The sequence below is a fragment of the Terrapene carolina genome, unplaced genomic scaffold, assembly GCF_002925995.2.
Source record: "Terrapene carolina triunguis isolate 2854851 unplaced genomic scaffold, T_m_triunguis-2.0 Scaffold58, whole genome shotgun sequence".
Classification (NCBI taxonomy): Eukaryota; Metazoa; Chordata; order Testudines; family Emydidae; genus Terrapene; species Terrapene triunguis.
The window spans coordinates 30852592-30910680 of record NW_020664409.1 but is presented as its reverse complement, the minus strand read 5'-3'; the positions used below and the strand labels follow the sequence as shown (position 1 = coordinate 30910680).

Below are 58089 nucleotides of genomic sequence, written 5' to 3'. Positions count from 1 at the left end.
CGCCCCCCCCTCAACAAGCCCCTGTGTCCAGTTTCCCCTCCATACCCAGATCCCCCACTGAGCTGTCTGCACCCAGCTTGTCCCACACAGAACCCTCTGAACCCACTCCTGGATCCCTCCACACTAAGCCCATCCACACTTGGATCTTGCCTTGCTGAGCCTACCTGCCCACTCCTGGTGCACCTGGCATGAAGGGGCAGGGCCCTGGTTTGTTTCTGGGGCAGGCCCCGTCCTGGCACTGTGTCAGGGTTTGGTGCAGCCTCACCTCTGAGTCTGTGTCCCGGGGGAGGGAGGGAAGCTGTACAGTGATCTCCCACCTCAGTGCAGCCAGTGGCCTGTGCTCCTCAATACCATGCTGGAGCCTCCACATTTATTTGACAAATAAAATTTGCAGAATTTAATTTTTTGGGTGCAGAATTTCTTATTTTTTGGCACAGATTGCCTTCAGGAGTAGTTCCATATTAGTCTAACTTCGTTTTAGGGGATATTTTAGCATTCACTCTTACTAGAACATTTAGGGCTCAGTCATCTTTTTCTAAAAGATATGCTCTAGTTAAAACAATTTAATTTATGGACGTCCTAAGGCCTGTATTATACAGGAGATCAGACTAGATCAGTGCTCCATTCTGGCTTTATAATAATCTATGAACCCAACATAGCTCCTAGCACAACCTCCAGTTCCCCAATACACCAGCCAGGACACTGGAGCCAGTGCTGAGCTAGTACAGATCACTTTGCCAGCAACAGTCAGGGGCTGATAGATTGTGACTCAGTGTGATCCAATTCCGAAAGAACAGGGAGATGAGTAGAACCTGTCCCATAAGCTCTGAATTCATCGTTCACATCCTTAAGAAGTATCTAGATATAGTATCCAAGCAAGAATCTCATGAAGCAGAGCTTTCATGACTTCTGTCTGGTGGTTTTTTGCTACTTTACAAGAAGCAGAGGAAAAAATCCCCAGGAATTTCAGTGGCTATGTTAGTTGTATCAACACTATACACCGCTACCTCGATATAACGCCACCTGATATAACACCAATTTTGATATCATGCGGTAAAGCAGTGCTCCAGGGCAGCGGGGCTGCGCACTCTGGCGGATCAAAGCAAGTTCAATATAACGCGGTTTTACCTATAACGCAGTAAGATTTTTTGGTTCCCGAGGACAGCGTTATATCGAGGTAGAGGTGTATTAAAAAGACTTCTGTGAATTTTCTTGTTCTGTTTGAAATATGCTCACTATAAATGAAGCATCAAACTTGCATTAGGGATTCACAAGTTCAAACAATATTTTTAAACCAGTCTATTTTTGTTGCTATTCTTAAACTTGTTCCCACAACTATTTCAATAAGATTAACTAGAAGTAAATTAAGTTTCTCAGTTTAATACATTCTAGAAGAACGTTCAAGTTCTAAATAGGCCAACTATACAATTTACCAAAAATAAAAGATTCAGAATTCTGTCGTTATGGACTATTCAAATTAATCATCTATAATAAATATGTTCTGCAAGGAGCTATATTTATTCTTCACCTGCAGGGGCTGGATGCGGTTTTAGTTCTTTACTTTAAACAAAGTTAGCCATTAGAAAGCTTGTAGTACACAGACTATTCATATTTGTGCTATACATTTTATTGGAGATAATACATCAGGATAAAATATTTTGTTGCGACTTCAGAATATGGCTGATACACAAGTCTGGTAAGCAGACTCAGCTCCAAGGGAAAGCTTTATGGAACTAAATTTGAAGGCTAGTCTAAACAAAGGCTTCTTGCAGCCAGAGTTCAGCCAAAAAAAAAGCTGATTCTTACAGAACATCTGAGCTGAGTTTTTCTAAAGCTAAAGGGAGATTTTAATTTCCATTTTTACAGTTATTTCCTTTAATGGATAAATTAAAGCTGCAGGTGAACCTCTCTCTCAGAGCACAATCTCTGCAGCAAATTCAGAAATCTGCTGAAGGGAAGACCTGAGCAGAGTATACAGCTTCTCTAGAGTGGAAAACCATTGTGGGCCCAATCCAATTCCTACTGAAATAGACTGCTGACTTCACTGTGATTGGATCAGGTCTTATATGCACCGTTTACATTTAAATTATAAATGAATGGAAGGTCTCCAACAAAGAGAGCATAGTGGATAATATTAGATTTTGCCATTTGATGTAATGTGTTATACTTTTATAGTGATTTGCATCTGAAGATCTAAGAACTTTAAAAACACTAATTAAGATTTATAACAACATCTGTGTGGGGTACGAATTATCCTATTTTTATTTAGATGGAAAAAAAAAATCAGTGAGGTTAACGGACTTAACCAAAGCCAGTAACAGAACAGGAATAGAACCAAGATCTCCTGGTTCCCACTCTCCAATCTCTTACAAACTATATATGCGGCTTCCTGTCCAGTTAAAGATACCTGGCATCCAAATTACCAACATGATAGCCACAAACAGCAATTGCTTCTCATTTGAATACAAAGATATGGGTGGATTAATGTGAAAATATTCTTGACTGGCCTAGACCTCCCCTGGTCATCTTGCTTGCTTAGTGAACACAAACATGAGCTTTTTCTAAATGTGAATGGAAATGCTCTTATATATAAACTGCTTAATATCCCTAATCATTAAAGGGCAGTTCTGCTCTGAAAATGGCATGTGTGTCTGTCGATTTGTGTATCAGATGTGCTCAGTCTAAAAGTGAAGCGACTTTTCTTTTCTCCTCTCAGCTGCCTGCACTGCAAGCTGGACCCTTAGGCTCCTTACTAATGTTTACTCTGACCCACTAACACATTAAAACTACAAATTGTCTCATTTTACTTTACCACTTGGTAACTAACACATGCTAAAAACACATTTTTCCTAGTGTGGATTTACCTGAGGTCATTTTCCCTTATTGTATAACAAGGTAAATTCATATCTGATTTGTTGTCCATTATTCCGTTTAGGGGTCTTTCAAGCTGGGTCACTTTCAGATGATCTATGCATAGTCTAATGAAAATTGCACAGTTGAATCCTGACTATAGGAGAGTTCTTCTCTCCCTCCCCCCCAATCCATCCAGTAAAATTACTCTTTTGGCACACAAGGAAAAAAACAAACCACTGCACACTTTTGGGAAAGAGGCCTGGTTATTTTAGAAAGCCAGCAGAAAATTAAGCCTCTTCAGGAGGTCTCTCAGTAATTCAGACTGACTATTTACAAGCAAGGTCACAACTGACAATAAAGCAAACAAGATTATGTACATGTGGAGTACTCCTTCAATCAGTGAAGAGTAGTTCTCTGAACAACAGCAGCTCCCCTTTAGGAGACTGTCCTCTTTCAAGTGCTGTTGGAAATTGGGTGCAGCTGTCCTGCTTCCTTTCTGTGAACTCCTTTGGGTCCTACTTGTCACGCTCCAGACAAAGGCAGGAAACCTCAGTTTTCAGGGCGTTGAGGGAGGAAATCATAAGCAGGAAACCTTTTTTTGGGCTAACAGATGCGCACCCCCTTCACACTGACAAGTTATGAATGGATGCAATAATCAATAGCAACCATCTCGTGTTTTCAGCAGCTGCTCTGAATTAGAAAAGCAAGGTAGAGTTTGTTGTATTGCTATGTTAAAGATGCATCTCACAAAGAGCACCACTGTAAGTAGCATACAGTGCACCACTTTCTGCCTCACACATTTGTGCGTCCCTAGGAAAGAAATATGGGCTCATCTTATTCCTTCGGGCAGAAGATGCCAAGATCTCTTGTAGACAGAGGTAGAAAACAAATCTTCTGATAATGCTACTTCAGAGATTAATGAGGTTGGATGGGAGCAATACCAAGCTCACCTGCCTGGACTTCATAGACTGAAGAAACCTGAAGCAGTGTACTGTTGTTAAGGTCAAACTAGTCATTTCTGCCAGCACTGACACAGATACTGCTCCAATTACAATCTTTTTAAAACATAATGCATGCTATTCTGTACAAGTGTACAAACTACTAGAGTATGTGTATCAAGGTTGATTCCCCACTCTGGCACTTCGAATGCAGAAGGTGGGGGCCCACAAGGATTCTAAAAATTAATACTGGCCACTCCAGGCTTGTATTAAACTCCCACGGTTACAGTTTTTCTCTGATCTTGGATGGGTAGATCCTGCCACTACCCAAGTGCAACCCCCCCCTTTTTGGAACCCAGGAAGGTGCACTTGGGAATTCCTTCCTGTGGGGTACCCTCAAGCCCTTTCACACACACACACACACACACACCCCCGTCCAGGGAAGGGCTGAGAAAGAAAACAAAGGAAATTAACTGTTGCCCACAGCTAATTAAACAACATATACACAGACCTCTTAGGACACAAAAATCCAGTCCTGTTCTTAAAAAAGGTAAATTTTATTAAAAACAAAAAGGAAAAAAAAATACATCTGAAACTTAGGCTTTTTGCTAGGTCTTAAAAAAAACAAAAATTAAGCATCAAGATAGTTCTCTTGAGGTTCAGCTTAAAGGTTTCAAACAAAAGCATTTGGGGGTTAGCACAAGAAAAATAAAAGATAAACCTAATCACTTCTTTCAAGACATTCCCTGATCTATTTACATATTTGGAGGTTTCAAATCAGTAGTCTCTAGGTAGTGTAACAAAGTTCCTCCTCTATCTTGGTGGTCCTGCGCTTATTGGCAGATTTTCTTGCCTCAGAGATTCACCATGTGGGTTGGGGAACAGCCCAGAGACCTTCCCCTCTGGAAGAACCCACAGTCCAGGTCAATTGGGAGGTTTGGGGGGAACCCAGGCCTGCCCTCTACTCCAGGTTCCAGCCCAGGGCCCTGTGGACTGCAGCTGTCTATAGTGCCTCCTGTAACAGCTGCATGACAGCTACAACTCCCTGGGCTACTTCCCCATAGCCTCCTCCAAACACCTTCCTTATTCTCACCACAGGACCTTCCTCCTGGTGTCTGAGAACACGTGTGCTCCTCAGTCCTCCAGCAGCACACCCTCAGCTCCTTGCACCTCTTGCTCCCAGCTTCTCACACTCACACCACAAATTAAAGTGAGCTCCTTTTAAAACCCAGGTGCCCTGATTAGCCTGCCTTAATTGATTCTAGCAGCTTCTTCTTAATTGGCTCCAGGTGTCCTAATTAGCCTGCCTGCCTGCCTTAACTGGTTCTAGCAGGTTCCTGATTACTGTACTGCAGCCCCTGCTCTGATCACTCAGGGAATAGAAAACTACTCATCCAGTGACCAGTATATTTGCCCTCTACCAGACTCCTGTACCCCACTGGTCTGGGTCTGTCACAGTATGATCTGATGTTTTTTCATACCTGGCTTAAAGCTTCCTACAGCATAGTTCAGCCCCATTCCTGCTCTGCATCTCCTCTCTCCGGAGAACAACAACAGCAGACAAAGGGGAAGTTTTTTCCCAATTTTAAAAAGTTCTAGCCCTCCCATTGGCTCTTTTGGTCAGGTGCCTACTCCCTTCTTTTTACCTATGGGCTTTTTTTTTTTAAACCCTTTAGAGGTAAAGCAAGTAGAGAACAGCTATTAAGAGGGATTTTATAGCTAACTGGCTGGCTGGGTGTCCATAAAAGGGAGCTACCCTCCGCTTCATTTATCACAGAGTGTGTACCCTGATCATAGACTGGCCACTTTGAGGCAACTTATTTCAGCCAGTCAATATATAGATAAATAAAAGTTCTTTTCAAACTAAAAATTAAACTTCTAATTTGTACCCTTAATACAAGGGAGCCCAGGTCAACAAGAGTATATGAATAAATCCTGCTTTCACTATAGTTGATAGTACATGTAGGTGATTTTATTTCCCATTAATGTTGCTAGACTGAAAGCACTGGAAAACAAGGTATTTATCCATAGAGCAAGTACAGCAGACATTAGCAGAGCAATTTTCTCTAGAAGAAGAATTCTCATTCCTGACCTGGAGGGACAAACTGTAGAGGTAAGAGTAACTCATTCTTTTTTTCCCATTCACTGCTTTACTTGTCTGCTTAGTAGATGCAGATTATTCCCAAGGCCAGTAGTTGATATGTCTGGAACAAAAAACCCCACCAAAACCAACACTAAGACCATCTCATTTAACATGACCACTGCACAGAAACCTAATTTCCATTATTTCTGGTGGTCACTAATGATCTACTTTGGATTCAACCCATTTATCTGGAAGTGAAATGTGCCTTCAACTATTTATCTGAATTTGTCTTAACATATGATCAGGATAATTTAAGAAAATATATTGTATTTCAACTCTCACTATATTAACACATTTTAAGATTTTTTTTTGACAAATTAGATCCAGATCTTAAATTAATTCTAGAGCTAATTCTGAGCACACCTTAATCTTTTTGATTTCATTGTATATTTCAAGTACCTGCATAATTCACGCGTAACTTAACCACTCAGCCACACCAAACTCTTTGCAATACAACCTTTATCTCATACTGTGCCAAGCTTGTAGGGTTTGCAAAACCTTATCTTATGATCAGTAGAAATGTTGCTATACAATGAGTTCTGTCAGTCCCGAGCTAAGGAGCAATAATCCTACACTGTGCATGCTTTTAAATCTTACATTGATCTTCATGAATTGGCTTCTCTTTCTACTTTTGTAAGAACAGACTAGAATACTGGAGGGCAACATTTACAGCCATAAGGGATATTGCATGATAACCAGTAGGCACCTAGCCCATGGTCTACTCTGCTACTGCTATTTCCAAGGGTCAAAATTCCTTTGGAGGTAAGGCAGGTCATGCTAAGGAACTCTGAGACTCTTACAGTAGGGTATCTTCAGAGAAGCAAAGTTACAGGTATGTAATTCTCTCTTCATTTCTTACTCCCCTAAGGGCTTGGGTGGTGCACTGGAGACAGAGTTTAGGATTGAGAGCAGCCACTGCAATCATAAGTAACAAGCAAAAAACATGATGTAGTATCATGTGGTCACATCAGACTAAACACCCGACCCCAACCTCTGCAGCTTTTAAATTTGACAGGATTATGACTAGTCAAACAGATGTTTTTACTTGTCTAAGTATGCAGCTGCTATCTCTTCAATTGCATTTTAATGTGACTTCTAAAATTCCTTTGGTACAGGATGCACTCACAATCTGCAGTGTCGTCGTGCAAGTTGGCAATACTATTAGCTTTAAACATTTTATGAACAGCTGTGCCAGTGACAGAGTTATTGTTGCAGGGAAATGGTGCTGAGCAGTGAATACCCTGAAGTAAAAGTCCAAGCTAATTAGAAGTTATAGAAATGTGCTTGCTCAATGATCCTCATATATAAATAATGCCAGGTTTAACTAACCCCTACCTTTTCTTCCCTCTTTCATGACTGTAAGCACCTTTACAGGTAGAAAATACTAGGTATTAAAGGGCTATAATCTAGCAGAGAAAGGTGTAACAAGAACCAATGGCTGGAAGCTGAAGCCCAATAAATTCAAATTAGAAATTAGGCACAATTTTTTTTAACGGTGAGGATGATTAACCCCACTGGAACAAGCTACCAAGGGGAGTGGTGGATTCTCTAGCTCTTGAGGTCTTCAGAACAAGATTGGATGCCTTTCTGGAATATATGCTTTAGCCAAACGCAATTTCTGGTTTACTCAGATAAATTATTGGGCTCAATACAAGGGTAACTGGGTGAAATTTAATGACCTGGGATTACAGGAGGTTAGACTAGATGATCTAATGGTCCCTTCTTGCTTTAAACTCTAGGAAACTACCATTCCTGGCAGCTAATAAAGATGGAATAAAATTTATGCAAACTTACTATTATCCCAACATTAGATCATTAGCAAAAAAATACATTTTTATATGTTTAACATTTTCAGACTCACTTCTGAAAACAAAAGCATTCCTTATGCAGGAATATAGGTTTAAAACAAAACGGATCTGAATGCAAAAGAATGTCAGAAAATTGCCTTAAAGTATGAAAGACACATTCTTTTTGCTCATGCCCAGACAAATCAAAATGACTGGTTTTGATTCAATATTTCCACATGGGGGGGGGGGGGGGAGAATCACATTTGGGTTGAGAATAAGCATATATGGCTACAACTTGAAAGATACATTTTGATAAGTTACTAAAAATAAGATATTGGAAAGTAATTCTTAGTGATACTGCAATGTACTTTCTAAATTGTTATAGAATGTGTTAGAAACATTTGTAAGAAACTTAATTAAATGTTACCTTTATTTTGAAATATGCCTATATAAAATTAATGTTTATAGATGAACATTTTATAGGGACAGTCCCCATTTTTGGGTGTTTTTCTTATATAGGCTCCTATTACCCCGCACCCCCTGTCCCGATTTTTCACATTTGCTGTCTGGTCACCCTACTTTATAGAATCATCTTTTCCTAGTTTGTGGCAACTATTGAATGCTTTAATAATTTGGTGTTCATTACACTATGAAAACAAAGTGGTAGGTAGTGGAATTATTTATAATAATTGGCTTTATATGGCATATAGTTTTGCAAGCTTTTTTTTTTTTTTAATATCTGGAATTCATTGTAAGACAGACTGCAGTTTGGGCAGTGCAGAGTTCATTTTCTTGTGATCTGACCCTGATCCATTGCAGTCAGGGTCTAGGCAGCAGGTTTAAATTAATAGGCAGCAGGTTTAAAACAAATACAAGGAAGTTCTTCTTCACGCAGCGCACAGTCAACTTGCGGAACTCCTTACCTGAGGAGGTTGTGAAGGCTAGGACTATAACAGCGTTTAAAAGAGAACTGGATAAATTCATGGTGGTTAAGTCCATTAATGGCTATTAGCCAGGATGGGTAAGGAATGGTGTCCCTAGCCTCTGTTTGTCAGAGGATGGAGATGGATGGCAGGAGAGAGATCACTTGATCATTGCCTGTTGGTCCACTCCCTCTGGGGCACCTGGCATTGGCCACTGTCGGTAGACAGGATACTGGGCTAGATGGACCTTTGGTCTGACCCGGTACGGACGTTCTTATGTTCAGCCTCCCATCCACCCAATGACACAAAGAAGTGTGTGTGTGTGTGTGTGTAGGGGGGGGCGGGGGAACTAGTCCACTCTGTAGGCTGCCTGAAATACTGTTGCTGAATTCAGCAAGCAGACAAAACTTCAAGGCATAGACCCCAAGGTTTGGTTCTGGCTTAACTGAACTGTACTGCAACCATGACTTGGGGTGGGGAAGATGGTGCAAAAAGGATTTCACACCTCTTCTACAGCCTTCTAATTTGGGCCTACAAAAGGCCAATTCACTCATTGGCATGTGTTCAAGCAGTCACAACTGGGGTTAGCCAGAACACAAGGGTACTTTTGTCCATGCCACCTATCTCATAGAGCATACACCTGCCACTGTGAGGAGAAGGGCATAGAGGAACTACATTACCAAAGGATGTCCTCTACAACGTAGGACTTCCAGGTAACTGTCTGAAATGGCTTTACCAGTCCCTGTATATTGGCAAAGAGCCTGGCCCATAGTGTCTAAGTCCATAGATTTTTTGCCCCATCCCTAAATGGCCCCCTCAAGGATTGAACTCATAACCCTGGGTTTAGCAGGCCAATGCTCAAACCACAGAGCTATCCCTTCAGTCCTGATGAGCAACTCAACCAATGCAGTGAACCATAGTTAAACCAAAAAAAAAACAACAACTCTTCTCTTTGGATTAGCTTCTCCATTCCTTGGCACCTATCTTCAGTGAATTAAAAGTGGGTGTAAAACATGATCACATCAAAGCGGTAGCATCTTATGCCCTTTTGCACAGGTGTAAACAAGACACATGGTGGAAATCAGTGAAGGATTACGCCCATTTTCTTTTGAACACTGAAAGATGCCCCTCATTTACTGGCTTTGGTCCATCAGGTCCAATGATTTATAGGTACCTGTATATTGGTAGCAATGGGTGTGAGAATTTAAGGAAATAGGTATAGGTAGCAGGAATTTAAAGGAAAATATCTATTTTGTCAAGAGTCAGTTGGGTTAGCCTTTTAAAAGTTCTATTTAAGTCAGAAGGTTTACTTCTATTTCACAATTTATAATCTAGTATAAATTAGTGCTGTGGAGTAACTTATTCATTATTATTTCAGGAGTTGATAGATTTTTGAATATGAATAAAATGAAGCTATAGCTGCCTACAGCTAAATAAGATGCATTATCCTAAATCCTATTTATTTTCTGGAACCAATGGCTACTGGATGTTTATCACTGTAGACATTAAGCTTAAGGAAATCACTGTATAACCATTTCCAGTTATACAAACAATCTTTATGTGCTGTGAAAGGCACATAAATGAAACAGAGTACCAGCTCATACATCATAATAAGATAAGAGCAGAAAATTCAAGACAGAATGAAACTCCTATTCCAAAGCAAACATGGAAATTGTTTTGTAGCACAGCTACTATAAGAAAGATAAAGGTTTACCCCAAAATATTTCCCCAAACTTCTTATATAATTGTAAACTTCTTGTATCTAAAAGTAGAAATAATACCCAGACTGATTTGTAATAAGAAAACTGATTAAAAATGCAATCCACTCAAGCTTTTTCCTCTCATTTTAGGATAATGTTGGACTCCCATGATTGATTTCTAACTGCCTAGATATTCCTGTTCATTACCTTATCTATGATATGGCACCAATTGTTGTAAGGGAACATGAGCAAGGGAATTACTGACTTTTCTTATTGACTGAAACAGAATTGTTGCATAAAACAATTTCCTATTTATGGATTAGGCATGTGAAAAGAAAGTTCTGTGTAGCACAAGATATCAATGGAAGATTTGTTGTCAGTTTATTGCCATCCTTGGGGAGGTGGAATTGTTTTCATTATTTTATCTCTTGCTGCAGTACTCCAGTCCCATGGTGCTTTTTTACAATACTATGCTTAGTGGTGAGAGACATCTGGACTGTCAGATAAAAGGTGTATGAAGGGATGCTACAATAAACAGAATCTGGTTCAGTTAAGACAAACAACTTGTTTCCTTGGTTTTCTTTCCAATCCAAAACAGTCTGTGGGGGGAAATGTATCTAATTAGCAAGCAACTGGGCAAGTTGAAATACAAGACTAATATTTTGAGTGTTGAAAACAGCTAATTTCTCAAAATGCTGTGTCTTTCAATTGTCAGGCTGACCGATTCAATCCAAACAGGCTTTTTGAGGCTATTATATCCTTCCAGCATTTCAGACTCCTATCTCTTTAACTGACAGGATACAGACTCTCAAAGCAAAAGAAACTTGAGATTAGGAAAATGAAAACTTTAAAAATTAAACCCTCTCAAGTCCCTCTTATCTCTCTTCTGCTACACTGGTCAGGACCAGTTATACTAGTACCCTAAGTTTTAGGGAAGAAGAGAGTTCCCCCTTACAAATGCCATTTTACACAAGTTATGTTTACGCACACCAGCCTGATTTTCTTCAGTTTCTCCCCACCCCAGCAAACTACACTGAGTCCAATGCAACTCCGGTGATGATCTTTTCAGCAATGATTCTGCATCTTAAGCCTCTAGGGCCAGATCCTACAAGGCACCCAGTGGAGTTTGAGTAAGGATTGCAGGAGGGCCCTGAGTGAACTCTCCCATTCAGATACTAGATCTCTTTAGTCGGCAAGTAACATTTTCAAAAGGACCTGAGTGACTTAGAAGCCTAACCCTGAGGGAAAGCCTCTGGAACTTCCCTTTTGAAAAGGAGAGGTAGGCTCCCCCCCTCACTCGGGCACCATGCTGTGTCCTCTGCTCTCTTGCCTGCCCCCAAGGATCTTTCTCCTGACAGCAGCCACCTAGGTGCTTTTGTTTCTAACTTACCCAAGTTTAGCCCTAGGCAGCCTCCCCTCCTCCTCCTCCGTCTGGAGACCACCAACCCAGCTAGCAAGACTGCGTTTTCCTTCTCTTTCTCTCTCCCCACCCACCCCAAAAGAGCCTTTCCAGCCTCCCTCCCTCAGCCCCCGGGCTGGAGGCTGATCTGTCTCGCTGCCCCACGAGCAGCTGTAGCCAGGCGCACTCGGCAGCAGAGCCTGAGCCCCAGCCCCACCGCCAACAGAGCATCCCATGCCCCCGCCAAACTTAGCCCTGTCACGGCGGCGGCACGGGGTGCCAGGTGGCCCCGAGAGCGGCGGCTCCTGGGGGCGGAGGGTCTGGGGCTCCAAGGGGACCGCAGCCTCCGCGAAGCCAGGCGCGCTCTGCCCCCTTTCCCCCTCCCCCCCAGCCAGCCCAGCCTGCAGGGGCCGGGCGCGGGGAGCCGCTGGCGGGCGAGTAGCGAGGGATGCTCAGCCCCTTCCCCAGCCCAGGAGAGCAGGGCCCGGCCCGCCTGCACCCCTCACTCGCCGGCCAATGGGCGCGGGAGAAGGGGAGCGCGTTACCTGGAGCAAACACCATGCTCGTCTCCGGCCGGGCGCCGCGGACAGGGCGGGAGGAGGCGAGAGGGCCGGGGCGCAGGAGCGGGCGGCGGTGTCGCAGGGGCCCCGGCACCTTGGACAGCTCCCAGCCGAGGCGCTTCCCGAGGGCAGGAGGCTTCCTCAGCGGCGGCGGGACGCGGGCTCCCTCCACAATGCACCGCTCCAGCGGCAAGGGGAGGAGGGGGACCGGGACTTGGCGCATTCCTCGGTCCTTTGCCTGCTGCACACGCCAGTCCTGCGCAAGGAGCCAGCACAAGCCACCCCTTAGCCTGGCGCAGCAGCGGGGGGAAGGGGAAGGCGGGAGAGGGAATAGCAGCGCTTCCCAGCGGGGACAAGCTAATTGCTCCTAATTAACTCCTGTCAGCGGCCCCACTGGAAGCTGCCTGACATTTAGGGGTTTGCCTTTCAACCGTCGTCTGCAACCCTGGCTAATGGGCTCAGGCTTCGTGGGACTTCGTGAGGCTGGGTTTAGTTCCCCAGGGTTAAGATTTGAAAGACTTCACAAGTTGATCTCCTGGGCTGGCCGCCGTCTGCCTAGGTGCTGAGACGTTTAGGCCACGCGAATAAGGAGAGAAGAAATGTGAAAGCTGGAAAGAGGATGGGAGAAATAAAGAAGAGGTTGCTGATGCCCCAAAGAGCAAATAAAGGGTAGAAGGAGACACTGGTTGAGGAGAAAACAGTTCACTAACTTTTGGACCCCCTAATCTCTGTGGTTGTTATGAGGGATAAAATTTAGCACTCACATTTCTCACAGAGCAATTTCTTCACCTCCACGGTGGAATTTTAGAACAACCCCTGATCAGACAGAGATCAAACACAAATGTAGGGGAGCTACTTGTACACTGACCCCTAGTCCTGCGTGGCATGTTCCCATGCAGGCTGTTCAAGCAATACAAATTAAGCAAAGTAGAAAGCAGGTGGCAAAAGTGCATTTCTGCAGTGCACAATACATTTTTGCACTCAGTCTTCATAATTCACACAGACTCCAACAACCCCACCTTCAACGTTCTCCTTTTCTACTCAACCATCTTTCTCCCTAACCCGCTCCCCTCCGTCCCCAAAAAGAATAAATATGGTGAAATTCATGACTCTGCCTGTGAGTTATGGAAATCAAATCAACTTCTAGTTCTTAACATTTTTTTTAATAAGTCATTCACACCTAATAGTAAATTATCTCAAATGTGGCATCACCAAACTCAAGATACTGCTCTTTTAGTGATAACTCCCACTACTTCTTACTGCTCTTTTTCAGGAAACTACATTTCCCCTGGTTATGGAGCTATCATTACTGCCCTCTAGGCTCCTTTTCATCCACCGTCTCAGATTTTGCCTCCTGGCTGCCCTCATCCTCAGCAACTACAATTTTCCTATGGCCATCCTGTTCATCCCATTAGCCATCTGCCTCCTTGATCTTACGTCTTTGCCTGCACTTCAACTCTGGATCACCTCTCCCAAAGAGCCACTCACTTGACATAGTCTTCTCTAAACCCTGTCCCATTTGATCTCTCCATAGCTGAGCTCCCTCTCTTGGACCACAACCTCTTCACCTTCAGCATAACCAACCTTCCATTGGTTCAAATTCACCCCAGTTCTGAAAATTGTTATGGAAGTGAGTTAGTCTTAGTCCAATTCCTAGTAGATAGGGCCTGGATCCACAAAGGTACTTAAGTGCCTAAGTATCAGGTTTAGGCACTCTGATCCACAAAACTCCCACTTGGCTGGTGCCTAACCATATAGGCACTTAAACTCACTCAGCACCTAAGCACTCAGCAATAGAAGTTCTGTAGGCAAAAACATAGGCACCTCTGGGCATGTGCACTGCTGCCCCACTCTACGTGTCTGGACACCTATCTCTGGCCTAAGCCCCAAAGCAATCCATTAACCAGGGGAAGCTAGATGCTCAGTGTCATAATGCCTAAATTTCTTTGTGGATCTGGGCCTAAAGTGGCTATGTCATACATAGAAAGCATGATATTAGCACAAGCTAGCACCTGTATTGGTAGTCTCAGCAGGAAGGTCAGGGATTGAGTAGGCATGCTATCATTTCTGAGAAGTTCAGTGGTCTAGATCAAGGCTGGGACACAGTTTTAGGATAGCATAGGAAAATTTGCAAAACTGCTTTAGTTTATGATGTACACTTATGTGGACTCTTCGAGTTTCAAGTATTTAGTGGAGATTTGACCTCAGCAGGAAGAAATGAATTCAAAATCTGCTTATTCTAAAATAAAATCTATTAATTTCCATTGCTATTAACTAGACTATTGATGGGGTTACTGATTTGTCATAAGATAATGGGTTCCTGGGAGGAGAGCAAGAGGTGGTTGGGAGTGGTGGCGAGGGACGGAAGACAAATATCTCTTGCTTAATGAAGCCTGTTTCCAAAAAAAGATTTCCAAAAAATTGTGTATTATCTTGTGACATGAACTTCCATAGTGCCCCATTGTAACTCTGGGTAGATGTGTTGGATTTATTGAGAAACTGAAGCGTTTTGTTGTTGTTGAAGGACAGATGATTGCTATCCACTGTTTATATATGAAGTTGTTTAATCATTTATTTGATTATTGGAATTCTATATTTAACCTCAGATTATCCAATGAGTAAGGCACAGTGGACATTTTATTTCAGAATCTTAGCATTTCTGGCTCATGTTTAATGCCAACAGAAATCAATGCTTTCTAGACTATGATAAATATAAAAGGCATCTTATGGGTTTTTTTCCTATCTAATGGAAAAATTTTAAAATACAAGATTGTGTCACAGCCTTGAATATTTAAGAAAAATGAGATGTAATACAATTCAGGACACATCATCATAGACGTGGAATCAACAAGTACCTACTGAAATAATTGGAAAGGGCATAGTTCTGTACTGAATGGTTATACTCAAGAACTGAAGTATTAATGGAGAGAAAATTTTCCTTCCACGTCGGCAGCTTTTTAGCTGCTGATAGACACAGTAGGCAAGAATTATAATTAATACAGTACACTCTTATCCAGAGAAAATGCTGTAATAATGATTGATTTCTCATTCAACTGCAAGTCAGTGAAAAAAAATACCATGTATGGTCAGGTTACTGAAAAAGGTCCTTAACATTTTAGGGCCATATATTATGCCAGATATACTGTTATGTAGCAAGATATTTGTACTTGCTCATTTAAAGGGTACTATCAATGGGGGGAGGGAAGGGGACATCATATATCTGTGTGAAAGTTTTGTACCTGCTACTGTTGCAACACCTAAGATTACTAAAACTGACCCATAAATTAGTAAATTTTTGTTTAGTCAGTTTCATTGTTTCCCTTGTATATCAGTCAGGTTCTCCCTGGCTGAAGAGACCCTTATAAATATCAATAAGAGAGCTGAAAATCCCTTATCAAATATTGTAAAGGATTGTTTTAAAAAGTTTTGACCTATTTAAAGGGTGCTCCATCAGGAACTGTATTTTTGTAAAACGAGTCAGTAAAAAAAATCAAGTTGATAGTGTCCCTTTAAATCACATAAATATTTCATTAGATCTCCTGTTATTTAAGCTTCTTGTCTGTCCATTGTAATGCTATGGATTTACTTCTAATCCCTTCATTTTAACCCTGATAAATGCCATTATTTGGTCATACAAATTCATAAGCTTAACAATAAAAATCTGATTCCCCCCCAGCACAAATAGGCACAAGTTTATTATTAATACATTTTTGATCAAGAAAACCATTTTAGATTAAGAGACTCAAGATAATTTAAGTTATGTATGATAGCTCTTTAAATGCTATTTTTTCCAATTGGAATTTTGATTCCCAGCTTTCGGGAAGGATGAAACTCTTTCCTATCAGTCTCTCCAGAAACTCTTGAATGCTTGCATCTGAATTGCTACTAGCTCTAAATTCCAGTTAGCATGATCTAGCAAAGATGTTCAAACATATTTTTGCTTTTTTAAGAGTTTCCATTCCTTTCTCCTTCTGTATTAAGTGTCCTCCTGAGTTGCTTGTCTGATACCAAGCACAGCAAACCATATGTAAGAGGTAGATGGAATCAGTCAGACAGCAAATGAAAACATTTTATGCTATCAGAAAGGTAGACCAGATATTTTACATTATTTTATAAAAGCTTCCATCCCAACACTGAGAATGAAGCAGACCGGTAGACATTGTCTTGTGTAAGCCAATGCCCCCTTTTTACACCAACCCACCAAAAACCCAAAGCATAATCAGATTGCTAATCTAATCAGTAAATTAGTTGAACTATTTTAGATACTTTATAGTGTTGGGTATTATTGTTATAATAAACTTTAACCTCTTTTTGGAATTTAGTGAATGACTGTCAGAATGAAAGCCCTAACCAATCAACGCATAGTTCATAGCATGTGAAACTAAAAGGAGGCTGTTGTGAAGATGTCATTGGAACTCAATGTAGGTTTGAAAGATCAGATCAATTAACAACATGTTAATGAAGTGATTTACATGAATGGCATAAGTAGTCATTTTAGTACTGGCCTAGATTAATGCCTCAGTAATTAACAATAAGCACTGAAATATACAGAGGTGGGGCAAAAGAACAAAGGAGAAAATGAAATCCAGAAACAACTTTAAAAGAAAATAATAGAAGAATGGCCATTCTGGTGAGACCAATAGTCCATCTAGTCCAATATTCTATCTTCCAGCAGTGGCTGGTATCAGATGCTTCAGTGGGAATGAATAGAGCAGGGCAGACCCTGTCATCAGGCTCAACTTCTAGCAGTCAGAACTTTAGGGTCACCCAGAGTATAGGGTTGTGTCCCTGACCATCTTGGCTAAGAACCTTTGATTGACCTATTTTCCATGAACGTATCTAATTGTTTTTTTAACCCAGCCTTCACAACATTCCCAGGCTACCAGTTTCATAGGTTGACTGAGCATTGTGGGAAGAAGTACTTCCTTATATTTGTTTTAAACTTACTGCCTATTAATTTCATTGGGTGATCCCTATTTCTTGTGTTATGTGAGAGGGTAAATAATACCTTCTTAGTCATTTTCTCCACACCATTCATGATTTTATAGATCTCTATCTTATCCCTCTTTAGATGTCTCTTTTCTAAGCTGAACAGTCCCAGTCTTTTTAATCTCTCCTCATATGGAAGTTGTTCCATACCTCTAACCATTTTTGTTGCCCTTCTCTGTACTTTTTCCAACTCTAGTATATGTTTTTTGAGATGGGGAGACCAGAACTGCATGCAGTATTCAAGGTGTGGTGCAGCATGGTTTTATATACCGGCAATATGATATTTTGTCTTATTATCTATTCCTGTCCTTATGGTTCCTAACATTGTTAGCTTTTTTGACTGCTACTGCACCTTGAGCAGCTGTTTTCAGAGAACTATCCACAATGACTCAGGTACATTCTTGATGTAATCTTGTTTATTTGCAAAAAAAAAAAAAAAAAAAAAAAGTACACAAAGTCCTGTTTCCATGAACACCATGGAAAACGAATAACAGCAGACAGTTTCCTTGCTCAGAAATCCCCAAATGTGTCACTGCTGTGAGTTCTGTGTCTAAGTTGTGTCTCTTTGCTTCCTTTCAGGGTCACACTCAGAACTCTCTCTTCTGGCTTGCTCCTTCTAACACACAACCTGTAACCAATATCTTAGCCCCTGATTTGCAAACAGGGGAACCTCTTCTGATTTAGCTCTGCCCTGGCAATGAGCCACATGTGTCTGTAGTTATTTTTATTACATAAAGGATCTTAATTGATCCTTGTGTTGAGCCTATAAAGGAGCACTTGACACATCCATTGGCATTAATGAGGTCTGTTGATTGTCTTTGGATCCAAGACACACATCCTGCCAATGATAGCTATTTGTACCCATCTAAACACATATTGAATTATAACTTTTCTTTATAGCTATAAAAACAGTAAACAAAACACTCCTTTGGCTTCAACTGGATTCCCCTTGAAAGACTACAGAATCCAAGACATTTAACAGAAAGAAGAATCAACAGGAAGAAGAAATGCAACACAGTGGACAATACTATTCCGTGACAGATGGGAAAGGGGCAAAATGGAATTTGTAAGAGCGAGAGCTCCTGGAAAACTCTCTTCTAGGGTGTCCTCAGTTCTTTTAGGATGCTTACCCAAAAGACAAGGTTCACAACAGAAAACAAATGAAACAGAATACCTACATTTTGAGACCCACTAGTCAGGGAGTGAAGAGTTGTTTCCAATGCTCAAAGTGGTCTGAAAAGAGTGTGTGTGTGCGAGAGCGGGTGTCTATCATCACTCCCACATCTGCCCTTCCTCCTGCCCAGCAATCAATTATGCTCCCCAACCCCCATATCAATTCTTCCCCCTTGTCAGTTCTGCCCTTCTCCCTACCCTCACCTCTGCTCCTCCTGGGGTACTTCAAACCTCTTTCCCAGGCCTGGGGGCTGCAGCAGAGATTCCTCTCCCCCTTCTGAGGCTGGGTGTTGCAATGAGACAGGGAAGGAGTGGAGTCATACTGAGCATTGGGCTATTTATCTTCTTCCGCCCCACTCCCTCCTGTAAGAAGGGAGGGTGAGGGGAGAGCTCTGCAGAAACCCTGATTGACCTCTCTTCCCCAGGAGGTAGGCCAGTGGGGAAAGCAGCCAATCAGAGAAGGTCTCCTCTATATGATACTAAAGTTGTGCACTCCTCAGTGACCCAGCTCACTGCTTAGAAATTTTATTTCCCAGGTCTGTGATCTATTTCCACCTGGCGCACTTTAAGTGCTACAGCAGCAGCCACACACCCACTTTGCTGCCTCATATTTGCACCTATTAATTGGATCCAGTTTCCCCAGCCTCTGCTCCCTAGAGCACGAGTAAAATATTCCTCTGGGTCCCAGGGCCAAAGATTAGCTGTTTCATAAGAGAAACTGGGAAATGGGGGAATCATAAGGAACATGTTTTGGGACCCAAAGGTCCTGTACTGCCCAGAACAGAAGTTGTTAATGGGAAACAGTCATATATTTCTATGATGCAGTCAAAATATAGGAATATAGACTGGATGTAGATTTAAGATACAGATTAGATTAAATTTAGCATTTAGATTTAGGATATAGTTTACAGCAGTTGTCTTCAAACTTTTTTTCTGGTGACCCAGTTGAAAATTGATGATGCCCACGACCCAAAGGAGCTGGGGATGAGGGGTTTGGGAGGGTCTCAGGGCTGGGGCAGAGGGTTGGGGTGCAGAGGTGAGAGGTTCAGGGTGTGGAAGGGGGCTCTGGGCTGGGGCAGGGGGTTGGGGTGTGGGAGGGGGTCAGGGCTCTGGGGTGGGGGAGTAGGCTCTGGGCTGGGGCCAGGGTTGAGGGGTTTAGGGTGCAGGAAGGGGCTCCAGGTTTGGGGGGGGCTCAGGGCTGGGGCAGGGGATTGGGGGCGCAGGCTTCTCAGGCGGCTCCCAGTCAGTGGCGCAGCGGGGGTGCTAAGACAGGCTTCCTGGCTGTCCTGGCACTGCGGACCGCGCTGCGCCCTGGAAGCAGCAAGCAGCAGGTCTGGCTCCTAGGCGGAGGCGGGCAAGCGGCTTCTTGTGGCTCTCGCCTGCAGGCATCGTCCCCCCCAGCTCCCATTGGCTGTGCTTGGGGCGGAGGCAGTGTGCTTGGGGCGGAGGCAGTGTGCAGAGCCCCGTGGCCCCCCAGCCTAGGAGCCAGACCTGCTGCTGGCCGCTTCCAGGGTGCAGCATGGTGTCAGAACAGATAGGGACTAACCTGCCTTAGCTGAGCAGCACTGCCAATGGGACTTTTAACAGCCCGGGCGGTGGTGCTGATCAGAGCTGCTGCGACCCAGTGCCTTGCATTCCGTGACCCAGTACAGGGTCTCGACCCACAGTTTGAAAACCACTGGTTTACAGGTAGTAAAAACATGTCAACTGATTGTGGTAAACCATAGCTCCTCAGCATTAAGCATCCCCTAAGGTTGCCCACAACCAGCTAACCTGTTTTTCAATACAACTTGTCCTGTCTAGAGGTACAAAGTTGTGTGTAAAATTGTGTCAGTTAAAATGTGTAGCTAATGTGTTTTAAAACACAACCATTTTTCCTAGTCTAGGCGTGCCCTCACACTATTTTAAGTAGCCTTTCAAGTCTCATATCCACTCCATCACTCCTGCCTGACTTTGCTCCCTTGACCTTAAATCTAATAAATAACAAACATGATTTGTTATTATACAAAATGAACCAAACAAGGTCCATATAAACAGTAGCATAATGGGCTAGATTTTCAACTCTTCAAAGCAAACTTATACTGTAAGAAGTGCTCCATAGCCTTAAATCAACAGGAAATAGTGGAGAATTTCCCCGGTGCCGGGAACTTTCTGCCACAGGAAAGTTAGTGCAGGTGCTCCCTCATGCCTGTGCCAGCTTCCCCATCAACTTGGGGCATAGAGAAAAGGAGAGCACATTGGGGAGCTGGCATGTTGGAGTGGAGCTCTGCTATAGCCAGACCTCTACGGGGAATAAGGTCCCTGAGGGACCTTACAGCAGTGGTGTAAGTCAGGGCTGTCCCCGTGAAGCCCTAACTTGTCTTAGGGCAAAAGGGGTCTTAAAAGAAGGAGCTGCAACTGGCCCCCTATGCCCGGCCCACTCTACTTGCTTTGACAGTGGAGAATGAAGGCCATTGTGCTTCTCATAATGCTTCTTCCTTTGCATTTACCATCCCTTGTTAACCTCTGTTTTATTTAAGGCCCAATTATACAAATTGTTGTTCATGTGAGTAAATGTTACTCAAAAGAATAATCCCACTGATTCTGAGAATACAAATAAATGCTATTAATGTTGACCTTGTACACCTCTACCCCGATATAACACTGTCCTTGGGAGCCAAAAAATCTTACCGTGTTATAGGTGAAACCACGTTATATTGAACTTGCTGTGATCCACTGGAGTGCGCAGCCCTGCCCCCCGGAGCGCTGTTTTACTGCGTTGTATCTGAATTCGTGTTGTATCGGGTCGCATTATATCGGGGTAGAGGTGTATTTCAACCAGTTGCTTTCAACCTATGCACAGATTACCCATATTAAACTTATGAATGAGCCAAGGAGGAAGGATCCTTAGTAGTAATCAAATTGGAAGGTTGGCGATATAATATGTAGCCTGTACTACTTACTAGAGGTGGTTAATTTTTTTCAATGGGAAAAAGACTAAATGAATAATTTAATCTTTCTCATTTCATTGTGTCAAAGTAAAAATGTTTCATTTCAACTTTATTTTTTCAATATAATTGACTTTTACATTAAAATATTTATTAATTATATTTAATATATTTTATATTGTTTTGACATGAAACAAAATGTTTTTACCTTACCAAAATGAAATGTTTTGCATTATCAACAAAAATTTCCGTGAGAAAGTTTGACTTTTGGTTCTGATTTGGAACAAAAACAAGTTTTGAACTGTCAAAGTTTCCCATGGACTGGAAATTCTGTTTTCTGACTAGCTCTACTACTGACCTGTGAACATCACTCTGGAATTCTCTTTGAGGTTCTATCTGGAGAGGCCACACAGCATCAACTCCATGTTTTTGAAGGGAGGGCAGGACAGGGGCATAACAGTTGCATTGTGGTGCTAATCTTAGCTGTACCTTTTCAGGCATATGCATAACACAACACCAGAATTTGGTCCACATAATTATTTCTTATGCCCTAATTTTTTCAAACATCGGTGCAAATTAGATACCCAAATACATATATAGGCACCTAAGCAAGGTGGCCTAATTTTCAGAGGTAAAAATCTCCCTGATTGAAATCAATATGATGTTTTGGAAGGACAGCACCTCCAAAAATCAGACTTATTTTGATGCCTAAATATGAATGTAGATGCCCTTCTTTAAGCATTTGAAGATAAGCACCATTTCTATTCTTATAGAGTCCACCATGTGCTAGGCACTGTTCACACATGCAGGAAGCAGCAGTCTGTGTTCTTAGACGTCTACAATCTAAAGTCCTGCGTGTATGTTTAGCTTTATGCACCTGAAGAGCACCACTGAAGTCAATAGGATTACTCACATACAAAAAGTTACATGGTTGCGTAAATATTTGATGGATTAAGGCCTAAAAAGCACAACTAATGAAAAAAGGTCAGAGGAGAAGAATGCATTGAAAATATCTAAAATTACTGTATACACCATCTATCTCCAACTGTTCCATAACCTATCCATTGTTAAATGATTTCTTGTAGGCATCACATTAAGAAGAGACAAATGACAGATCAGATGGTGTAATGGATTTTTAAACACAAGTTATGCACTATATTGTACATATTACTGCAAGATATAGAACTGTTAGAAAAAGATAAACTTAGTTCTTTAGTTTCCTTTTTTGCAGAATCATTCTATCCCATATAGGTTTTTAAAATGTACACATTGATTGGATTATAAAGTGTTGTAAATTAGACAACCCATTCACTGATATACACCCTCCCACAAGTCAGTAGAGTGTATAAGTTGATATGAGAACATTTAGGGGCAGATGGTCAGCTAGGTAAGTTGTCCTAGCTCAGGGGTGGGCAAACTTTTTGGCCCGAGGGCCACATCTGGGTGGGGCAATTGTATGCAGGGCCATGAATGTAGGGCTGGGGCAGGGAGTTGGAGTGCGGGAGGGAGTGTGAGGTGTGGGAGGGGGTGCGGTGTGCAGGAAGGGGCTCAGGGCAAGGGGCTGGGGCAGAGGAGGGGTGCGAGGTGTACAAGAGGGCTCAGGGAAGGGGGTTGGGGTGCAGGAGGGGGTGCTGAGTGCGGGAGGGGGCTCAGGGCAGGGGTGCAGGGAGGAGTGCGGGAGGGGACTCAGGGCAGGGGGTTGGGGTGCAGGAGGGGGCTCAGGACAGGGGGTTCGAGTGCAGGAGGGTGTGGGGTGTGGCAGGGGGTTGGGGTGCAGGCAGGGTGCGGCAGGGGGCTCAGGGCAGGGAGTTGGGGTGCAGGTGGGGTACGGTTCCCTGTTCCCGGCCAATGGGAGCTGCGGGGGGTGGTGCCCGCAGGCAAGGGCAGCACACAGAGCCCTCTGCCCTCCCACCCCCAGGGACCACAGGGACGTGGTGCCAGCCGCTTCTGGGAGCGGCGTGGGATCCGCGGCGCCACGGGGGTGGCAATCCTGCGGGCCAGATCCAACCCACTGGCCGTAGTTTGTCCACCCCTGTCCTAGCTTCATTGAAGTCAATGGAGGTAGGACAATTTACACCAGTTGCCCTCTGCCACTTAAGGGGTAAGCTAAGATACAGGCAGGTTTACTTTCATTTACACCTTCCTTCAGATCCTACCCATGTATATCAATTTAAAGTCCCCTACCCACTGCTAGAGTAAACAGAAGTAGGTCTAACAGAGTCTGAATGTAAAAAACACAGGGCACATTTTCAAAACAGCTCCAATTTGGGCACCTAAAAAAGTAGCCAGATTTTCACCTGTGCTCAGCACCCAGTATCTCTCATGTGCAATTGGGAGCTGTTCTTTTGAAAACCTGGCATTTGACGTCAGTATAAGGTGCTCTTCTTTACACATTACAAATCACTCCTGAATTTGGCCCACTGTCTCTATATCTCAAATCTTTAACAAAGTTAACATTTTAAACTGAAAAAAATACAATACTCACCCAAAAATAACTGACTGAACATGGAATGACTCAATATTTTCAAAAGATTGTTTACAATCTGTGGACTTTTTGTGTGAGTGTGAGAATCCCTTTGTTCCCCATCTATATGTGTTTTATTTTCAAAGAAACAGGTACAAAATTCTAAACACCAGAAAATAAGGCAAATATTCTTAAATGCCCTTAGAAAGAGTAGAATGATTTAACTTGAAAATGAATTACATTAATCCTGTTAAATCATCATCAGGCTAACATCTCTTAACATAACTTGGATCAGAGACAGAGCAGATTCCGAAATATAATCCAGAATTTATAGTTTGTTTTTTTGTTTTTCCAATGTAGAATATATAATATACCTTTTAATAGCAGAAGTAGTTAATAGTTTAGAATACTGAACAAGTAAGGCTCTATCTAATATTCAAATATTTTTTCATTCTAGCCTCTTCAATCTAAATTGTTTAAAATTAACCAAATCTTTTAATTAAATAGCTGTTTTTCCTTAATAGGACTAGATGACATCTCAACATCCCCTTCCAGCCTTACATTTCTATGATTCTATATTCTTTTATCGAGAAGCCTTTAAGCTAGAGCCTCAGCTGATGTAAATCAGCATAGTTCCATTGCAGCAACTTTGAAAATGTAGTCATTTTACAGGAGCTGAGGATCTGGCTCATTATGTATAAAAGCCTTGATCCTTCAAATATATATGCAGATGTTCAACCTTACACATGTGGGTAGTTGCAATAAAACCACAGACCTACTCCCATGCGTTTTCAGGATATAGGCCAAAAGCTTTCAGTTTTAGCTATCCTGCATACATAACAGACAGGCATGTGGTGGAGTAATTTTACACATAGGACTAAATGTGAGAAAGTTATTCACCTTGTGCAGTAATGTAGGTTCTTTGAGATGTGTCCCCCTGTGGGTGCTCCACTTTAGGTGTTCGTGCACCCCTGCGCTTGTACTCAGAGACTTTTGGCAGCAGTGCCCAGTTGGGTCGCACATGTGTGGGTCCCTGTCTCGTGTGCTTCAGGCAGTTAACTGATGCTGTGCGACCAACCCCCACTCTGTTCCTTCTCTACTGCAGAGACTGAGTAAGAAACTCTGAAGTAGAGGGGCGGAGGGAGGGTAGTGGAGCACCCACAGGGACACATCTCTAAGAACCTACGTTACTGCACAGGGTCAGTAACTTTCTCTTCTTCTTCCAGTGCTGTCCCTGTGGGTGCTCCACTTTAGATGACTTCCAGTGGAAGGAAGGGGCTTCAGAGTTGAAGTCATGACAGATGAAGAACGAGGTATCAGATGTTGACTGTTGCTCTAATGCGTAATGCTGTGTAAAGATATGGGCTGAGGCCAAGGTAGCACCTCTGTAAATGTCCGTGATGGATACATTGTTCAGGAAAGCAGTGGAGGCCGATAGGGCTCTGGTGTAATCTGTGCAAATCCCCTTGGGGAGTTGGCGGTCGAACTGATTATAGCATAGTTTTATGCAATTGGAGATCCACTTGGAGAGTCTTTGTTTAGATATGACACTCCCTTTGGAACGTTCGGTGATGGATACGAACAGTTTGGGTGATTTACAAAATGGCCGTGTTCTATGTAAAAAGCCAATGCCCTCCGTACATCGAGAGTGTGAAGCGTGGACTATGCATTCCATCTGTGTGAGGTTTGGGATAGAATGTCGATAGGTAAATGGGTTGGTTAAGGTGGAAAACTGAGACAACTTCCGGTAAAAACTTGGGGTGTGGTCTCAGGGATACTTTATCTTTAAAGAAGGCCGTGTATGGGGGATCTGCCATGAGTGCCCCCAGTTCTCCTACACATCTGGCAGATGTAATTGCCATAAGGAATACCACTTTCATGGAAAGGTGTAGTAATGAGCACATCGCCATGGGTTCAAATGGGGAACGGGTGAGGGCCTGAAAGACCAGGTTGAGGTCCCATGGTGTAATAGGCTCATGCAGTTCTGGGTAAACATTGTTGAGTCCTTTGAGGAAACGTTTGGTTAGCGGGCAAGCAAAGATAGACTGTTGATTCACCTTAGGGTGAAAGGCTGTGATGGCGGATAGGTGAACTTTTATTGAACTCATGGAAAGGCCTGACCTTTTAAGCTCTAATAGATAGCTTAATATTCAGGGTAATGAGACTGAGATGGATGTCATCTGTTTTTGTTGGCACCATGCTTCAAATTGCTGCCACTTGAGCATATACGTGTGACGGGTAGTTGCTCTATGACTATTTAATATGTTTTGTACTTCTTCCGAGCAGGTCATCTCAGATCCTGTGAGCCATGGAGGAGCCATGCTCTGAGATGGAGTTTTTGTGGGTCCGGATGCAGTACACGACCTGAGTCCTGGGACAGCAGATGAGGCTGAAGTGGGAGTGTGATTGATGGACGCACAGCCATCCTGAGGATGTAAGGCTACCAGATTTGACAGGACCATGCAGGGGCTATTAGGATTACCATGGCCCCATCCTGCCTGATCTTGTAGATCACTCGGGTCAGGAGAGGGATGGGAGGGAAGACATATAGAAGGGGAGCGTTCCACTTGAGGAGGAATGTGTCGCCTAAGGCCTGCATGCCAAGACTGCCCTGGAGCAGAACCAGGGATATTTGGTATTTTGTGCGGTTGCAAAGAGATCTATTGTTTATGCTGTGTCTGTGTGGGACATAATTCATATGGAGCCATCCTTGTAGGCAATGCATATGTAATCTGGTGTGTCTGACAACAAAGGCTGGTGAGAGTGAGAAACTGTTGCCTTGGTAGAGAAGCTATAGCCTTGGTAGAATTGAGATGGGCCCCAATGAACTCCAACTCCTGCACTGGTGTTAGGGTGGACTTTTCGGTATTTATTTGGAGGCCCAATCTCATGGGTGGCCGTCTGTTCGGTGGCTTGTATTGCTGCCTGCCATGATGATGGTTTTAGCAGGCAGTCATCCAAGTATGGGAATATCATAATTGCGTTTCTGCACAGGTAAGCTGCAACCATGGCCAGTACCTTCGAAAACACTCAAGGGGCAGTAGATAGGCCGAAGGGAAGGACCTTGTATTGGAAGTAGTCCTGTCCAATGGTAAAACGGAGAAATCTGCTATGAGAGGGATGTATTGTTACATGAAAATATGCATCCAGGAGGTCGAGGGCTGAAAACCAATCCCCTCTTTCTAGAGCTGGGATTATGGTGCCTAGTGTGACCATCTTGAATCATTGTGTTTTGACAAACTTGTTGAATCATCATATTGGTCTCCATCCACCGGACTTTTTCTTCATGATAAAATAGTGGGAATAAAATCCTCCCCCTCTGTGTTCTGTTGGAATGGGTTCTACTGCGAATACATGGTCTGGTGGTAGCACTGGGGTACATAATAATTCCTGTGGTTTTTTTGGGGTTTGGGTGTATAGATTCCCAAGGATCAGAGTGTCGCTCGTGAATCCTTGAGTGAGTGGGGAAAGTCATCTGTCTTCTCGGTGAAGAGTTTGGGACCCTCGAATGGCAAATCCTCAACTGTGGATTGCACCTCCTTAGGGAAGCCAGAGAGATGGAGCCATTAGGCCCTTCTCATCACGACAGCCGTCGCCACTGATCTTGCAGCTGTGTCCGCAGAATCAAGTGCGGCTTGCAGAGCTCTTTCGGAGATGAGTTATCCCTCTGATACAAGTGCTGTGAATTGTTCTCTCTTGTCCTCAGAAATAAAATAAAATCAGACATTTTTGTGTAGTTAATAGAGTCATATTTCGCCAGTAATGCCTCGTAGTTGGCTATGCGGAGGTGTAGTGTAGCCAAGGAATAAGCCTTGTGGCCGAACAGATCAAGTCTTTTCCATTCTTTGTCGTGAGGTGTATTTTGGGCTGTTGTTGCCTACCACGTTCCTGGACTATGTCCACCACTAGGGAATTGGGTGCTGGATGTGAAAAGAGGAACTCTGTGTCCTTGGCTGGTACATAATATTTTTTGTCAGACCTCTTGCAGGTTGGAGGACTAGTTGCAGGGGTCTGCCAAATGGTTTTGACAGGGTCCATCAGCGGATCGTTCATGGGCAGAGCAATTCTGGATGAAGCAAAATGTCCACTAGTTTGTGTTGTGTCACTTGGACCTCCTCAAGGAAGATGTCCAGAGAGCTAGCCACCCTTTTAAATAGATCTGGAATAGTCTGAAATCATCCCCTATATTAGGGGAGGAGGTGTAACAGTGTCATCTGTGGATAATGGTGACAAGTAGGTAGATGGTGTCCCATTCCAGGATCGGGGGTTCTTCCTCCTCTTCCCCCGCCACCATCAAAGGTCCAGGCACCAAAGTTGCAAGTGACTGCTGTGTGCTGGATCTGGCTGTGGTGGGCAGTCCCTGTTGTGTGGGGTGTGTCACCCACAGGCTCCAGTATGCCCCCAGGGCTGGCATACCACTGGAAATACTTGGGATCAGTGTAATATGTATCCTCAGGGAATCCTGAGTTAGTCAGCTCATGGTAGATTGGAGATTGTGGAGGGAGATCTCGTCCTTCCTCGCTCTCATGCTCCTCACTCGAATAGGGAGGAGCGGATTGTATAGGAGAGAGGAGAGGAGACTCGGTGCTGAGCGTGACATGTTCGCGTCCATGCCGATGATAGGGGAGTCAGGGGCAGAGCTAACAGATCCTTTTGTCTTAGAAACCGCTGCATTGCATGTTTGATTGGCCGCTGAGGCTATATCATTGTTGGTGCCAGGAGCTGCTGTATATAAACCAGCACTGAAGGCTGCGCCGCTGTGTCCACTGAGCGTGCCTTGAAGGAATCGCTGTCTGTCCCGGTGCTGTGCCGCTGTGTGCGGGTCACGGCTTTGGTATTGGCGATGCGGAGACATGGGGTTTAGATTTCCCCTTAGTGCCTCTGTCAGAGCCGGCTCTTTTAGAGTCCCTGGCTCTAGAGGTACCGGCAGTGCTGGATGGTCCCGCTGTGTGGGCTACCGGTGCTGACAATGCAGTTGGTGCCGGTGCTGATTGTCCGCTCGTGGAATGGCACTTCTTGGCCGATTCCTGCATTGGGGAAAGAGGTGCCTGCCTGTTTGACAGTTTTTTGGCAGGTTGCTCAGATGCATGGGTTGAGGAGGGACCCCTGTTAGAAGCAGTGGTAGGCGAAGTTTGACCAGGAGCGGTCGAAGACTTCTCCATAAGGCGGAGCTTTAGCTGCAAATCTCTAGCCCTTCTTGTCCTGGCAGTGAGCTTGGGGCAGTGCTGGCACTATTCTGGGCTATGTGTGTATAGCCAAGGCAGCAAACACACTGATCATGTCCGTCTGAGACAGGTATAGCAAGCTTGCAGTTGAGACAGCATTTAAAGCTTGGGAAACCGGGCATTCCTGTCAGGGGGGGCTTTCACCCTCAAAGCGGCTGTGTATGCAGAGGTTCAACTGAAACTTCTCCTCAGACAGTAGTTCAAAAGGAAAGTAAAAGGGAAAAGGTTGTTTTTTTTAACTAGGTGACGGGGATAAAAGAAAAAGGGAACAATTTAACCAGGTGCTAACAATGAAACTAAATAACTAACTACTAAGTAGCGAGGCACTGTTGATTGCTCCAACTCATAGCCAAGGGCAGTAGAGAAGGTACTGAGTGGGGGATGGTCGCACAGCATCAGTTAACTGCCTGAAGCAGCAGGGACCACACATGTGCGACCCAACCGGGCACTGCTACCAAAAGTCTCTGAGTATGAGCGCAGAGGTGCACGAACATCTAAAGTGGAGCACCCAAAGGGACAGCACTCAAAGAAGAAGTGTAACTGTTTACAGGATCAGATCCCTTTAGTGAGACTATTTTTACTTTTTTTTTTTTTTTTTTTTTGTATTCTGGGACCAAGGAAATAAATATTTTAGTTAAACAAGTTGTTTTTCTGTATCATGCACAATATTCTTGTATCTACAATATCACTTTGTGATTTCATATATTTTATTAGGGCTGTCTATTAATCGCAGTTAACTTACGTGATTAACTCAAAAAAATTAATCGCAATTTTAATCGCACTGTCAAACAATAGAATCCCAATTAAAATGTATTAAATATTTGTGGATGTTTTTCTACATTTTCAAATATATTGACTTCAATTACACCACAGAATACAAAGTGTACAGTGCTCACTTTATACTATTTTTTATTACAAATATTTGCACTGTAAAATGATATAGTATTTTTCAATTCACCTCATAGAAATACTGTAGAGCAATCTCTTTATCATGAAAGTGCAACTTACAAATGTAGATTTTTTTTGTTACATAACTTCACTCCAAACAGTGTAAAACTTCAGAGCCTACAAGTCCACTCAGTCCTACTTCTTGTTTAGCGAACTGCTCAGACAAACAAGTTTGTTTACATTTAAGGGAGATAATGCTGCATGCTTCTTATTTACAATGTCAATTGAAAGCGAGAACAGCCGTTCGCATGGCACTTTTGTAGCTGGCACTGCAAGGTATTTATGTGCCAGATATGCTAAACATTCGTGTGCCCCTTCATGCTTCAGCCACCATTCCAGAGGACATGATTCCATGCTGATGACGCTCGTTAAAAAAAAAGCATTTATTAAATTTCTGACTGAACTCCTTGGGGGAGAATTGTATGTCTCTTGCTCTGTTTTACCCACATTCTGCCATATATTTCATGTTATAGCAGTCTCTGATGATGACCCAGCACATGTTGTTCATTTTAAGAAAACTTTCACTGAAGATTTGACAAAACACAAAGAAGGTATCAATGTGAGATTTCTAAGGATAGATACAGCACTCAACCCAAGGTTTAAGAATCTGAAGTGCCTTACAAAATCTGAGAGGGACGAGGTGTGGAGCATGCTTTCAGATGTCTTAAAAGAGCAATACTCCAATGCGGAAACTACAGAACCTGAACCACCAAAAAAGAAAATCATTTTTTTGCTGGTGGCATATGACTCAGATGATGAAAATGAACATGTGTTAGTCCGCACTTTTTGAATCATTATCGAGCATTATGGACGCAAGTCTTCTGAAATGGTGGTTGAAGCATGAAGGAACTTATGAATCTTCAGTGCATCTGGCACGTTAATATCTTGCAACACCTACTACAACAGTGCCATGCGAATGCTTGTTCTCACTTTCAGGTGACAATGTAAACAAGAAGCGGGCGGCATTATCTTCTGCAAAGATAAACAAACTTGTTTGTCTGAGTGATTGGCTGAATGAGAAGTCGGACTGAGTGGACTTGTAGGCTCTAAAGTTTTACATTGTTTTATTTTTGAATGCAGATTTTTTTCAACTTTCATGATAAAGAGATTGCACTATAGTACTTATAATGGGGGAATTGAACAATACTATTTCTTTTGTTTTTTACAGGGCAAATATTTGTAATCAAAAATAAATATAAAGTGAGCACTGTACATTTTGTATTCTGTGTTGTAATTGTAATCAATATATTTGAAAATGTAGACAACATCCAAAATATTTAAATAAATGGTATTCTATTATTAACAGCGCAATTAATCGTACGATTAATCACGATTAATTTTTGTAATCGCATGATTAATCGCAATTAATTTTTTTAATCGCTTGACAGTCCTATTTTTTATACATTATACTGTTTTTCTGGGTAACTTGTTGCATGTATTGACTGAAATCCTGGCCCCCATTGAAGTCAATGGAAAAAGCCTCTTTTACTTCAGTGGAAACAGGATTTCACTCTGTGAAACTGACACAGTGCCAGCTGTCTTTGGAAATGAGTAAGTATACAAACTTTTAATTTATTTGGAATATTAACTTCAGCTTATAGCTAACATCACCTATAAATTTCCATTCTAAGACTCCTTCTAGGATTTTCACTTTTGGGCAGAAATTTTCCAAGCCTAGTCAATGTCTGAGATTGAAATATTTTGGAAAGTGAGCAAAAGTTGTTCAGGTCTTTTTTAGAAAGGAGAGGAGAAAGTATACAATTTCCAATAAAAAGAACAACCCCCCTATGTATTTGAACAGGTATAGAATAGATTCTGTTGGGGACAGAAAGCTGAAATTTGGCAGAGAAAATAGTCCTCAGGGAAGATAAATACCTCAGTGTTCTAGTACGTAGTGTTGTTGTAGCCGTGTTGGTCCCAGGATATTACAGAGACAAGATGGGTAAGGTAATATCTTTTACTGGATCAATAAAAGATTGACTCTCTCACCAACACCCACCTTGTCTCACTGTTCTAGTGTAAACTGCTTTTATTTTGCCAAATTATCAAGTTTGAAAAACATGCACGGGTTTTTCGTTTTGGTAAGAGATTGCACTTTTATCTCTCAACATCCTAAAGGAAATCAAGCATGAGTAAATTACTTGTATAAAGAAAAGTGTAGTGCGCTGAGGTCCCGATTCAGCAAAGCTCTTAAGACAAAATCTGTCTCTAAATACTAGCTTTCTTGAAGAACCTCATCACTACTATTCTCTGGAATATACAGTGATTCTAGAAATTGTGGAGTGTAGGTAACTAAAATTTAGCAGAAAGGTCCTAGCTGTAGTCCCATTGCTTTCAATGGATGTACTGCTGTGACTGAGGGACTGCAGGATTGAGCCCCGAATTATTTATTTATGCAAATGTACAAATCATTGGGAACAAAAAGGTTTTGTCCTATGTAAATTGTAATTATTACAGTATGTATACTGTTGTTTTTTCCACTGCAATGCCTGATCATATTTTGAAATTATACCAAAACAAAGACTATACAGGGGAAAATATTGCAGCTATTTTTAAAAAAGACTGAAAATAAAGTTTAAAACATTTTTATCTCACTATAGCTATTAAATTCTTGAAAACCTGAAACAAATCTGTTCCTCATTCCTTAATGGTGTACACATTAGCTAATTATTTTATGGTGTTTTACAAGTGGTGAACTGTGTTTTAAAAAACAAACAAGATTAAAACTTTGCAAGCACCAGGGAAGAAAGGTGCAGCTCAAATTCTGAATCTACCATCTTTATCTATGCTTACATATAACAAACCGCAAAATACTTTTACACTATTAATTTAGTGTCTTCCTTTGTGGGAAGCTATAAAAAGAAATGAGTACTTACTATTTGACATTGCACAAATATAAAATGGATAGTTGGTTTACAAACTAAAACCGCTAAATGTAAAATGAAGAAACGTTTAAAAAAATATATAGGACAAAGTCCAAAATTTACATATTCTAAAATATTCAATTCATGTTTTATTTACAGAACAATTTTCAAACTATTGTTGGTATTTTAATATAATTGCTAAAACTGTTGATTACATGAAAGATACACAATGAAGTTGTAACAAAAATGATCAGTTACAAAAATGTTATTTTCAATTTCTATTTAGAAATGCAAGAGGTGATTTACCACACAATAATTTATAAATACCTGTCTGACAACTTTTATATGTCATGGGTCTCTTAAGTGACCAATTTATTCCAACCTGATGTGCAAAAGAGTGCATTTTTGCCCATTTATAGTTGAAATATAACATTGATAATAATTATATTATTTACACTTAAAATAAAGAAGTATTCATGTTCCTTAGGATCATTTTAACAATTAATATTGTGAAGTTGTGACTCCCTATTTCCATATATAGGAGACAGCTCAGTCTGTAGTATTTTAGAAGTTTTGTTGAGATTGTGGTAAATTAAGGAACAATTAACAATCCCTTCCCAACCCCTCCCAAAAAAATCCCCAAACAAACAAAGCACCCACGGAGTCTGTGCCTTGCATCCCTTTGCCTCAGCTGTCCTAGGGAGAGTGAGGGGAAGCTACATGACAAAGACAATACAGCCTCAGATTGCATTATCTTTGATTAATTTTCATGGGGCCAGATTTGGAACAATATATCTCTCTACAAATTCTGCCCACTTGCCCTCCCTCCCACCTCCAGTCCATCTCTCGCATACTGCATGAAAAAGCCTCTGAAGAGTACATGGAGGCAACTGAGCCCTACTCCTTTCTACACAGAAAGGGTAGATGAGTGCTGTGTTCTCTCCATTTGTTGATCCAGGGGACACATCTAGGCTATTATGAATGTGAAAAGTCTAACCTTTAGAAGAGCAAGTATTGTATGCATCAGCCAGATTAAAGAGAGGAATTTAAGGGGGTGGACAAAGAAGCAGGATAACTCCGCTTGACCAACTACCCAAAATTGCCAACCTGCTGCACTAATAGCTAATAAGTACAGTGAATGAGGAAAAAGGAGGAAATAAAAATGTCAGGATTTCAACAGATGAATTTTCATGGGTTCCAGGTGTACTATATGCTTCTTGCATAACTACACCCAAAAATTCTTTTAAAAAAAAAAAAATATTTTGTTCCCATACTTATAACTTTTTCTACAAATTTCAGTTTTGTTAGACATAATTTACCTCATTAGTTTTACTAATGTGTACAAAGGACAAGTATGCAGAGGTTGTACTAAAACATCAAATAGAGATTTCCTCATTTTCTGAAATTAAAACATGTTAGTGCTAATAACAAAATTATTTTTATATTCTAAGAATACATATCTTTGAAGTATTTTAAAATACCTAATCAAGCACTGCTATATGCTCCTATGCAGTGTTCAATCCCTCTAAAAATATTTTATCCTGAAAAGATAATGATCAGTCTAAACATGTTTCAACATTTAAATTTTTGTTCAATTTAATTTCTTAAGTTACTTTTTGGATAAAGTTTTCTGCTTTTGTCTTTAACTACAAGCTATAGTTTCAAGTTGCTGCTCTGCTTCAGCTGCCATGGCTGCCGCCTGTAACTGTTCTGTTTCACTCTGGATGGCGTTGGCTGTAGTAATTTGTTTCCTTTCACTGTGCATATTGTTCTCGTGCCTTTTTAGATCAGATGCTTTAGCAAATGCTTTAGTGCAAGAGCTGCAGACAAAAGGTTTTTCCCCTCGGTGTCTTCTTTCATGATCTTTTAGATGGGACTTGTGCTTGAAAGCTTTATCACACATATGGCATGCAAATGGCCTTTCATTACTATGGACTCTTTCATGCTTTTTCAGATCTGGAGCTCGAATAAAAGACTTTCCGCACACCTCACAGCTATAAGGCTTGTAACCTGTATGGATTTTCAGGTGCTCTTTCAAGTGAGCCTGTGTGGTAAACCCTTTAGTGCACATTTCACAAACAAATGGTCTATCAGCAGTATGGAGCTTTTCATGTTTTCTCAATCGTGCTTCATCAGTAAATGTCTTACCGCATGCTTGACATGCAATCTGTTCCCTGTGACCATAAAGCAAATACTCAAACTTCATGTCAGCAGCTGCTGTTGTCCATCCTGGCGTCTGTTCATCTTTCACTTCACTTATGCCATCATTAAATGTTAGAGCTTGAGGGGTTTGAGATCCTAAGTCTTTTGATTCAGTTGTTTCCATGGGCTCCACTTCTTGACCATAGCAGTTTACTTTTCGAACCTCTTCACTCCCCAACTCTTTCAGAATTGCTTCTTGAACTCTTAGTGTATTAGTAGGGGATTTCCCATCTTCCTGACTTGGAGGAGTTCCTTCTACTGTTACATCTGATGGGCTATCATCATGATCTCCAATTTCCTCAACCTCATCATCTTGGTTATCATTAGATTCTCCAATAGAACGATTTATTTTCAAACAATACTTACTCTTGGATTGGGCGTTTTCTTCGGGACTAGATACATCACGTTTCTGAGAACAAAGTTTATCCAAAAACCTAATACCAAGAATCTGACCTGATGACATCATCAAATTTACATCTTCCTTCTTAACTGAAATCTTTGCAGTATACATATAATTTAGAACCTCTTCAAATATATCAGAACGAAGGAAATCTATCTCTATCACTGATGAGCTATCAACCTCCAGTTTCTTGAAAAGCTTTTTGAAGTAGGTACTGCATGCAGCAAGCACACACCGGTGCGCTCTGAATTTCACATCTTCTACCACAATAGCTATGTCACAAAATTCTCCTTCCAGACGTTGTTCATTTAATGTTTTCAGAAACACAGTTTTGTGATCATCATCATTATATTTAATGCTTTCAGACATACTGATGAAAAACTCCTGGAGAGAGAGAGAGAGAAAAAAAAGTCTTGACTTTTTACTAAAACACTAACTCATAAGATATGATTCTAAGTGTCATCTACAAAATAAAAAATAAGAATTATCAAATGAAAACATTAGCTTAATTTGATCAGAACATGTCCTCCAGACTGTAAAAAATATTAATGTTAAGTCTCTTTTTCACCTAGTACCATGTACATACTTTGAAGAAAAAAAATGCTATTTTTTTTCAATGACCAATTTTATTTGTAAAGAAATATAAATTTACTCACATATTTACATTAAATCTGCTTTTGTAATTCTAACTGGCATATTTAAATTTGCATATTTCTTATAACAAAAAGAAATGTCAGTAAGTATTTACACATTTAAAACATATAAGCTCTAGAAACGTACATAAAATAACCATTTACCATTGTAACCCAAACTAAATATAAAATATAAAAGGTTAAGCCATACCATGAACAATGCAGGAAATTTTCTTAATAATCAATCACTAAACTTTTGACAGAAGACTAATCCTTATTATGGGCACTCTGAACCTGAAAGAAAGAACATTGGAGAAGGTAAGAACAGAGAATTATACACTATCTTAATCTGTTTCTCAAATTAAGTAACATAATTAAATAACATGTTCAGCAATATTAAAAGTTATTCAGGAAATTAAGAGTCTATTCTCACATTTTCAAGCAGTTAAAAACTATACAACTTGTTTTGTTAAAGTAAAATTTAAATTAAATTAAGTTTTGACTAATTTTATAGCAAACAGTATTTGATCTATGAATTGCATGGGTGGTTAGGAAATAGCTATAAAAATACACCACAGCTGCAGAATTGTGCGCTAAAGGCACAATGGAATCCACAGCCCCAAGTTAGGGGCCTAGGCTCCCCATAAAATTCATAGATTCCAAAGCCAGAAGGAATCATTGTGATCATCTAGTCTGACCTCAAGTATAACACAGGCCATATAATGTCCCCAAAATAATTCCTAGAGTGTATCTTTTAGGATTTAAAAATTACCAGTGATGGAGAATCCACCACAACCCTTGGTACATTGTTCTTATGGTTAATTACCCTCACTGTCAAAAATTTACAACTTATTTCCAGTCTTAATTTGTCTAGCTTCAACTTCCAGACATTGGATTATGTTGTACCTTTTTCTGCTAGATTGAATAGATTTATTATATATTTGTCCCCAATGTAGATTCTTACATACAGTAGCGTTGGAACCATTTTTATAGTGGGGGTGCTGAAAGCCACTGAACAAAACTTTAAACCCTGTATTTGATGGAAACCACTTCAAGCCAGGGAGTGCTGGCACACACCCCCCAGCACCTCTGGTTCCAGCACCCCTACTTACAGACTGTAATCAAGTTATCCCTTAACCTTCTCTTTGTTAAATTTAATAGATTAAGCTCCTATCACTAGAAAGCACGTTTTCTAATCCTTTAATAATTCTCGTGGCTCTTCTCTGAAACCTTTCCAATTTATCAACATCCTTCTTGAATTGTAGACACCAGCAGCAGTTGCACCAGTGTCAAATACAGAGGTAAAATAACCTATCTATTCCTACTTCGGGTTCCCGTTTATGCATCCAAGGATTGCAATAGCCCTCCTTTTGGCCACAGCATCAAACTGGAAGCTCATGTTCATCTCCTTATCCACCATGATCCCCAAATCTTTTTCAGAGTCACTGTTTCCCAGGATAAAGTCCCTCATTCTGAAAGTATGACCTACATTCTTTGTTTCTAAATGTATACATTTACATTTAACCATATTTAAACAAACATACTGTTTGCCTGAGGTTTCATGGGAAGAGTTAGGTGCCAAACCTCAGGACTAAAATTATAATGGGGACAGTGTCTCCACCTCCACCTCCTAGCTGTTTTGTGTGGGGTTAGGCATGCTTTGACAACATCTACTCCTACTGGATTGGGAACTGCAGGCAATATAAGCAAGGGAACACCTAGTCTGAGGATCCTGCTGGGGCTTAGGCATGAGATGGTCTCCTGAGCGCCTAGACCGGGCTGGCAAACTTTTTGGCCTGAGGGCCACATCGGGTTTCCAAAATTGTATGGAGGTCTGGTTAGGGAAGGCTGTGCCTCCCCAAAGAGCCAGGTGTGGCCCGGTCTCCGACCCCTATCTGACCCCCCCTGCTTCTCGTCCCCTGATGGGAACCCTGGGACTCCTGCCTCATCCAACCCCCCGTTCCATGATGGCCCCCCCCGGGACTCCTGCCCCATTCACCCCCCTGCTCCCTGTCTCCTGACTGCCCCCAAAACACCCACCCCTGACTGCCCCCCGCCACCCCATCCAACCCCCCCTCCTTCCTGACTGCCCCCCGGACTCCTGCACCCATTCAACACTACCCCCCCCCACCCCGTTCTCCGCCCTCTGTGCTGCCCGGCCATCCAGAGCATTGCGCTGGCGGCGCAGTGAGCTGAGGCTGCGGGGGAGGGGGAACAGCAGGGGAGGGGATGGGGGCTAGCCTCCCAGGCCAGGAGCTCAGGGGCCGGGCAGGAGGGTCCCGCGGGCTGTATGTGGCCCACGGGCCGTAGTTTGCCCACCTCTGGCCTAGACTGAGACATGTTCATTGGCAGAAACTTAGGCACCCAGGGGACTTTAACAATAGAAATTTAGATGCCTAGGGAACTTAGGCACCTACGGAGAGTTAGGTGGCAGCTGAGTGGCATTTCTGAGGCTCTCAGTGGCACATCAATGTTGGCCTTAGGCGCCTAAGTCCTTTTATGGATCAGGATCCTCCCCCCCAAGTAATGACGTTCTAAAATAATCAGGTATGAGAGGCGTACAGAACAATTTCAATGTACAAAAGAAAACAAGAACAACTTTAAAAACTATGGGACTAGGAACTAACTTTTTTACAAATAGTAAAGAGTCCCTGTTAATGGTCAATAGCATGTCTTGTCATTTTTTGTATAACCAAAACACTGATTTAAAATTTAAGAGTTTTTCTGTTATCCCATTGATAAGCATCTTTTCAACCTAACAGATTGTTATGGGAAAACTGAAATAGTATATACATAACACATTATCAAATCTCTAAGTACCTACCCAGGGAACAAATATTGAGGGGGCTCTTCAATCTAGCAGAGAAAGGTATAACCTGAGCCAGTGGTTGGAAGTTGAAGCTAGAGAAATTCAGACAGGAAATAAGGCATATATTTTCAACAGTGACGGTCATGAGGGACGCATCACCAGCAATTTTCAAATCAAAATTGGATGTTTTTCTAAAACATCTGCTCTAAGAATTGTTTTTGGGGAAGTTCTCTAGCCTGTGTTATACCGGATATCAAACTAGATGATCACAATGGTCCCTTTTGGCCTTGGAAACTATTAATATTCTATATAAATGCACAGGTGTATACAAACCGAAAATAGAAAATTTGCTAGCTTCTTTCAATGCTTGTAATCTTGCAGCATGCACTGTGGTGCCTACTATGGAGCTGGTGTGCAGTATGAGGCAACTGTGTAAAATTCCACTTAAATGAGGGTCACTTTTTTTTAAACAGGCAAGTAAAATAATGTTTTGTTTTGCCCTTTTTAAACAGCTGTCCTCCCCACCCCACAGAGGCAGGGGTGTGTTTTTGTTTTTGTTTTGTTTTGTGGTGAACACACAGCACCCAGCGCTAAGGCATCCCGGTCACTGGGCCTAACGTAAAACAACAACAAAGCTGCATGAAGCCACGTGGTGTTTCTCGCTCCCCAAATCACCTGGGTTTAGGCAGCGGCGCGCACCTAACTGCGGCGAACACGCGAGTAAGGGGCCGAGCCCGGCGTGCGCCCACGGGCCTGGGTGTCCCCAGCCCAGTGCGTGCGCCCGGAGCCAGCTGTGCGAGCGTCCCCGGGGCCGCGGCAGAGTCCAGGTGCGCGGGCCATGGCGGTGCGCGGCGCCAGGCGGGCACGGCTGGGCTCTGCTCCTTGCTGCGGGTTGTTAGGGGCCGGAGCCCGGCTTCTTCTCCAGAGCGAGCCTCGCAGCGCCAGCCCGGGCCCGTCCGCGCCGCCTCTCGGGGCTGCGCCGGGGACAGGCGGAGGCGGGATCCCCCGCGCGGTGCCCGCGCATTGCCCGCCCCCTCCCGCCTGCAGAGCGGCGGCGGCCCCGCGGGGCCGGGCCGGGGCGCGCAGGCGGCGGCCCCGCTCCCCTTTGTTGCAGTGGGCGCGGGGCTGGCGCGCGGCGGCGGCGTCTCCTCGCGCGCGTCGGGAAGGAAGGAGGTGGGGGAAGCAGCGGCGCGCGGCGGCTGCTGCGGCTGGCGGCGGCGGGCGCGTCTGTGGCGCCTCCATGTCTCCGGCGCGAGACGGCCAGGCTGACGGGCAGCAGCCTCAGTGACGAGAGCGCGCGCAGCGGCCCCCCGTGTGTATGCGGGGGAGCCGCGCTTACCTGCTGCCGCCGCCGCCGCGCTCAGTGCCGCAGTTCGCGGGGACGCTGCTGCTGGTGGGACGGGGGCTTTGGGGGGGGGGTCTGCGCGCGTCTCTCCGGCCGTCACCGCCGCCTCCTGCACGAGCATCCAGTGCGCGCACGCGCCGGGGTACGTGCATGCGCGGTGCGGGCAGGGCGCGCCTGCCGAGTGGGGGCAGGGGGACTTGCTCATTCTCGCGGGCGGGTCCCCCCTCCCTCACGGGCCGCGCTGTGCGAGACGAGGGGTGGCGCTCGCGCGCCGCGGCGACTGTGAGGCTCGCGCGGCCGCGAGGCGGTGACGTCATCCCGAAGCGGGCGCCAAAAGAAGGAGCCGTTTTCTCGGGAACCCGCCCAGCCACGCTTGGGTGCGCGAGCTTAGCGCCCGCCCGCCTCACGGAGCCGTCCCGCAGCGCGGCAGCGAGCTGGGCTGGCTGCCCTAGTTCAGGGCAGCTGGGGAGGTGCAGCGGGGTAACGGTCGCCGCGCGGCCTGGGTGTGGGTCCCGCAGGGGAGCGGGGCCGCCTCGCGCCCATACCCGCAGCGCCGGGCCGAGGTGATGCCACTCCCCGCGGGCCCGGCTGGTGAAGGAGGATGAGCGTCGTGTGCCACCTCCTGCGGGGGCAGGTGTAGCGGGGCCCCCAGCTGCCCCTCCCGCTCCTGTAACAGCGGTGTACGTGGGCTGAAGGGGGTGCGGCGGCCCAGCTTTCTCCGGCCGGGCCTGACTGTAGCGGGGGGAGGGCGAAGGAAACATGCGGGGCAGTAACAGAACTAGCAGGGGAGGCTGATCATTAGCAAAGTGCCCCTTGGCCGTGCGCCTGTGTGATGGCGACAAGGCCAAACCTGGGTCAGCGCCCACAAACCACCTGCCTGATAGGTAAGAGGAACACGAGCAATGCCCATGTGGATATATTTTTCTCACTATAACACCTGCCCTATCACCCATCTCTCCGCCACCGCAGAGGAAGGGGCCTGGAATCACATCACTGCTGAGAACATCACTTTCAATTGCTTCAATTGGGTCGCTGGAACAATTTGTATAGTGGGGGTGCTGAGAGCCATTGGGCCAAACTATAAACCCTGTATATGATGAAAACCACTTCAAGCCAGCCCCCTATTCCAGCACCTATGCTAGGGTTTCAATTTTTGTAAGAATAATATGTCCACTGAACAACCAGGACAATTTATTTCATTACCAAACTTGTGTTCTCGTCTGTTTCCAAATGAAAAATGAGCTCTTAAAATACCAGCCAGATGGCAAGATGTTCGGTGAAATAAATTGCGGGTAAATATAAATTTAAAATGTTACAAAATAATGCCTACATCTTTTAGAATAGCACAAAAGCAGAAATTGGTTTGGAAAAGATTAATGCAGAATCTTGATGGCTACATAGCTGCTGACTTAGGAACCATTTTTGACAAAGAATGCCAGAGAATATTGCAATAAAAACTTACTAGAAAAATCAGCTCATACTGTGGGAGAAACAAAGTGACTACCTTCATAATTGCTGACCCTTATCCTGGTGTCTCACTCCTCCTTGATACTTTTATGTAATGATATATATATATATATTTCTGTTAATTTTCTTTCTATCTGAGCACATCTTTTGACTGTTAAAGCCCGTTGTCCGTCAGTTGCAGATACAATAGAAATAACTCCTCATTGTGCCACTGGATACCGAAGGTTGCCAACCTTCGGATTTAACAGTAATATGGGTAGGTTATAACCAAGAAGTAGTGCTTTAACTATACTAAACTAATATTGTTATGAGCTGATTTTCTGGAAAACACAAATTCTGAGTTTCCTCGTGCATGAAGGGAGCATCTCTTTAAACATCTACAAAGACATCTCATTTTCTTCCTTCAAATTCCCCCTTAAAACTTCTTTACTATCATACCTAGAACAATCTTGACAACAGATAAGCAGCTGGTATGCTGAAACCATTGCCTGTTGTGCTGACCCATAATGTCTCACTGTTTCTTAGTGCTCCTTCTAGCTGCTATATCCACCTGTTGTTTTGTTTTAGATTTTAAGTGCTTTACTGCAGAAGCAAGCTTTGATGGGTTTGTAAAGTGGATAGAATAGTGGGGACCTGTCTATTGCGCACTCCTAGGGTACGTCTACACTACGAGATTAATTCGAATTTAGATAATTCGAATTTGGGAAACAGATTGTATAAATTCGATTGTGCGCGGCCACACTAAGCACATTAATTCGGTGGTGTGCGGCCACACTACCCCATTAATTTTAACCACATTAATTCGGTGGTGTGCGGCCACACTACCCCTAATTCGAATTTACAAAATCGATTTTGGTGCTACTCCGCTCGTCGGGGTGGAGTACAGAAATCGATTTTAAGTGCCCTTTAATTCGAAGTAACTGGCTCCGTTGTGTGGACGGGTTAAGGATTAATTCGGATTAACGCAGCTAAATCCGAATTAAAGTCGTAGTGTAGACCAGGCCCTAGATACTACTACTGCCATATAAATAAGTAGAGTCCTTTAAAGAACTTCTCAGTGGAGAAAAAACACAATTGCACAACTCAGTGACACTGCAGGTGTTGCAATTTGTTTTTTCTCCACCTTTTCTTTGTGTTATGTACTACGTGTTTGAATGTCCCCCTGGTGGTAACTCTTGTAGTACTACTTAGTACAGGAAATACATGCATACTACCCAGAATAGTGTGCAGAAACTGGGTATGTCTACACAGCAAAAAGAAGAAGAAAAAACAACCCCACAGAGCCTGTTTCAAAGCCTGTGTCAGCTGACTCAGGTTGACACTATGTGGCTAAAAATAGCAGGGTAAACATTCCAGAGGGAGCCTGTACTTGTAGACCCCTCCCTCATTGGGTCTCTGAACCAGGCTCCACCCCAAACCCAAATGTCTGCACTGTTAGTTTTACCCCACAGCACAAGCCCATGTCATTTGACACAGGCTCTGGGACTAGTTCCTGTGGTTTTTGTTGTTGTTTTTGCAGTGTAGATGTACCATTGTGTGTTTCAGGAATGAAAAATAAAGTATGGTTCATTGTTAATATAAAACCTTAAGCTTAATGTTTTCTTATACACAAAATTCTGACTGTACAATGTGATACAAAAGTTGGCAATGATGTGGATGTGACCCTGAGCACCTCATATTCACACCCTATACACTGTTGTAATAATTTGTACACAATATTCGTTGTGAGGTATCATTTGAAAACTAATAATTCACTGTTCATTAATATTATTGTGGGATATATGTACATGGTGTGTATTAAGAGTTATGAATATATGCTGAAAAATTATTAAAGTGTATTTAAACCAGGCATGTCAGGAAGTTAGTGAACAGGTCTTTCCTAGACAAAGGAATGTGTTTGCTTCTCTGACCAGCTCATCAGGCAAAGACAATCAAGGTCCATTTTTACATATTAGGTAAGCAAAGCTAACAAGTAGAGAATGAGACAGCCTGGCATCTACACCCAGCAGAAGAGAGAAGCTTGATCTGGTTTTTACTTTTCAGAGACTACATTTCAAAGGTTTACTGATCTGTAAAGACAGGGGTGCTGAACCTCAAATGATAAGCAATAGACTCAACTGATTCTGTATATTGCTGTATTATAAAAGTGTTTAGAGTGAGGTCTTTTCTGAAAGCTAATGTCACACTGGTGATTAATATTGTGAAATTTATGTATTAATATTATATAAGGAAATATGGATACTTGATAGGTTTCAGAGTAGCAGCCGTGTTAGTCTGTATCCGCAAAAAGAACAGGAGTACTTGTGACACCTTAGAGACTAACAAATTTATTAGAGCATAAGCTTTCGTGGGCTACAAGAAGTGGGTTGTAGCCCACGAAAGTTTATGCTCTAATAAATTTGTTAGTCTCTAAGGTGCCACAAGTACTCTTGTTCTTTTTGTGGATACTTGATGTGTTTTCAAGTCTGTCACCAAACAGGGAGAAACAAGTTCTCGCTCAGACAGGAGAGCAGGCAGCTATTTACCTGTCTCCTAGGTAAATTAAGTATGGTGGAATCAAAACAACGGAAGCCCTATTTATATACAGGGGGATGGGAAACCCATAGGAAGGGGAAAAAAGCATAAGGTCATCTTGCCTCTTGGAACAAAGTCATTGAACTTTAGAAGATGTGGGGGGGGAGGGATAGCTCAGTGGTTTGAGCATTGGTCTGCTAAACCCAGGGTTGTGAGTTCAATCCTTGAGGGGGCCATTTAGGGAACTGGGATAAAAATCTGTCTGGGGATTGGTCCTGCTTTGAGCAGGGGGTTGGACTAGATGATCTCCTGAGGTCCCTTCCAACCCTGATATTCACAATTAAGATATAAGCAAAGACAGAAGCTGTCTTTGGCATCCATCAATAGACAGCTTGCTGGAATCAGAGTTGCTGAACCAAGGCTGACTGCATAGCACACAGACTCTCAGGGTGTGACCTGCATGTTTGTTGAGGACTGTAAGCATCCCAGGCAGAGAGCTACAGTAGCAAACCTGGGTGCCTCACAATGCTTTGCTACTGTAGGTCTCTGCAGTGTGAGCTACTCAGGGTTACAGAGTAGGTGACACAAGCTCTTACTGGTCTGGAATGCACCCCAACCCCATGACAGAGCAAACAAAGACTTGCTGATTTCTACCTGTTGATGCTAGAGCACTGTGTGATTGTTAGTGATGTGGCTGAATAAAAACAAGTATGTGCCTATGAGCAACAGGACCTAAGGTTTTGGGTTACTTAAATTTAGCAGCACCACATAATGAAACAAATTAAATGGGAACTCAACCAGGCATTAATAAACAGCTTAGCTTAAATTGTTAGTGGGAGACTTACTTATTTCCCTGTTGAAACTAGAAGAAAAAGTTTCTGACTGTATTCAGTCTTTAAAGTAATGATTTGCAAATTGTGAGCTTAGGACTAAATATTTTACTTCCCAATTCACTTTTGAAATATGATTAAGCAGTAGAGATGGTCAACACATAGGGCAAATGTATGACACAGCAAAACCAAATGTTTTTGCAAAAAGCATAATGTATAAAATATTCCTACAGTGATCCCACATAAAATAAACTAAAAGGAAGACAAAAGGACAGAAGTAAAAAATGACATGGGGAAAGCATACATTTAAAATCAATTTTACATGATTTGCTAAAGAGTTTACAAATTTTGGGGATGATCAAATGGTACTTCTTTTAATAAGTGAAAATAGCAGCTATTCAGTAGAAATGTATTTGTGCATTAAGACACACAGTCTTAATTTAGCTTGCAATGCATATGGAGACGGCACTGTGGTATCGCTTATGAGGAAGATAAGGAGAGACTGATTGGCTTTGACTCTAGAACTAGAAGAATCATGTACAAAGAAAAAGAGTCTCCATCCATAATTTTTGGTGTAAGAAAATTCCACAACTATATAGCTGAAAATGTACCTTAGTTACTGATCACAACACCTTGATGGTCATTTTAAGGTTCTGTGTCAGCAGTATCTGCGCACACCCCACTAGGAATGCAACACTGGGCATTGATCTTACTTATATTTATAATATTGAATAATGGAAGTCATTAGACCTTGGAAATGATAGCTCAGGCGTGCCGAGTCTTCATTTATTCACTCTAATTTAAGGTTTCGCGTGCCAGTAATACATTTTAACGTTTTTAGATGTCTCTTTCTATAAGTCTATAATATAACTAAACTATTGTTGTATGTGAAGTAAATAAGGTTTTTAAAATGTTTAAGAAGCTTCATTTAAAATTAAATTAAAATGCAGAGCCCCCCAGACCGGTGGCCAGGACCCAGGCAGTGTGAGCGCCATTGAAAATCAGCTCGCATGCCGCCTTTGGCACACGTGCCATAGGTTGCCTACCCCTGTGATAGCTTATCAATATCACCATATAACAATCTTCAGAAGATATTGGTGAATGGATTTGAGAAGACATTATTCTATCCCAAGTTTAATGAATGGGTGGCTGAGTTTTGTGGCTTAAGGAGGCTTTTCAACTGTACATAGTAAGATTTATTTCTGGTGACCAGGACTAGATTAAGATACCAGACAAAAAGTGCATAACTGGCTGGATAACCGTACTCAGAGAGTTGTTATTAATGGTTCCCAATCCTGCTGGAAAGGCATAACGAGTGGGGTTCCGCAGGGGTCTGTTTTGGGACCGGCTCTGTTCAATATCTTCATTAACGACTTAGATATTGGTATAGAAAGTACGATTATTAAGTTTGCGGATGATACCAAACTGGGAGGGATTGCAACTGCTTTGGAGGACAGGGTCATAATTCAAAATGATCTGGACAAATTGGAGAAATGGTCTGAGTTAAACAGGATGAAGTTTAACAAAGACAAATGCAAAGTGCTCCACTTAGGAAGAAAAAATCAGTTTCACACATACAGAATGGGAAGAGACTGTCTAGGAAGGAGTACGGCAGAAAGGGATCTAGGGGTTATAGTGGACCACAAGCTAAATATGAGTCAACAGTGTGATGCTGTTGCAAAAAAAGCAAACGTGATTCTGGGATGTATTAACAGGTGTGTTGTGAGCAAGACACGAGAAGTCATTCTTCCGCTCTACTCTGCTCTGGTTAGGCCTCAGCTGGAGTATTGTGTCCAGTTCTGGGCACCGCATTTCAAGAAAGATGTGGAGAAATTGGAAAGGGTCCAGAGAAGAGCAACAAGAATGGTTAAAGGTCTTGAGAACATGACCTATGAAGGAAGGCTGAAAGAATTGGGTTTGTTTAGTTTGGAAAAGAGAAGACTGAGAGGGGACATGATAGCAGTTTTCAGGTATCTAAAAGGGTGTCATAAGGAGGAGGGAGAAAACTTGTTCACCTTAGCCTCTGAGGATAGAACAAGAAGCAATGGGCTTAAACTGCAGCAAGGGAGGTCTAGGTTGGACATTAGGAAAAAGTTCCTAACTGTCAGGGTGGTTAAACACTGGAATAAATTGCCTAGGGAGGTTGTGGAATCTCCATCTCTGGAGATATTTAAGAGTAGGTTAGATAAATGTCTATCAGGGATGGTCTAGACAGTATTTGGTCCTGCCATGCGGGCAGGGGACTGGACTCGATGACCTCTCGAGGTCCCTTCCAGTCCTAGAATCTATGAATCTATGAATAAAATCCTCAATTGGTATAAATCAGTGTAATGGCAATGAAATATCTGACCCAGCTGATGTCAAGCACCATGGAAGTATCTGAACTGTTTGTACAAGGGCATAAGGTCTGTATGACAGGAAACATAAATCTGTGGAGACTCTCCATCCAAGTGATCAACTCCCTTCTAGTGGACTTTCAGGGTCTGATTTTCATTCACTCCTGATTTATGCTGACATAATTCCATTTATTTCAAAGGACTCTCTCATAATTTACACCAGTGTGAGAGAAGAATCAGGCCCCTCAGAATTTTTTGAAGTAATTCCAGTGGTCAAGGAAAGAGTCGGTACCAACCAGCAGGAAGAGAAGTGTTCAGGCACTGATGGTACTCTGCAATAGTACTGTTACCTCTGAAAAAATGTCCTTGGAAATTCAGACTACATACCACAAACTGGAACAAGAAATGAATCCACAAAGCCTCAGAGACATCACCCAATCTGTACTCATAAATCTCCTACCCAAATGGAGATAAACAGTTAATCCAGTTAAAAACATATCTATACCTACAGGACCTAATCTGAATTTGTTCACAAGGTCAAAGAAGTCTACCTTGTTATAATAACAATAATGTAATAAAAGCACTTAATTTTAAAACAATAGTTAACTATTTTAAATCTAAGTATAAGAGACTATTTTGCATATCTTATATAAAATGTTAACAATCTGGTTGTTTTCTCTGTGTTTCCTCATATGTAATAGAGCAGAGGAGTGTAACAGTAATAGCATATAGTGACACATTCTATATGCTCACACAACTCCCATCAAAATGAATGTAAATTGTACTTGCATACCCTATTAAAAATTAATAGAAGTTGCAGCTGCATATCGGAGGGCAGAATTTAGCCCACTACATATTAAAGTAAATATTTAATAGTCAACCTAATAAAAATGTAATATGACAATGTCAATGCAAGTTAATTTTATTATGCAAATCTTAATCTTTTCATAGTCTGACCTGTGTGCATTTAAATGTGCACCTTTAGTGTTGCAGAAACATACTGTAGGTTTTTGCATTTACAGTAGTTTTCTTGGATCAGATGCTTCTCTCTACTGTGCAGAATAAGCAAAAGAATAAGAAGATAAACACAAGGGGCCCAAAGTTAATTAAGGGGGTGGGTAGCAAAACTTGTTCAGCATACTCTCCCATGGCAAACTACATTTGGATTTCCATGGGATGTAAGTGAATTTACTAGGGCAGAGGGGGATGGAGTCAGGGAGCAGATGCTTTGTGCATGATGCTCCCCTAGCAACCTGGCAGACTTCCCAGTTGAAATCTGCGTGGGAGTTAATGATGTTTCTTGCAGCATTAACTCCCCTCTGTAGTTTCTAGAATCCTTAGAGAAGAGGATAGCGTGAAGACACCCTGGGAGGGCTGGGCTGCAATATGGAGGGAATGACAGCACAGCCCTTGATTGAGCTATTCTACCAGGAAGAAGGGGGAGGCTTAGGAGCGGAGTAGAGTTAAAATGCCTCTGTGGATTCCCAAAATTCTACAGGATTGGAGGATCCTTAAGCTGTGCATTATTAAGGGGCTGTGTACCCTACTGTGTTTACAGTGCAGCCAAAATCCTTTGTCCCAGAGACCTTGTTCACTCTGGCCCTAAATTACTATACTGCACTAACATTGCTTAAGTAGTTTTTACTTTAAGTAGTTCTCTTAGCAGAGGTTCATGTACGCTTTGTGCCACAGATACACAAGGTTGTATGTGTATCTAAGATTGTGGGACAGTATACATTCTATTGTATTCTTAATGGTTCCCAATGGCTCATTTTTGATTACCAGCTCACCCTTTTGGAACATTTCCTAGCAAAGTTACCATATCTAGCTGTTTGCATACTCATGTCTTTTCTCCCTGTCCGTTCTTTGCCCTGTTCTCCTGGGTTTTTTTTTTAAACTCGTTGATTTTGGTTTTGCTTTCCATTTTTACTCTTCTTTTCTCTCGCACACCCATTGTTCATCTCCTCCTTTCTTGCTCTTTCACTCTCAGTTCTCTTGGTCTACATCCAGTCCTTGCCTCCCTTCCAATCCCAATTACCTCTTCCCCCAGTGATCTTCTCTCTTCTGTCTCCCCACTTCCAGTGTTGGCATCCCTCTGCTCTCTCTTCACTGTTTCGGTGCTGTTCCCCTTCCCCCCCCCCCACCCCCCGGTTCTGGGCTCCCCATTGTCTCCTTGCCCATTCCAGCTGCACATTCCCTCATGCTCTTTCTTCACCCCATGCTAAGCAATGTGCTCCCTGCCTGTTGCCATAGAGACTGTAGGGAGCACCACTGTATAGCATCACCCATGGGAAGGGCGGAAGGGATGGCAATGAGTAGGAGCAGCAGTTCCCAGGAGAAAACAGGTTTGATGCTCCACATGCTGGGACTCTTTGTCCTAACTAAAGGGGGTATTACAACATACAGATTACACATTCAACCTTAACTTTGGTATTTCTTGAGTGGTTCCGATTGCTTTATTGGAGGGGTACTTTTGCATTTGATAAATAGTTAATATTTTTAAACACTCTTAAAATATAAAGTAATAAGTAAGAATTATTATTTCTATGCTGAGTTCCCTTTTTTGTGCAAATCATGAAGTGAATGCACTGTATAAAGAGGCTGGCCCCCTTTTATGGCTGGTTTATCGCTATGAACAGGTTCCTTAAGCACAGGGTCAGATATATTTTTGATTTACACAGCACACATGCCATATATCCCTATAAGACCAGTTGTCAGTTTTTAGTCCATTTGCAATTCAGTTTCAAGACAGATTTTTCAGTACGTAGTTAATGGAAGAGTTCATTTACTCCTTGGTCAAACATTTACTTGATGGTCTTAGTCTAGTAGTTTGATTAGGTTTAGAGCAAATTTCTTGGATAGTGTATGTGTTAGGGGTAGGAGTAAGGAGGGTGAGCCAGTTTAGTTCTGCTTCAAGGTAGATTTGTAGCTAGAAAACCATAGTGAGGAATCTTGCAATGCCCATGTATGAAATCCTTATTTTTAGTTACAAAATGTGTGTACTTTTGACGTTGCACAATGTTTTTCCCATGGACTGAATCTAATTGAACATGCCAAAATATAAACAAGTGCCATTTATCATAAGCTAATTATTTTGTTTAAAAAACAAGTGAAAGCAGCTTCTGGTCTGTGACATTCATGCAGAAGACATTGCCTCCAAAGTGAGCATATTCCATGACTGAGAAATCATGTTACTATATTACTATAGCCCTCATCCCCCTTTCCCAATTCTTTGTTAACTGCACAGTAGCCCATGTCTAAAATTAGACTGTACAGTCTTTATGGCAGGAACAGTGGGCCAGAGTCTCCATTGCCTTATACTCTCATTTACACCTGTGCAGGCAAATACAAAGTGCTTTAATTCTGATTGTATAGTTTCTTACCCACAGGTGTAAATGGCTAAATAAGATGTAAGGCTGTCAATACCCCTGGTGGAGTCACCTGCAAGGACTGAACCCAAGTCCACTGAATCTAAACACTTGAATCCATATAGTTTACACTAAAGGACAAGGGCCCTTAACTAGGAATCAAGATCCAGTAGCAGACTTCTGAACCTCACAAACTAGTGAGGAATAAAGAACCACACTGGGTTAAGGTGTGTTATAAAAGTCTGCAAAGAATAAGACCCTGTGTCTTTTTTATTTGTTCTATGAAGAACCTTGCATACTTTTGGGTGCTACAGTTATTTCCTGCAACAACTGATGCAAAGCATGATTTCCTCTCTGTGAAAGCATATGGTTTAATAACCAGGGAATCACTGATTAAAGAAAATACTGAAACCAAGGGCCTAACAACAGCAACTTTGTATATACATCTAAATTTCCATAATTACAAAGCATTAGTATCAGCCACTATTTGTACATGACAACAAACAAACAAAAAGTAGAATAAAGTAGGAAATCACTCTCCTCCCTTCCCCTGCTTCACTTCCTCATCATTATAAAGTCAACAACAGTTCAGAGAGAGGCATGAATTTGCAGAGATTACAGGAATTCCTCTGGAGATTTTTTTCCTAATGTCAATATATTTAAGGAGGCTTCTCTAAGTAGTTGAAGAGAGTGTTTGGAGAAGCATATGTTAAAGACAGATGGATCACTTCACATAGCTGCCAAGTTTTGTGCAGCTCCATGTGTGACATTTATAAACTTTAATGAGAGAGTTTGCCTATTTACAAATAACTATGAACTTCAGCTTAGGGAAAAAAAGCATGATTTAGTGCTCATGAAAGGCATGCTTCCCATACACCCTGCCATGCCAGCGGGACCCAGTCCTGATCTGATGGGAAACTTCCTCTGATGGGGAACTTCCTTCAGGGGTAATAGGAGTAATTCATGACAATGCAATTTTCAAGTCTCACTGCTGAGTCTGACAGTACATGCAAAGTGTGGTGGTCATTTTGTGATGTCAGAGCTGGAATGAGATCCACCAAACTCCTCTCATATAGCGGGCACCAAACATCCATTAGATGGTGTAACTGTGCCTCGGGGGGTCACAACTGAGAATACCAAATTCAGGACAAACTGCTGAGAAATAGGGCAGACACACCCCAAAACTGGTGGTTATTCTCCCATAAGATATACCAAACCAGCAACACAAGTAAACTTCTGTTTCAACACACTGGCTAACAAGAAATCAGAACGGCGGTTTCCTTAGGCATTCCAATCCTTGTATCACCACCAAAAACTCTGAACTTAATGATGAGTGGTTATTTAAAACCAATTTCATCAAACAAAAGGTTCTTCTGATCCCAAAGGACCAGCTACACACCCAGGTCAATATATAACTCAGATATTATCCAATAATCATGATGTTGCCAATGCTTTAGTATCTAAAATCTAAAGGTTTATTTATACAAAGAAAGAAAGGTGAGAGTTAAAATTGGTAAAGGAATCAAATACATACAATAATTGTAAAGTTCTTGGTTCAGGCTTGTAGCAGTGATGGAACAAACTGCTGGCTTGTTAAGTCTCTGGTTGCTTCCAAATCATTGGAAAGTCCTCAGTCCATTGGTTAGAATGCTCCCATTAGTATAAGTCCATAGTCCAGAGGTTTGAGCAGGAAAGAGGCAAAATGGAGATGTTTCCAGCACCTCATCTCAACTGAAGGGAATCCCATTGTTCTCACTTTGCAAACTTACACGTAAAAGATGGAGTTTGGAGTCACATGGGCAAGTCACATGTCCATGCAAAATTTCACTTAGGGCTTGTCTACATTGGCAATTTACAGCCCTGCAACTTTCTCACTCAGGGGTGTGAAAAAACACCCCTGTGCACAGCAAGTTTCAGTGCTGTAAAGCGCAAGTGGAGACAGTGCACCAGCGCTGGGAGCTACGCCTCTCATGGAGGTGGGTTTTTAGAGCGCTGGGAGGGCTCTCTCCCAGTGCTCTGCCGCGACCACACAAGCCAAGTTAAAGAGCTGCTGTGGCAGCGCTTTCGCGTTGCCAGTGTAGACTAGCCCTTAGTCATATCAGGAAAGTCCATTACCTGTAGATAGGCATCTCCCATGGTCCATTGTGAGTTAAGTGTACCTTGATGAGCCATTTAATTTGAATAGTCCCTTCAAGATGTGCAGGCTAAATAAATTGTGGGTGTTACCTCAGGAGCAAACATTTGAAATTCAGGTATAGAGCCCAATACTCATAACTTCAAATACAAAAACGATACATGCATACAAATAGCAAATCATATTCAGCGAATCATAACCTTTCCATGGACATCTTACATGCCACATTTTGTACAAGATTTGTTGCAATTATATAACAGTGGTAGCAACAATCATAGAATCATAGAAGATTAGGGTTGGAAGAGACCTCAGGAGGTCATCTAGTCCAATCCCCCACTCAAAGCAGGACCAACACCAACTAAATCATCTCAGCCAAGGCTTTGTCAAGCTGGGCCTTAAAAACCTCTAAGGATGGAGATTCCACCACCTCCCTAGGTAACCCATTCCAGTGCTTCACTACTCTCCTAGTGAAATAGTGTTTCCTAATATCCAACCTAAACCTCCCCCACTGCAACTTGAGACCATTGCTCCTTGTTCTGTCATCTGCCACCACTGAGAACAGCCGAGATCCATTCTCTTTGGAACCCTCCTTCAGGTAGTTGAAGGCTGCTATCAAATCCTCCCTCACTCTTCTCTTCTGCAGACTAAACAAGCCCAGTTCCCTCAGCCTCTCCTCATAACTCATGTGCCCCACCCCCTGATAATTTTCGTTGCCCGCCACTGGACTCTCTCCAATTTGTCCACATCGTTTTTGTAGTGGGGGGCCCAAAACTGGACACAATACTCCACATGTGGGAATAATCACTTCTGATCTACAAGGTCATAGTTTAACCAGATAATGTCACAGATGGAAAAACTTTCAGCCCTTAATGAACTGGACTAGATTCTAACTATAGACAAAAAGTTCCATAGCCCATCAGCAGTGTTAAAATCACTGGTTATCACCTGTTTAGGAAGGATAGACAAGGCCGGATTAACCTTTTGTGAGCCCTGGCACCTGGACCGAGGCCCCACTTTGCCCATGTTCTGCCCCAAGGCCCTGCCCATGCTCTGCCTGAAGCCCCACCCCTGCTCAGCCTCTCCCCTTGAGGCTCCTCCCACTGCTGGTAGGGGAGAAGCGGGGGAGGGGGGAAGAGAGGAGCCAGTGGCTGGCTTGCAGGCAGGGGGAGGGGACAGAGAGGAGCAAGCAGCAGGTGGAGGGGAGGGGGCAGAGAGGAGCGAGTGGTGGGCAGGGTCTCGGGGGAAGAGGCCAAGTGGGGGTAGGGCCCCTACTGAGCGTGGGCCCGGCACCAAGGCAGCACTGCAACCATTGTAAACCCGGTACTAAGGATAGAATGGGTTAAGAGGTGGAATGGTGGTACCCTACTTTAAAGATACTGTTTCCTGTTTTAGAGTTACTGATAACTTAGAACCACAGAATTTTAAATGGATTATGGTTCAATGTGCTAACTAATAAAGTGGGTGTCTGTTACAGACCATTGAATTAAATTAGAGAACAGGATGAGTCACTCCTTAAACATGTGTCTGTAATGTATGGAAAGAAAATTTCTGTTATTCTGGGGGACTTCAGTTTAGGAGATATATGCTGGAGGACTCATGCAGCCAGTAGCAAAACATTATCAGACATTCTAGAAATAGAGAGAGAATTTTGAAACACAAAAAGCTATTGCACACAACATGGGGTAATTACTTTGTACCTGAATTATGATGGATAGAAATGAATTAGTTACTGAACTGGAACTTGCTGGTTGCCTAAGGACCAGTGATTGTGACCTGTTTACATTCAGTGTTGGCAACCAGAGGACAGCCCCAACTGGTAATATACATACTTAGTGATTCAAAAGATTTAATTTCCCAAAGCTGAGGAAAATTGATTGTGAGGAAAAATTTAGACAGAAAAAATGTAAATAAAAATTGGGAGTTCTTTAAGAAGAGTTTGTTAGATGGCCAAAAAGTCATGATTCCACAATCAAGAAAGAGACAACTTTTTATATAAAAGCCCACCCTAATTCAGTGGTGAACTGGAGGCAGCAATTAGAATAAAAAAAACAACAATATATCACAAATAGAAAAAATGGGAAATAGATAGCTATTGATATACATTGGAAGTTATGAAGTGTAGAAAATTGATGAGGGAAGCTAAAGACATCATGGAAAAATCCATGACTGGCAGGACTAAGAAAAATAAGGGTTTTTTTAATGAAAGAAATCCTACCATCAGTATAGGTCTGTTACTAGATGGAGATGGTAAAATTTTTAATAATGCTACAGAAAAGGCAGAAGTATTAAATACATGTTTCTGTTTTGTATTTGGAAAGAAGCAGGACGATGTACTCATATCATATGAGGATGATGAAATACTTTCCAGTCCATTAGTAACCAACAAGTATGTTGAACAACATCTACTAGGGATAAACATTTTAAAATCAGCAGACATAAATAATTTGAATCCAAAAGTCCCAAAAGAGCTGGATCAGGAGATCTGTGGCCCACTAATGTTAATTTTTAATAAATCTTGGAATACCAGGGAAATTACAGAAGACTGGAAGCATGCTAATGTTGTGCCAATATTCATAATGGGCAAGTGGGGTGACCTGAATAACTGTAGGCCAGTTAGCCAAACATCAATCCCAGGAAAAATAATGGAAAATCTTATATGGGATTAATCTAATAAAGAATTAAAAGATAGGAATATAATTAATGCCAGTCAACATGTCTTAATGAAAAATAGATGTTATCAAACAAGTTTGATTTCATTCCTTGATAAGGTTACTGCTGATAAAGGTAGCAGCATAGATGTAATATACTTAGTTTTTTGACTTAGTATCATGCAACATTCTGATTAAAAAATAATACTGTACAATATCAGAAAGCACCCATTAAATGAATTAAGAACTGGCTAACTGATAGATCTCAGAAGGTTGTTGTCAGTTGGGAATTATCATTGAATGGGGGTTTCTAGTGAGGTTCTGCAGGGATCAGTACTAGGCCTGACACTATTCAACATTTTCATCAATGATCTAGAAGGAAATATAAAATCACTGCTGATAAAAAGGATTGGTAGAGAAATAGATAATGGTGAGGACAGGGCAGTCATACAGAGCAATTTGGATTGTAGGATAAGCTGGGTCCATTCAAACAAACTGCATTTTAATACGACCAAATGTAAAATTATACATCTAGGAATAACAAATGTAGGCCTTTTCTACAGAATGGGGAACTGTATACTGGAGAGCAGTGAGCCTGAAAATGGATCTAGGGGTCATAGTGGACAAGCAGCTCAACATGAGCTCCTAGTGTGATGCTGTGGCAAAAAGGGGCTAATATGATTATTGGATGTATAAACAGGGGAATAGTGAGAAGGAGTAGGGAGGTGATTTTACCCCAAGATATGGTATTGGTGAGGCTGATACTGGTATATTGCGTACAGTTCTGGTCCCATGTTTTAAAAAGGATGTTGAAAAACTGGAGAGGGTTCAGAAAAGAGCCACAAAAATGTTTTAAGGGCTGGAGACTTACCACGAGAGACTTAAAGAGCTCAATCTGTTTAGCTTATCACAAAGAAGATTGAGAGGCGTTTAAACACTTTCATAGGTTGAAAATATGGGGTACTAAAACACTCTGTAGTCTTGCAGAGAAAGGCATAACAAGATCCAATGGCTAAAAGCTGAAGCCAGACAAATTCAAATCAGAAATAAAGCACTAATGTTTAACAATGAGCGTGATTAAACATTGGAGCAAACTACTAAGGGAAGTGGTAGATTCTGTATCTCTTGAAGTCTTCAAATCATGACCCAGATGCCTTTCTGGAAGATGTAGGTTAGTCAAACACAAGTTATTGGACTCAATGCAGGGATAACTGGGTGATATTTGCATTTAGGAGCAGATCCTGCTCCCCTTGAAGTCAGTGGGAGTTTTGCCATTGATTACAAGAGAAGCAGCCCTGGGCCCTTAATTTCTAACTTGCTCTATAGGCAAAACTGACATATCAGCTACATTAAAAATTCTTGGACAACTAACTGTATATTTTTAGAGATGAATTCATGGAGTGAAGAGAATTATATTTAACTTTTAAAATTATTTTTTAAAGATACTCCTCTCTAAGACTATAGACACTGTGATAGACCCAGACCAGTGGGGTACAGGAGTCTGGTAGAGGGCAAATATACTGGTCACTGGATGAGTAGTTTTCTGTTCCCTGAGTGACCAGAGCAGGGGCTGCACTAGAGTAATCAGGAACCTGCTAGAACCAGTTAAGGCAGGCAGGCTAATTAGGACACCTGGAGCCAATTTAGAAGAAGCTGCTAGAATCAATTAAGGCAGGCTAATCAGGGCACCTGGGTTTTAAAAGGAGCTCACTTCAGTTTGTGGTGTGAGTGTGAGGAGCTGGGAGCAAGAGGTGCAAGGCGCTAAGAGGGTGTGCTGCTGGAGGACTGAGGAGCACAAGCGTTATCAGACACCAGGAGGAAGGTCCTGTGGTGAGAACAAGGAAGGTGTTTGGAGGAGGCCAGGGGAAGTAGCCCAGGGAGTTGTAGCTGTCATGCAGCTGTTACAGGAGACACTATAGACAGCTGCAGTCCGGGTTCCAGCCCAGGGCCCTGTGGAGTAGAGGGTGGGCCTGGGTTCCCCCCAAACCTCCCAATTGACCTGGACACTCGGTTCTTCCAGAGGGGAAGGTCTCTGGGCTGTTCCCCAACCCACATGGTGAATCTCTGAGGCAAGAAAATCCGCTAATAAGTGCAGGACCCACCAAGATAGAGGAGGAACTTTGTCACAACACATACAAATATTTTTAAAGTGCTTACAGGTTTATTTAGACCCCAAATTTAGGTCATTTTGGGGTAAAATGATATTATAAATCAATATTTTTTGTTTTGGGTTTAAACATTCTCTTGCATCTTCTGCATTTCAGGAGTCACAACATTGCAATAGAGTCTGAGACCCAGAGAGAGATTAAAATGACATGTAAACAAAATTTCAGTGGATTTATCTATTTTCATTACCCCCTCCTATTCAGCCCTCCAACATTCTACAGCAGCCTTCTGCACATGGGGCCTGATCCAGCCCCCACTGAAGTCAATGGAAAAAACTTCCATTGACTTCAGTGGGAATTAGATCAGGCCTGCAGAAGATGGGGCTGACTGTGCATCTTAATGCAT

The 58089-nt window shown here is 42.4% G+C and overlaps 1 protein-coding gene across 3 annotated transcripts; it reads right to left on the bottom strand.

Annotated features, from left to right (window-relative positions):
• Positions 1-33017: 33017 nt before the first annotated feature.
• ZBTB14 (zinc finger and BTB domain containing 14) lies at positions 33018-40367 on the bottom strand. 3 transcript variants are annotated; one of them, XM_024195196.3, is made up of 3 exons: positions 40276-40367; positions 36339-36421; positions 33018-35879 (listed from the first exon to the last, which is right to left on the bottom strand). In XM_024195196.3, the coding sequence occupies exons 2-3, from the start codon at positions 36339-36341 to the stop codon at positions 34536-34538; spliced, it is 1347 nt and encodes a 448-aa protein (XP_024050964.1). In that variant the 5' UTR covers positions 36342-36421; positions 40276-40367; the 3' UTR covers positions 33018-34535. The 3 variants fall into 3 exon arrangements, with proteins under 3 accessions (XP_024050964.1, XP_024050963.1, XP_024050965.1); XM_024195195.3 differs by lacking the exon at positions 40276-40367 and adding an exon at positions 39612-39938; XM_024195197.2 differs by lacking the exon at positions 40276-40367 and adding an exon at positions 38952-39128.
• Positions 40368-58089: the final 17722 nt, after the last annotated feature.